This window comes from Arachis stenosperma, chromosome 9 (genome assembly GCF_014773155.1).
Source record: "Arachis stenosperma cultivar V10309 chromosome 9, arast.V10309.gnm1.PFL2, whole genome shotgun sequence".
NCBI lineage: Eukaryota > Viridiplantae > Streptophyta > Magnoliopsida > Fabales > Fabaceae > Arachis > Arachis stenosperma.
Genome location: NC_080385.1, coordinates 25,703,910 through 25,775,998, shown reverse-complemented (window position 1 = coordinate 25,775,998; position 72,089 = coordinate 25,703,910). Strand labels below are relative to the sequence as shown.

The following is a 72,089-nucleotide window of genomic DNA, read 5'->3' as shown; positions in this document are numbered from 1 at the left end:
TATGAAGTTGCACTTGAACCTCAAATTGGTCCCTGAAGTTAATAGTTACTCAATTTAGTCCTCAAAGTTGCACTCCAGCACTCATAGTAGTCCCTCAGGCAATTTTTGTTGATCACTAGCCATCGAAAAGCTGAGGTGGACCAATTCCTGCCACGCTGGCACTCCAAAAATGATGTCGTATTATTTTTGGCGCGTGTTTTGGCCAAAACGACATCAAGTGGTGTGTTATTCTGTCCATAACGTTAAACCCCCAATTTCTATCCATCTTCTTCTTCTCCTACTCTTCAATGGCTCTGCTATAACACGCTGTTGGTAATAGTTTCCTCACGGAAAAATTGAATCGCCTCCGATCTACTGAGCACAATCGTCGCCGTCGCTACTATGCTGGATTGTTGACCGCGTTGTCTCTGTTAAGGTAAGGGTTTGTAAAAGAAAAAAAAAAATCAATTTTGATGTTCTCTGTTATTTCTTCAGTTCCATAAGTCCATCCTTTTTAGCCGTTAAATCTGGTGTTGTTTGTTATTTTTGTTAGGGCATGTGTGTTTATTTATCTAAATTGTATTGATTTTGCACTCCCCCCACTTTGTTGTTATTGTTGTTGCCAAGTTTTCCTCCATTTGAGAATTGAACTGCCAAGTTATCATAATTTGTATATCCTATCTAGTGTTGAAATACGTTTATCTACTGTTGAAATTATTATTATCTACCCTCTTATTCTTGTGCAATGTATTTATCTACTTTTGAAATTATTATTATCTTAATTTGCACATTTTATCTAGTGGCTAGTTAATATTTGATTTTCCATAATAATTTGAAATTATTTATTCCTCATTCAGCCATCGGTTCATCATAGATTCTGATTGGCTTATTATCAAAATTTTTAGTATGTTACTATTAATGTTATATGAAACTAAAAATATTGTTCAAAAACAAATTCTTATATGACAGCAAAAAACTTCCGGTGGTGCTATGTCAATTCAAAACAATTTCTGCTACTGTCTTGTATGACAAAATTTCTTATCAGTTTGAACATTATTATTTTATTAAAAATATAAGCAAATTATATCAAAATGGTGGTGCTATGGCAGTTTAAAAGTAAATTTTTTGCCAAACTCTAACAGAGAAAAACTAGAGATGTACAGTTCTTGAGATATTCGGAACTTTAACAAGTAGGCTGTATAATTTAAAGGTTCTTATAATTTTTGAAAATGTCAATCAATTAGAAGAACTAGAGAAATTGATTATAAAGTCACTTTGTACAAGAAATAGAATAATCATAACCACTAGAAATGTGCATATTCTATCCAGATTTGGAGTGGATGCAATTTATAAGGAATATGCTTTTTGAGTTGAATATGCATGCCTCAAAGCAATACCAGACATCTATGGGAAGCCCCCAAGGTATTTTTCATTTGCATATCTTTTTAGAAATAAGTGAAAGAGTTAAGACATTATTTTTCTTTAAATGAAATAGCTAAATTTTTTATACAATATGCTAAGTTGCTAACATAATCATGATAATAATATCTTATTACAATTTCTCCCCTTGTTGAAAAAGATGGAGTTGAGCAACTCAAAATATCTTTAGGAGATGCCAATCATTGAAATGCTTCCGAATCATGAGTGGCTAGATCTTGCAGAATGCACAAACTTATTATTGGTCCACTCATAATTCGATATCATAGAAAGCCTACATTCTTGAGTCTGAAAAAATGCTGCAGTATGGTCAGCATTGATCTTATCAGTAACTGCTTGATTTTTGCAAACTTAGTGGTTTAGTTCAAATTACTTGCTCGTGATTTAGGGTAATAGGAGGGGGAGGATTTTTAATCATTTTTGTAGTACTGTATAGTTGTGAATGGTTTGAGACATTGAGTTATGGAATCCATTATTTTATCTAGATTCTGAAGCATGTGGAACTAAATACAGCTTGTCATATTTTGAATTAAATCATTCAATGAAAATTGATAGCAAGTACAGAAGTAAGGTTTTGAAATTTGGGTATAGAAGAGAAGGTAAGAGAACGGAAGAGAAGAGAAGAGAAGAGAAGAGAAGAGAAGAGAAATTTGGGGATTAGGGTTTTTAAATTTGATTCAGGGACTAAATTACCACAAAAAAGTTTACTAATCCAGGTCAGCTAGCCAGTACTTAGCCAACGTGTCAGATACGAATCCACATAAGCTTTTCGATAGCGTCTATTGACGGAAAATGCTTGAAGGATAACTCTGGATCTCGGAGTGCAACTTCAAGGATGAATATGAGTAATTATTAATTTTAGGGATTACTTTGAGGTTCAAGTACAACTTCAGGGATCACTTTGAGATTTAACTCTATATTTCTTATCTACATCAAAATCAGCCACTAAAATTAGTCATTAATATATAATATATATTAAAACATAAATACATATTAAATAAATTAAATCATACATATATTTATACACAAATATATTAATAATTAATTTTAATATACAAATAATATTTTTAATTTAATATAATTATTTTTAAATATTAATGATAACACTTAATTAGTTAGTTAGTGTTTTAGTGATCTATTTTCTATTAATGGATCTTGCTTTCTATTTTATCTTTATAGTGTAGTTATATATATATATATATATATATATATATATATATATATATATATATATATATATATATATATATATATATAAAATAGTGTTGGACAGTGTATTAGATGACACATCACCTTTACTCTTCAGTAAAAAAAAGAAGGATTATTCATTCTTTTTTTTAAACTTTCTTTTTCTACTTATTCACAATTCTATTTTATTACTTATCTTGAAGAAACTAGTGTTTCAGTAATTTTTTCATGGTATCAAGAGCCTCATTTTTGTAGATGATCCATGGCTTCTAGTTTTGCTAATTCACATTCCTCAATTACCTCATCTTCATCTTCATCTTCTAATTTAACTTTCACTCCATGTTCCTTTGATCATCCTATAGGTGACAATTTCAATGAAAATAATCATAAGACTTAGTAACAATAGGTTTTGGCTGCAGTTTTTGAGTAAGCTTTTAAAGATCATCTACATCCTGATAAAATACCCTCACAGTATGTTTTTGAAGATGTTCGTGTTATTGGGATTCTTTCACTGGATTACAAAAGATGGAGGCAAGAATACTACCATATAATTTTTTGGCTTCTTACTTTCATGGATGAAACCTTCAAAAACAAAATGATAGGTTGTGTTTTTGCCTCTGATATCTGGATTAAAATTGAGGATTATTTCTCTAAATCTATTTGATACAAAGTCAAGCAATTGAAATTCCAGCTGAAGCTTACAAAGAAGCAAGGTCTTACTGTCGTAGATTATGTCCAACGAATAAAGAGAATTTTTGATTCTCTAGCCTCTCTGGGATTTTTCCTAACTAGTGATGAACATATTGATGCTCTCTTGAAAGGTCTCAATGAAGATTACCAAAACCTAATTACTACTGTTTCTACTAAATCAGAATTGTATTCTCTCTACGAGATTGAAATTTCTATTCTGTTTCATGATAATATGCTTGAAAAATTTTGTTTATTTGAATCTTTTTTTCCTCAAGCACATCTCACCCAATCTGCATTTTCTTTTTCATCCTCCGCTGGAAGAGGCATTGGGGGTAGAAAGGGCATGGTGGAAGATTCTTTAGAGGTGGTCGTTCTTTCTTTCCTAATAATAATCACCCCCAATGTCAAGTTTATGGCTGTTTAGGTCATATTGCTTGGTATTGTTTTCAGATATTCAATCAAGAACAGCCACCCTTTCCCAGATCGCATGATTTCCACAATCTAGTGCCTCCTCCTCTATTGCTTCGTCTTCTTCGACTTCAACAACTCCATCTCCACCACCATCCTCCTTTCATAATTCCTATGCCTATATGGTCGTGCCATCCTCCATCTCTGATCCAACGTAATTTTCTGATATTGGTGTCTCACATCACATCACTCCTCATTAGTCTAACTTGCTCTCGTGTTCTAACTATTCGGGTCCTGAACAGATTTATGTAGGTAATGGAGTAGGTATGCATATTAAGTATATTGGTGATTCTTATTTGCATGCTCTTGATTCTAAAAGATGGTTTAAATTGTAATCCTTAATTCATGCACCTGATATTATTAAGAATCTTGTGAGTGTCTCTAAATTTGTAAAAGATAATGTATTATTTTTTGAGTTTCATGATTATTTTTGCTTTGTGAAGTGCAAGCACACCAAGAAGATTCTTCTACAAAGTTTTAACACTAGAGGTCTCTACCAATTTTACAATGTTGTTGTTCTAAGACTTCCATCATCCTCTCCATCCTGCTTTATTATCTGTTTCTTCTTCCAATTTTCAATTGTGGCATAAGCGACTTGGACTTGCTACAACTACCACTGTTAAATCTGTTCTTCACTAGTGTAATTCTTTACAATTTTCTAATAAAAATGATGATTTTATGCATGTGTGGTGCAATGACTGTGCTTGTGTTAAAATGCACAAATTACCTTTTTTGGATTTACTTACTTCCTATAATTCTCTTTTACAACTTTATTCTGATATTTGGAGTCTAGCCCCATGATTTCTCATTTAGGATATCGATATTATGTAATTTTTATTGATGCATTCTCAAGATATACATGTCTTTATCTATTAGTAAATAAATCTCAAATTTTTTATGTTTTTCTTCAATATAAAGCTTACATTAAAAAATTAACTGGCCACACTATTAAATGTTTACAATCTAATAATAGTAAGGAGTATGTCTCCAATTCCTTTTCTTCCTTTTTACAGTAGTCTGGAATTGCTCATAGGTTCTCTTATCCTTACATTCATGAGCAAAATGGAAGGATAAAGACAAAACATCACCATCTCACTGAGATAGCTTTGGCCATGCTTTTCACTGCTCGTGTGCTTTTAACATTTTAGAATGAAGAAGTCTTGACTGTTGTTTTCCTCATAAATAGACTGCCAACCTCTGTCTTAGACGACAGTAAGTCATCTTTTGAAGTCTTTTTTAGTCATAAACCTGATTATACTTTCTTAAAAGTCTTTGGCAGTTTTTGCTATTCTAATCTGAGACCGTATAATAAAAACAAATTTAGTTATAAGTCTCATCAATGTGTGTTTTTAAGTTATGCTCAGAACTATAAAGGATATAAGTGCTTATCCTCAATTGGTAAAGTGTATACTTTAAGAAAGGTGCTATTTGATGAGAATATATTTTCATAACCTTCGTTATTCTCTGGAGGTTTTATGTCTATATTGCATCCTGTTACTACTTCAACTGAAGACTTTGTTCTTAGACTAGTAGCTTTAAGGCATCCTGATCCTGTAGTGCAACATGACTCCACTCATTCCTTGCAAACTGAAGATGCTATCATCAATGTCTCTCCTTCTATTCTTAATCAGACTCATATCAATACTGATGTGTCTACTACCCCAATTGTTTTCTTACAACCTATTCTATCCCAACTGTACAGCCTGATTCTGCCCCAAAAAATACTCATCACATGGTCATCAGGTCCAAGACAAGTATTCGTCGACTTAAAGCATATCTTTCTTATTTGAATCCTCAAGTCATTAATGCAAAAGTCATTTAAATTTTTACTAACAAATTCTCTAAGAACACTTGTCAATAAAACAGCCGTAGTTATTTATGAAAATTTTGGGCATAATGATCTAAAGAAAACTACATATCTATAAATTTATGATTGATAATTTATTTTTTCAACTTTAATCTCCGCTCAAATTGCTAGTTTCTCATCATTTTAAGATGTTATTAAAATAAAAAACAGCCATAGTTATTTATGCAAATTTGGGACATAGTGATCTAAAGAAAACTACATATCAATAAATTTATGATTGATAATTTATTTCCACAACTTTGATCTTTGCTTAAATATCTTTTATTTACATAGTTTTCCATTTATTAATAACAATAATTGTAACGGTGGCGCGTGGCGGACTATATTAAAAGCACCTCAAGGATAAATGTACTATTGGCATCTACAACATGTGTTCTATATATACTAGTGTATTTATTCGCATGGTATACGAAAAATATTTAATATTTTATTTATATTTAAGATAATTTTAATAAAAATTATTTTTTAATATATTTTTAAATTAAATTTAACTTATTTTTTATTTATGTGAATATTAAATAATAGTACATAATAAAAAATTTTCACAAAATAATTAGATTAATTAAAAAAATATAATTTGTAATAAATTAATGTCTTATTTTTTATAAAAAATGTATATATATATTTTTTGTCTCAAACAATAATCGTTGCACATCTATAGACTTAATCTCTATTTCTGTATCAAATAAAATTTAAATATTATTTATATGAAAATTTATATCTAACTACAAAAATAAAATATAAAAAACATAATTAACAATAAAAAAATACAAATTGATTAAACAGTACCTAATTATTTTAATTTATCAAAGACACCTTTATATACAAAATTAATCGTGCAATTCCCAAAATTTTCTCAAGAGATAAAAGTTTATAATCACATAATACATTAAACAGACATATGACATATACATAGTATAGAATTAATCTACTATAAATTAAAAATAAAAATATTCAATTAATTTGATTATTTATTTCATAATAAATCATTATAATTATGTGGATTTAATTTTTAAAATTAAAAATATAAAAATATATATTTTTTAATTAATAATTTTTTTATTTATATATATGTATATATTAATTATTTAATTAATAGTTTTCTTGTTATGAGGATATACTTATTTTGTTTAAATAATTTTAAATATTTTTTATTTATGTATACATATAATTAATTGTACGTAAATATATTTAAGTCATATAGGTTAGTTAATTATTTTTTGAGCCCATAATTATTCAATAGTTCTTTTATTCTATCAATAATTCAATATCACATACATGTAATAATTTTTATAAATCATGATAGTTTTCTTATTTATATATACTAATATAAATATATATTATTTGTGTAACTAATATAGTTTTTCTTATTCTTAGAACATATTTATTTTATTTAAATAATTTTAAATATTTCATATTTATGTATATATCATATTAATTGTAGATAAATATATTTAAATTATATATTAATTATTTTTTATTATAATTGTTATTTTATAATTAATAGTTTTTTTATTCTCAAGATATATATATATATATATATATATATATATATATATATATATATATTTCTTGATTACGATTATTTCTTTATATATATTTATTTCTTGATTACGATTATAATCGTACATTTACTTAATAGTAATAATGATAGAATTGATTGTTTTAAGATAAAAAACAAACTTTTAATTAATGTTAAATTAATTTGATATATATTCATTATAGTCATAAATTTTAGCTATTAACATATTTTTTTATACCCGTGATTTTTTTTATAAATTTACATATATATTATTGGACAACTAAAATTTATCCTAATATACTATTCATTATAGATTATCGTAAGATTATACGTGTAATTAATTTTACGTTAATATATATTAATAATATTTTAACCCAATGTTCCTATTAATTACTCACTAATAAAATTTTAACCGACTAAATATATTATTGAAAATCTAAAAATTTCAATAAATACTATTGTTAATAAAATTTTAACCCAACTATTAATTAATTTATCATTTGTTAATAATAATTTCACACAATTAATTAAAATAATTATCATCAAAGATATTATTTATTATTAGCAGATTTTTTAACTTAACTCTTTTATTTTTTTTCTTTAGTTATACCGAGAGCAAATAATAATAAAAATAACTTTAAAAACAAAAAAGTATTTTCATATAATAAAATTTAAAAATAATATATCCAAAAATAATAATCATAATATATAAATTGAGACAATAATTTAAAATTTTTTAAAACTAATTTAATTAAATACTAATATTTGATTTAAATTATTTAAATAATGTTTAAGTTATTCTAGTCCTTAGACACATATAAATTAGAATCATTCACGTAACAGCACCCAACTGAAACAATTTTATAAGCTCAAAAATTTAGAATCCGTGCAGATGCAGACTATCCTCTTATTAAATAAACTTCATTATTCACTGTAACACCCTAATATTCAAATCCTTATGCTCGAGTCATAAGTCAATGATATTACGGTGGTACGACTCTCAGGTGGATTTTTAATATATAAATATAGTTAATTTCGAAAGGAGTATTAATCGAGAAGCCTGAAAAGAGTAGAAATAAAATCGCGAAGACGTATCACTCACGTTTCGACAACGAAAAGTTAAACTGTGAAGCCGAAAGCGATAAACGGACAAGGCATAAAGGAGATTAAGAGATAGATAACGGATAGATATATATAACATAAGTAATAGCCACTAGTCGCGACCCGCGAAGTTTAGGCCGGCTAGGGTACAGTATGAAAGTAGTTGACAACAGTACATCCTAATCTCTCCCAGAGGAAACATAAGAGCCTCTATAGGCAAGTTCCAAAAGAGTTCAACACATAATATAATCTTTTCAAAACAAAGGTGGAGAGATTCTAAGCAAAGCACAAGGTAGAGAAAATAAATATCTTCGCCGTCTCTCAGACGAACCACAGCTCACTTCTGAGCACCTAGACCTGTATCTGAAAAACAAGAGATATATACGGAATGAGAACCCCGGGCCCATGGGTTCCCAGTACGGTAAAAGTGCCAAATAAATACAATGCACTGCAATAAAAACTCACTAAGCATCCTAAACTCCTTTTCACCAAGTATCCAGCCTAGATTCTCACTAATCCATAAATAGGCATCTGTCGTAAGGGGATACTAAATCTAGTTCATGTTACACATGTTTCCCAATTCGCTGATTCTCTCACGAATCAGACTCAGAATTATAAGCAAAACCATTACCAGTTGTTCTGCCTCAGCAACTTTATATCAATATATCATACCCTCGCCTGGAGCTAGTGAAATCACACCACTGCGTCTACCCAGGGGGCTCAAATGATCTCATTCAAAAATCATCATCATTATGCAATCGCATTATCAACTCATCTCATCAAGAACAGCCCCCAACATCCACCGACACCAACATGAGGGATCTCTCAGTTGTACAAACACAAGCAATACAGACAAGTAATACACAAATAAGGTACAAGTAGAACAAGTAGCACGTAATCAGGTAACATAGCATATATGATATAGAAATCCAAAACAAATAGGCAAACCCAAACAATTCAAACATATGCAGATGATATATGCCTGCCCTATGGCTGATGATATCATCTGTCGGTTATATAGCCAACCCGACACGTCCTGGTAGCTAACCATGGACAGAAACACCCCTTGCGGAGCAAGTAGGTTTGAGCTACAACCTCCTTGCTACTACCCGCTCAGCCCAGAGCCAGTGGAACAACCACTACTGCGGCTACTACCCAGGCGGGTGTTTAACAGCTCAACCTGGAGCGAGTGGATTCACCACTACTACCGCTACTACCCAGGCGTCACAATCTCTGACCTGGAGCAAGTGGGACGAACCACAACCCTTGCTACTGCCCAGGTATCTCAAGCATTAACCCGGAGCAAGCGGGACGAACCACAACCCTTGCTACTGCCCAGGTATCTTAATCATTGACCCGGAGCAAGCGGGACGAACCACAACCCTTGCTACTGCCCAGGTATCTTAATCATTGACCCGGAGCAAGCGGGACGAACCACAACCCTTGCTACTGCCCAGGTATCTTAAGCATATATTCATTCAATCTCAATTCAAATTATCAATCCTCATTGTTATCAAATCTCAAACATTAACCTGGAGCAAGTGGGACGAACCCCAACCCTTACTACTACCCAGGTATCAGAGTTACATTCATTCAAAACTCCATAATTAACTCATTTATCATAAACATCCTTTTCCGTCTCATACCCGGAGCAAGTGGACAACGCCACTGCCTACTACCCGGGGTTACACATCACATTTCAACATTTTCTATTATTATCCATTCAACACATTCATTCATTAATCATATATGCATTTATACTCAGCCATAATCAATAATGGCTTTGCCGTGACCCGGCAATAACTCAGCCATCCGGCTCATGGTTCAATCAAGAACCAGCCATTTATCAATAGATATAGCCCTTCGGCTCATGGCATACACGGTACTCCTACCGTCATCCTCCATATCTCATATAATCATCGTTGATCACCATTGATCATAACTTTTCCCCTTGCTTCACTCGCAAGTTACCACATCTCCTAGTTCCTTTCTCATTACTAAGCATATCATAATGATTTAATACATAAGGGGTGAGATCGGAGGCTTAGAAGTATGAGATTTGGCTCTTAGAACTCAAAAATCAACTTTGGCATGAAAGCAGGGCCACGCGTACGGGTACTCCACGTGCACGCGTGGATGGCCACAAAACTCATCGGCGCATACGCGCCATTCACGCGGACGCGCGGATTGAAAAAATAGACAACGACGCGTACGCGTCAGCCACGCGTACGCGTGGGTATACTTGCGCCCCAAGCACAAGACTGGCACAACTCTGGCACAACTCTCGGGAAAATGGCTGGGCAATGGGTGCAGCGCATCGACGCGCACGCGCACACCACGCGCACGCGTGGATGGTGCCTTTTGGAAGAACGACGCGTACGCGCCAAGTGCGCCTACGCGTGGAGGGTCATTCTGCTAAAAATTTTCTAAGTTAAAAACTGCATAATTCACAGATTCAACCCCCAATCTTCCGACGGACATAACTTCCTCATTTTAAATCGTTTTTCACCCGTTCTTCGAACGGCATGGACATCCCGGATCCAATTTCATTTCTAAACAGATTTGGCACAAAACAAAGATCCGTAGTCCAAGTTATGTCCCGTCAAAGTATGCCCAAAAACCATGTTTTCATATAAAACCACAAAGTGCCATTTTCAAAGCAAGCCATTCTCAACTCTTTTCAAAATCAACCAAAACATGCCAATTTCAACCCTTTTTGAAACCAATCAAAATATACCAAAATCAACATCAAGCCTCCTCAACTCATACATTAACACCTTACCACAATTCACAAAACCGCCATATAACCATTTTTACCCCTTTCAAACAAATGGCTAATTTACAAACACATCAACATGTCATACATCCTTCCTTATCCCAATTTCCAACAATACTAATTCCAATCAACCATCATTATACATAATCAATGTCATACTCACTATCACGTGGTTTCACCCACAAATCAACCTTAATCATTCCTCAATAATGTACCACAACATACATATCTCTCATGCATTATCATACCATCAAGACATCAATAATCATAATCACATATATGATCACATAATATTTCTCACCCAAAACCAAGCATACCTCATCTACATAACTTCACCCAAAATTACAAATTTCCACACTTCAACTCCTCAAACCTCATTATTCAATACCCAACCCAATCATTCATATATTCATTATCTGAAATTCATCCAATCACTTGTGTCATCATACAATGCACACATCAACTTACCTTCCTTACCTCTTTCCGGCCTCCGGCCCAAAATATACGGCCTCCGGCCCAATTTCACAAATTAAATGCATAAACCACAAATCAATACTCATTACCCAATACATCAAATTTTCAATACACAAAGCATACAAGGCCACACAATTCTCAACCCAATCATTATTTCACATTACATACCAACTATGCATATTAGCACCAACCATTTACACAATCCAAACTTAATCCTAGGGGCATCTAGCCTAGGAATTCTCATCACACCACACGGTACTTAAATGAAACTTGAACCGTACCTCTTGTAGCCAAATCAATTGAGCCTCTTCTTTGGAAGTCTCCACCAACCTTAGCCCCAAGCCTCACCAAAGCTCCTCAAGCAACACCAATCTCCCAATTGTGCACCAAAACCATCAAATGCACTAACATAACCAATATTACATACATACATCAACCTAGGGCTCATAAAAATGACAAATCACAAGGGTTGGAGGGTTTCTTACCTTAACCCACTGAAGTTTGTGATGAACATCACCCATGGCTCATACTAGAGCACTCCTAAACAATCAAAATCACAAGGTTTCCTCAAAACCCAAACCAAATTCGAATTTGAAGAGGAAAATGAAAACTGGGCAGAGGACAGTGGATTACTCACCACAAAACTTAGATAGAATTCTAGAGGATGAGAAGAGCGACACGTGGCCGCAAACGGCTCGTCAATCGGAGCTCCGTAGCTCAAGTTATGGTGATTTGAAGATCAAAGAGAGTTAGGTTTTCTCCCTTCTCTTCTCTCTTCTCAATTCAGCGCCCAACACTCATTCTTTAGGGCAAAATGAGCTGAAATGCTCATAACTAATGTTTATATATGTTGGGTCTTGGGCCCACTTAGGCCCAGTTCACTTATTTTTGTCCGTTGGCCCAATTTTGGACCAAAACCTTTAAGATTAGCGCTCTAAATCGCACTTCAAATATTTCCACCTCTCCTAATTATAAATTCTCATTTCTTAATCTTATTTACTCATAATCAATTTCTTTAGCTGTAGTACCAGACAAATCTCAGCCGGTACTGCCGGTCAAAATTCCATTGCGCGCTTTTACGCAGAAAACTATGTTTTCCGACTCGGAAAAATTCACTGAATCCAAATATCATATTTAAATCATCAAATTCCAATTGCCAAATCTTCCAACCATATTCGCTCCTACTTAACTCATTATTTAATTAATTTCGGTTAGACCGGGTATTACATTCTACCCCCCTAACAGAAATTTTCGCCCTCGAAAATTCCATCCATCACTACGAGTACGCGAGCATAGTCTGCCTTTATATCAAACGTATAACAGTTCCAAGGTCCTTTTACTCTGCGCGCTTCCGTTGCCGCGCTCTGATTTCTCTATTTCTGAGGGTCTCGGTCGTTCGATCAATGCTGACCAACAACCTCGTTCCTTACTTTTACCGTCTCATCAACCCACACCCTATTAAATCTCAATTCATGTCATCAATAATATTGTCATCTTCGTTAATCATAGCCATCATCCCACATCACTATAATCAATCAAAACTTTCTTCGTTTTTAGAATTCAATGAGTTTGTACTAACAAGCTGACAAACTCTTATGAATCCGCTTTGCTTTACTAATCTATAAAAGCTTTCGAGACACATCTCTTTTGTTGAAGTTACTCAAATCAAAAATCATCTTCAAAAACATAACCAAATACTCCTTCAAATTCTTGGGAAAATTTTCAACAGCACCTCTCCAAAAATTGGAGTTTACCACCCGTCACGGGTTCCCTCAAATCAATCTCAATACCGCATCAGCAATGCAATTTAAAGGTTTCCAAACGATTCCTCTGAAGCCGATCATTACAAATCTTGATCTAAATCCAAGGTCACCATGACCAAACATCATAGCATTCATCTCTCGAACACAACAACTTGCACTCAATCATCATCTAAATCCGACTATGCATCAATGATAATTTCCTTATCCATTTCAGAACCATTAAGGCTCACCGCCGCAATTAATTCCAATTATCGAGAATCAGTATCTGTATAAGCTCACTAAACTTTTAAGTACTCAAAGCATAAAGCATTTTTAATCATATCCCACTTTTCCTTATTATTACCATACTATGCTAACGCTTTTAGCAGCTTCCGCTATGCCACTTTGATTTCTCGTCAAGTATTAGCTCCATCACTTATTTCCTCAAGTACCCAACCACAACTTAGCATGACTGGTATTTCAAATCAACGTTTCTAAATCCATCATTTAGGACCATTCCTTATCTATTTAAATCAAAGGAACTAAAAGTCATGGGTTCAATCCGTTTCACCAAAAATCCAGAAATTAACCAACTATATAACAAACACAACACATCATTCTCAACAGAAAATCATTTACATCACAAGCATTTATCCATTTGTATTAAGGCAAATCCTTACTCGGACCATCCGGTTTGCTTCTCAGTCTAATATTAAGCTTGACATTCCCAATTTTTACTGTACAGGCGGTATTATAAAATCACACATTGCCATTTAAGTCTGATTATTGCAATTACCTCAATCTTACTGTCGCAATCGGCCCGTATCCTGACTCTCTCCTTGTTGGCAATTTCTTGATACATGCCCTGGTAACCCACACTTGTAACATACACCCAACCCCAATCGGCAAGGCCTATTTGGGTGATGACTTTCACACCTCTGACAGCTCGAAACATCAAAAACAGCCGCTGCCCGTTTTTCCTTACTGTTCCTTTGGGACTCCTCACTCGTCGCAAAGTTATTTTGTCCTTGGGGAAAGCGTTGTATGTATCCTCTCCCCTTAAACTCTCGACCCCTTGGTGCGAATCCTTGGTTGTGCTCTCTATGACTTACTTTCTCTGCAACCATCCTCTTCACACACTCTTCAGCAATTCTGCTCTTATTCACCAACTCCGAAAAAGTTCGGATCTCCATTGGTCCCACTAAACTCAAGATGTCGCTCCGGAGCCCTCCTTCATACTTAATGCATTTCCATTCCTCGAAGTCTCCCGGAGCTCCCTGACGCATGCGGGAAAACCTGAATAGCTCCTCAAATTTGTCTGTATACTCATATACGGACATAGCACCTTGCTTCAACTGTAGTAACTCCAATTCCTTGGCTGTCCTGGCGGAATTTGGAAAGTACTTCTTATAGAATTTCACCTGGAAGGCATCCCAAGTGATATGATCATTCCCCTGTTGCAGGAGACGTCGAGCCCCTTGCCACCAATGCAATGCTTCCCCCATGAGCAGATAGGTAGCAAATTCAACACGCTGCTCTTCAGGCACCAACTGCGCTTGCAGCGCTCGCTCCATGGCCTGAAACCAAGTATCAGCTTCAGTCGGATTGGTGGTCCCCTTGAACTTAGGTGGATTAACCTTTAAGAAAGTTGCCAGTGTCATCGGGCCCCGAGCTTCCCTTCCGCCACTGCCATTATTGTTTATCTGTTGCCCAAGAGCCTCCGCAGTGGCTTGCATAGCAGCAGCCATATTCTCCAACGCCGCCATAAGGTGTACCGGGTTATTCGGGTTGACTTCCGATTCCTGCGTGCTAGTACGATCTCTCTCACGTCCCCGACCGGGTCCACGAGGCGCCATCTGGTTCTTATACACACCAAACAATCGATATCAAGTTGATCAGTCTCAATATCGGTAGTATAGTGCTTCAAAGTACCAAAGGTACACTCATGGACTTCATGCTAGATGTATCGGTTAGATACCCTAACTAGCACAGGCACAGACTCAGAGTATGCATTGAAGCATAAGCAGTTCCATCCCTCAGGCTCACGAGGACGAACTGCTCTGATACCATAATGTAACACCCTAATATTCAAATCCTTATGCTCGAGTCATAAGTCAATGATATTACGGTGGTACGACTCTCAAGTGGATTTTTAATATATAAATATAGTTAATTTCGAAAGGAGTATTAATCGAGAAGCCTGAAAAGAGTAGAAATAAAATCGCGAAGACGTATCACTCACGTTTCGACAACGAAAAGTTAAACTGTGAAGCCGAAAGCGATAAACGGACAAGGCATAAAGGAGATTAAGAGATAGATAACGGATAGATATATATAACATAAGTAATAGCCACTAGTCGCGACCCGCGAAGTTTAGGCCGGCTAGGGTATAGTATGAAAGTAGTTGACAACAGTACATCCTAATCTCTCCCAGAGGAAACATAAGAGCCTCTATAGGCAAGTTCCAAAAGAGTTCAACACATAATATAATCTTTTCAAAACAAAGGTGGAGAGATTTGGTGGACGAAATTGTGATCACTTGTTATTTGATTTGACTTTTTGGTCTTGTATGATTTTACTCTTAGGGCACTGTTTATTTTCACAACTCCGTTCAACTAACCAGCAAGTGTACTGGGTCGTCCAAGTAATACCTTACGTGAGTAAGGGTCGAATCCACAGAGATTGTTGGTATGAAGCAAGCTATGGTCATCTTGTAAATCTCAGTTAGAGAGATTAAAGGGGAATTGTGATTATTGGAATAATAAATAAAAAGGAATAATAAAAGGGATAGAAATACTTATGCAGATTCATTGGTAGGAATTTCAGATAAGCGGAATGGAGGTGCTGTAGAGCTCTAGGACGCCTGCTCTCCTATTCCTTCTACCCAATCCTTCTTACTCCTCTCCATGGCAAGCTTTGTATAGGGGTTCACTATCAGCTGTGGCTACTTTCATTCCTCTCGGGGAAATAACCTGTACGGCTGTCACTCGCACAGCTAACCAGTCTGGAGGCATCACCCATGGTTGATAGCTACATCCCATCCTCGCAGTGAAAGCTATGCACGCACTCTGTCACAGTACGGCCAATCACCGGTTGGTTCCCGCTCCTACTGGAATAGAATCCCTCTTTTGCGTTTGTCACTAACGCCCAGCAGGTTAAAGTTTGAAGCACGTCACAGTCATTCATGAACGGAATCCTACTCGGAATACCACAGACAAGGTGAGACTTTCCGGATTCCCAGGATCCTACTCGGAACACCACAGACAAGGTTGGACTTTCCGGATCCAGATGAATGCCGCCATCTATCTAGCTTATACCACGAAGATTCTGTTGGGGAATCTAAGAGATACACATTCAAGCCTTGTTACACGCAGAACGGAAGTGGTTGTCAATCACGCGCGTTCATAAGTGAGAATGATGATGAGAGTTATTAGCTCATCACATTCATCATGTTCTTGAGTACGAATGAATATCTTGGAATAAGAATAAGATAGAGAATTGAATAAAAGAAAATAGAACTTCATTAATCTTTGAGGTACAGCAGAGCTCCACACCCTTAATCTATGGTGTGCAGAAACTCCACCGTTAAAAATACATAAGCAAGAGGTTCAGGCATGGCCGAATGACCAGCCCCCTAAACGTGATCAATGATCTCCTAAGATGAAGAATAAAATAAAACTGAGATCAAAAGATGATTGATACATTAGTAAATCATCCTATTTATAATAAACTAGCTCCTAGGGTTTACATGAGTAAGTAATTGATGCATAAATCCACTTCTGGGGCCCACTTGGTGTATGCTTGGGCTGAGCTTGATCTATCCACGAGCTGAGGCTTCTCTTGGAGTTGAATTTCGAGTTGTGATGTGCTTTGGGCGTTCAACTCCGGATTATGACGTTTTTCTGGCGTTTAACTCCAGAAAGGAGCGTGTACTTGGCGTTCAACGCCAGTTTGCGTCGTCATTCTTCGAATAAAGTATGGACTATTATATATTGCTGGAAAGCCCTAGATGTCTACTTTCCAACGCCGTTGAGAGCGCGCCATTTAGAGTTCTGTAGCTCCAGAAAATCCATTTCGAGTGCAGGGAGGTCAGAATCCAACAGCATCAGCAGTCCTTTTGTCAGCCTTTTTCAGAGTTTTGCTCAAATCCCTCAATTTCAGTCAGAATTTACCTGAAATCACAGAAAAACACACAAACTCATAGTAAAGTCCAGAAATGTGAATTTAACATAAAAACTAATGAAAACATCCCTAAAAGTAGCTCAAACTTACTAAAAACTATATAAAAACAATGCCAAAAAGCGTATAAATTATCCGCTCATCACAACACCAAACTTAAATTGTTGCTTGTCCCCAAGCAACTGAAAATCAAATAGGATAAAAAGAAGAGAATATACTATAAGGTCCAAAATATCACTGAATAATAATTTAATTACATGAGCGGGACTTGTAGCTTTTTGCTTCTGAACAGTTTGGCATCTCACTTTTCCTTTGAAGTTCAGAGTGATTGGCATCTCTAGGAACTTAGAATTTTGGATAGTGTTATTGACTTTCTTAGTTAAGCATGTTGATTCTTGAACACAGTTACTTATGAGTCTTGGCTGTGGCCCTAAGCACTTTGTCTTCCAGTATTACCACCGGATACACAAATGCCACAGACACATAACTGGGTGAACCTTTTCAGATTGTGACTTAGCTTTGCTAAAGTCCCCAATTAGTGGTGTCCAGAGCTCTTAAGCACACTCTTTGCTTTAGATCACGACTTTAACCACTCAGTCTCAAGCTTTTCACTTGGACCTTCATGACACAAGCACATGGTTAGGGACAGCTTGATTTAGCCGCTTAGGCCCGGATTAAATTTCCTTGGGCCCTCCTATCCATTGATGCTCAAAGCCTTGGATCCTTTTTACCCTTGCCTTTTGGTTTTAAGGGCTATTGGCTTTTTCTATTGCTCCTTCTTTTTTTTTTTTTTTTTCACTGCTTTTTCTTGCTTCAAGAATCAATTCCATAAATTTTTCAGATCATCAATAACATCTCTCTTTGTTCATCATTCTTTCAAGAACCAACAATTTAACACTCATAAACAACAAGATCCAAAGACATATGCACTGTTCATTCATTCATTCAGAAAACAAAAGCATTGTCACCACATCAAAATAATTAAACTAAATTCAATAATAATTTCGAAAATTATGTACTTCTTGTTCTTTTGAATTAAAACATTTTTCTTTTAAGAGAGGTGAAGGACTAATGGATTTTATTCATAGCTTTAAGGCATGGTTACATACTAATGATCATGAAATAAAGACACAAAACATAGATAAACATAATAATTAAAAACCGAAAACAGAAAGAAATAAAGAACAAGGAATGAATCCACCTCTAGTGGCGTCTTCTTCTTGAAGGACCAATGATGTTCTTCAACTCTTCTATGTCCCTTCCTTGCCTTTGTTGCTCCTCCCTCATTGCTCTTTGATCTTCTCTTATTTCTTGAAGAGTGAGGGCGTGTTCATGGTGTTCCACCCTTAGTTGTTCCACATTATGGCTCAAATCTTCCAAGGAGGTATTAAGTTGCTCCCAATAGTTGTTGGGAGGAAAGTGCATTCCATGAGGCATTTGTTGATGGTGAACCTCCTCTTGTTCTCCTTGAGGGCCGTGAGGAACTTCCCTTGTTTGCTCCATCCTTTTCTTGGTGATGGGCTTGTCTTCTTCTATGGAGGCATCTCCATCTATGATAACTCCGGCTGAATAACATAGATGGCATATGAGGTGAGGGAATGCTAGCCGTGCCATGTATGAAGGTTTGTCAGCTATTTTGTAGAGTTCATTGGCTATGACTTCATGAACCTCTACTTCTTCACCAATCATGATGCTATGAACCATGATGGCCCGATCCACAGTAACTTCAGATCGGTTGCTTGTGGGGATGATGGATCTTTGAATGAACTCCAACCATCCTCTAGCTACAGGCTTGAGGTCCAGTCTTCTTAGTTGGACTGGCTTGCCTTTGGAGTCAACTCTCCATTGGGCGCCTTCCACACAAATGTCCCTAAGGACTTGGTCCAACCTTTGATCAAAGTTGACCCTTCTAGTGTAGGGGTGTTCATCACCTTGCATCATAGGCAAATGAAACGCCAACCTCACATTCTCCGGACTAAAATCCAAGTATTTCCCCCTAACCATTGTGAGATAATTCTTTGGGCTTGGGTTCATACTTTGGTCATGGTTTCTAGTGATCCATGCATTGGCATAGAACTTCTTGAAACATGAGAATTCCGACTTGTTGCATGGGGTTGGCTAAGACTTCCCAACCTCTTTTTTGAATTTCAAGTCGGATTTCCGGATACTCATTCTTCTTGAGTTTGAAAGGGACCTCATGGATCACTTTCTTCTTTGCCACAACATCATAGAAGTGGTCTTGGTGGCTCTTGGAGATGAATCTCTCCTTCTCCCATGACTCGGAAGTGGAAGCTTTTGCCTTCCCTTTTCCTTTTCTTGAGGAAACTCCGGCCTTGGGTGCCATTGATGGTGAATGAAAAATAAAAAGCTTAGGCTTTTTACCACACCAAACTTAAAATTTGCTTGTCCCCAAGCAAAAAGAAAAGAAGAGTAGAAGAAGAAGAAGAAAATATGGAGAGAGGGAGAAGAGAGGGTTCGGTTATGTGGGAGAATGTGGGTTTGTGTTGTGTGAAAATGTAAAAGAAAGAAGGGTATTTATAGGGAGGGGGGAGGGTATAGGTTCGGCCATGTTGGGTGGGAAAGGGTGGGAAATTGAATTTGAAAGTAGTGGGGGTAGGTGGGGTGTATGGGGAAGAGGAGGATGATGTGAATGGTGAATGGGGTAATTGGGAAGAGGAATTGAGGTGATAGGTGAAGGTTTTTGGGAAGTGTGACATTGAGAATGAGATTTGGATTAGAAGAATGTGATTAGGATTAAAGAAATGTGGTAGGTGGGGATCCTGTGGGGTCCACAGATCCTGAGGTGAGGATCCTGTGGGGTCCACAGATCCTGAGGTGAAAACAAATACCATTCTTTCACCATATAGGCATGTAACATGCCTTGATGCATCATTCTGGCGTTCAAACGCCCATTGATGCTAGTTCTGGGCGTTAAACGCCCATGTTATGCACGTTTCTGGCGTTGAACGCCAGTTTCATGCTTGTTTCTGGCGTTCAGCGCCAGATTGTCCTCTGTGTGCGCATCCTGGCGTTAAACGCCAGGTTGTTGCTTGTTTTGGGCGTTCAACGCCAGAAAGATGCTCTGTTCTGGCGTTGAACGCCAGAAAGATGCTCCTTCTGGGCGTTGAACGCCAGCCCGTGCGCCTCCAGGGTGAAAAATTTTTTTCTTCTGTTTTTGACTCTGTTTTTAATTTTTTTTGATTTTTTCGTGACTCCTCATGATCATGTACCTAATAAAACACAAAAATAACAAAGAAACAAAATAAAATAAAATTAGATGAATAAAATTGGGTTGCCTCCCAACAAGCGCTTCTTTAATGTCAATAGCTTGACAGTGGCTCTCATGGAGCCACATAGTGATCAGGTCAATTTAGTGTGTAGTGTTCCCAACACCAAACTTAGAGTTTGGATATGGGGTTTGAACACCAAACTTAGAGTTTGGTTGTGGCCTCACAACACCAAACTTAGAGTTTAACTGTGGAGGCTCTTCTTGACTCTGAACTGAGAGAAGCTCTTCATGCTTACTCTCTTTGTCATAGAGGGATGGCCATGTGCTTGAAACACAAGGTAGTCCCCATTCAATTGAAGGACTAACTCACCTCTGTTGACATCTATCACAGCTCCTGCTGTGGCTAGGAAAGGTCTTCCTAGGATGATGCATTTATCATCTTCCTTTCTAGTATCTAGGATTATGAAATCAGTAGGGATGTAAAGGCCTTCAACCTTTACTAGCACGTCCTCTACTAATCCATAAGCTTGTCTTATGGACTTATCTGCCAATTGTAATGAGAACAAGGCAGGTTGTACCTCAATGATCCCCATCTTCTCCATTACAGAGAGTGGCATAAGATTTATCCCTGACCCCAGATCACATAGAGCTTTTCAAAGCTCATGGTGCCAATGGTACAAGGTATTAAGAACTTGCCAGGATCTTGTTTCTTTTGAGGTAGAGTTTTCTGAATCCAAGTGTCTAGTTCACTAATGAGTAAGGGAGGTTTACTTTCCCAAGTCTCATTACCAAACAGTTTGGCATTCAGCTTCATGATAGCTCCTAAATATAGAGCAGCTTGCTCTCCAATCACATCTTCATCCTCTTCAGAGGATGAATATTCTTCAGAGCTCATGAATGGCAGAAGGAGATTTAATGGGATCTCTATGGTCTCTAGATGAGCCTCAGATTCCTCTGGATCCTTAATAGGAAACTCCTTCATGCTTGAAGGACGTCCCAGGAGGTCTTTCTCCTTAGGATTTTCGTCCTCCTCCTCCCTAGTGCATTCGGTCACTTTGATTAAATCAATGGCCTTGCACTCTCCTTTTGGATTCTCTTCTGTATTGCTTGGGAGAATACTGGGAGGAGTTTCAATAACTTTCTTACTCAGCTGGCCCACTTGTGCTTCCAGATTTCTAATGGAAGATCTGGTTTCATTCATGAAACTGAAAGTGGCCTTTGACAGATCAGAGACTATGTTGGCTAAATTAGAATTGTTTTGTTCAGAGTTCTCTGTCTGTTGCTGAGAAGATGATGGATATGGCTTACTATTATTCAGCCTTGCACGTCCACCATTGTTAAAACCTTGATGGGGTTTTTGTTGATCCTTCCATGAGAAATTTGGATGATTTCTCCATGTTGGGTTATAGGTGTTTCCATAAGGTTCACCTAAGTAATTAACTTCTGCCATGGCAGGGTTTTCAGGATCATAAGCTTCTTCAGAAGCTACCTCTCTAGTACTATTGGATGCATGTTGCAATCCATTCAGATTCTGAGAGATCATGTTGACCTGTTGAGTCAACATTTGTTCTGAGCCAATATGGCATTCAGAGCATCAATTTCAAGAACTCCTTTCTTCTGAGGTACCCCATTGTTCACGGAATTCCTCTCAGAGGTGTACATGAACTGGTTGTTTGCAACCATGTCAATGAGTTCTTGAGCCTCTCAGGCGTTTTCTTCAGGTGAATAGATCCACCTGCAGAGTGGTCCAATGACATTTTCGAAAATTCAGAGAGACCATAATAGAATATATCTAATATGGTCCATTCAGAAAACATGTCAGATGGACATCTCTTGGTCAGCTGCTTGTATCTTTCCCAAGCTTCATAGAGGGATTCACCATCTTTTTGTTTGAAGGTTTGAACATCCACTCTTAGCTTGCTCAGCTTTTGAGGAGGAAAGAACTTGTCTAAGAATGCAGTGACAAGCTTATCCCATGAGTCCAGGCTATCCTTGGGTTGTGAATCCAACCATACTCTAGCTCTGTCTCTTACAGCAAAAGGGAAAAGCAAGAGTCTGTAGACTTCAGGATTAACTCCATTTGTCTTTACAGTGTCACAGATCTGCAAGAACTCAGTTAAAAACTGATAGGGATCTTCAGATGGAAGCCCATGAAACTTGCAGTTTTGTTGCATTAAAGCAACTAGTTGAGGCTTAAGCTCAAAGTTATTGGCTCCTATGGCAGGAATGGAGATGCTTCTTCCATCAATCTTGGATGTTGGCTTTGTGAAGTCACCAAGCATTCTCCTTGCATTATCATTATTATTTTCGGCCATCTCTTCCTCTTGTTCGAAATTTTCTAAAAGGTTGCTTCTGGATTGTTGTAATTTAGCTTCTTTTAATTTTCTCTTCAGAGTCCTTTCAGGTTCTGGATCAACTTCAACAAGAGTGCCTTTGTCCCTGTTCCTGCTCATATGAAAGAAAAGGGAACACAAAAAAAAGAAAGAAGGAATCCTCTATGTCACAGTATAGAGATTCCTTTATGTTAGTAGAAAAAGAAAGGGGTAGAAGAAGAGGAATGGATTCGGATTTTTGATGAAGAGGGGTGAAGAGAAGTGTTAGTAATTAAATAATTAAATAGAAGAGGAAGAGAGAAGAGAAATTTCGAAAATAATTTTGAAAAGGAGTTAGTGATATTCGAAAATTAGAGATAAAATGTAATTAAAATTAAAACATGAAATAATTAATTAATTAAAAAGAACTTTTTGAAAAAAAGAGAGAGATATTTTCGAAAATAGAAGAGGAAAAAGTAGTTAGGTGGTTTTGAAAAAGATAAGAAACAAACAAAAAGTTAGTTAGTTGATTGAAAAAGATTTGAAATCAAAATTTAAAAAGATAAGAAGATAGTAAGTTGGATAAGATATTTTAAAATCAAATTTTGAAAAAGATAAAATTTTTGAAAAAGATAAAATTTTTTTTTTGAAAAAGATAAGATAAAAGATAAAAAGATTTAATTCAAAAAAAAATTTTGCAATTATTTACTTCACTAACAAGAAACTACAAGATAAGATTCTAGAACTTAAAGATTGAACCTTTCTTAACAAGAAAGTAACAAACTTCAAATTTTTGAACCAATCACATTAATTATTTAGTGAATTTTCGAAAATTACATATAAAGATAAGAGAAAGAATTTGAAAATATTTGAAAAATATTTTTGAAATTTTCGAAATTTATAAAAAAAATGAAAAAGATATGATTTTTGAAAAAGATTTTGAAAAGATAAGATTTTTAAAATTGAAATTTTTGACTTGACTTGTAAGAAACAACTAATTTTGAAAATTTTTTGACCAAGTCAACCCAAAATTTCGAAATCTTGGAGGGAAATAAGGAAAAGATATTTTTGATTTTTTTGAATTTTTAATTATGAAAGAGAAAAACAACAAAAATACTTTTATGCATGAAATTTTTAGATCAAAATAATGAATGCATGCAAGAATGCTATGAATGTCAAGATGAACACCAAGAACACTTTGAAGATCATGATGAACATCAAGAACATAATTTTGAAAAATTTTTGATGCAAAGAAAGTATGCAAGACACCAAACTTAGAAATCTTTAATGTATGGAAAATATGAATGCAAAAATGCACATGAAAAACAAGAAAAGACACAAAACAAGAAATCATCAAGATCAAACAAGAAGACTTATCAAGAACAACTTGAAGATCATGAAGAACACTATGAATGCATGAGATTTTCGAAAAAATGCAAGAAAAATTTTTAAAGCATGCAATTGACACCAAACTTAAAAATTGACACAAGATTCAAACAAGAACACAAAATATTTTTGATTTTTATGATTTTCTAAATTTTTTTGGATTTTTATTAATTATTTTCGAAAATAATGTTGTGAAAAACGAAAAATAAAAGAAAAATTTTGAAAAAGATTTTTGAAAAGAAAATTACCTAATCTGAGCAACAAGATGAACCGTCAGTTGTCCATACTCGAACAATCCCCGGCAACGGCGCCAAAAACTTGGTGGACGAAATTGTGATCACTTGTTATTTGATTTGACTTTTTGGTCTTGTATGATTTTACTCTTAGGGCACTGTTTATTTTCACAACTCCGTTCAACTAACCAGCAAGTGTACTGGGTCGTCCAAGTAATACCTTACGTGAGTAAGGGTCGAATCCACAGAGATTGTTGGTATGAAGCAAGCTATGGTCATCTTGTAAATCTCAGTTAGAGAGATTAAAGGGGAATTGTTATTATTGGAATAATAAATAAAAAGGAATAATAAAAGGGATAGAAATACTTATGCAGATTCATTGGTAGGAATTTCAGATAAGCGGAATGGAGGTGCTGTAGAGCTCTAGGACGCCTGCTCTCCTATTCCTTCTACCCAATCCTTCTTACTCCTCTCCATGGCAAGCTTTGTATAGGGGTTCACTATCAGCTGTGGCTACTTTCATTCCTCTCGGGGAAATAACCTGTACGGCTGTCACTCGCACAGCTAACCAGTCTGGAGGCATCACCCATGGTTGATAGCTACATCCCATCCTCGCAGTGAAAGCTATGCACGCACTCTGTCACAGTACGGCCAATCACCGGTTGGTTCCCGCTCCTACTGGAATAGAATCCCTCTTTTGCGTTTGTCACTAACGCCCAGCAGGTTAAAGTTTGAAGCACGTCACAGTCATTCATGAACGAAATCCTACTCGGAATACCACAGACAAGGTGAGACTTTCCGGATTCCCAGGATCCTACTCGGAACACCACAGACAAGGTTGGACTTTCCGGATCCAGATGAATGCCGCCATCTATCTAGCTTATACCACGAAGATTCTGTTGGGGAATCTAAGAGATACACATTCAAGCCTTGTTACACGCAGAACGGAAGTGGTTGTCAATCACGCGCGTTCATAAGTGAGAATGATGATGAGAGTTATTAGCTCATCACATTCATCATGTTCTTGAGTACGAATGAATATCTTGGAATAAGAATAAGATAGAGAATTGAATAAAAGAAAATAGAACTTCATTAATCTTTGAGGTACAGCAGAGCTCCACACCCTTAATCTATGGTGTGCAGAAACTCCACCGTTGAAAATACATAAGCAAGAGGTTCAGGCATGGCCGAATGACCAGCCCCCTAAACGTGATCAATGATCTCCTAAGATGAAGAATAAAATAAAACTGAGATCAAAAGATGATTGATACATTAGTAAATCATCCTATTTATAATAAACTAGCTCCTAGGGTTTACATGAGTAAGTAATTGATGCATAAATCCACTTCTGGGGCCCACTTGGTGTATGCTTGGGCTGAGCTTGATCTATCCACGAGCTGAGGCTTCTCTTGGAGTTGAATTTCGAGTTGTGATGTGCTTTGGGCGTTCAACTCCGGATTATGACGTTTTTCTGGCGTTTAACTCCAGAAAGGAGCGTGTACTTGGCGTTCAACGCCAGTTTGCGTCGTCATTCTTCGAATAAAGTATGGACTATTATATATTGCTGGAAAGCCCTAGATGTCTACTTTCCAACGCCGTTGAGAGCGCGCCATTTAGAGTTCTGTAGCTCCAGAAAATCCATTTCGAGTGCAGGGAGGTCAGAATCCAACAGCATCAGCAGTCCTTTTGTCAGCCTTTTTCAGAGTTTTGCTCAAATCCCTCAATTTCAGTCAGAATTTACCTGAAATCACAGAAAAACACACAAACTCATAGTAAAGTCCAGAAATGTGAATTTAACATAAAAACTAATGAAAACATCCCTAAAAGTAGCTCAAACTTACTAAAAACTATATAAAAACAATGCCAAAAAGCGTATAAATTATCCGCTCATCAAGATTCTAAGCAAAGCACAAGGTAGAGAAAATAAATATCTTCGCCGTCTCTCAGACGAACCACAGCTCACTTCTGAGCACCTGGACCTGTATCTGAAAAACAAGAGATATATACGGAATGAGAACCCCGGGCCCATGGGTTCTCAGTACGGTAAAAGTGCTAAATAAATACAATGCACCGCAATAAAAACTCACTAAGCATCCTAAACTCCTTTTCACCAAGTATCCAGCCTAGATTCTCACTAATCCATAAATAGGCATCTGTCGTAAGGGGATACTAAATCTAGTTCATGTTACACATGTTTCCCAATTCGCTGATTCTCTCACGAATCAGACTCAGAATTATAAGCAAAACCATTACCAGTTGTTCTGCCTCAGCAACTTTATATCAATACATCATACCCTCGCCTGGAGCTAGTGAAATCACACCACTGCGTCTACCCAGGGGGCTCAAATGATCTCATTCAAAAATCATCATCATTATGCAATCGCATTATCAACTCATCTCATCAAGAACAGCCCCCAACATCCACCGACACCAACATGAGGGATCTCTCAGTTGTACAAACACAAGCAATACAAACAAGTAATACACAAATAAGGTACAAGTAGAACAAGTAGCACGTAATCAGGTAACATAGCATATATGATATAGAAATCCAAAACAAATAGGCAAACCCAAACAATTCAAACATATGCAGATGATGTATGCCTGCCCTATGGCTGATGATATCATCTGTCGGTTATATAGCCAACCCGACACGTCCTGGTAGCTAACCATGGACAGAAACACCCCTTGCGGAGCAAGTAGGTTTGAGCTACAACCTCCTTGCTACTACCCGCTCAGCCCAGAGCCAGTGGAACAACCACTACTGCGGCTACTACCCAGGCGGGTGTTTAACAGCTCAACCTGGAGCGAGTGGATTCACCACTACTACCGCTACTACCCAGGCGTCACAATCTCTGACCTGGAGCAAGTGGGACGAACCACAACCCTTGCTACTGCCCAGGTATCTCAAGCATTAACCCGGAGCAAGCGGGACGAACCACAACCCTTGCTACTGCCCAGGTATCTTAATCATTGACCCGGAGCAAGCGGGACGAACCACAACCCTTGCTACTGCCCAGGTATTCAATCTCAATTCAAATTATCAATCCTCATTGTTATCAAATCTCAAACATTAACCTGGAGCAAGTGGGACGAACCCCAACCCTTACTACTACCCAGGTATCAGAGTTACATTCATTCAAAACTCCATAATTAACTCATTTATCATAAACATCCTTTCCGTCTCATACCCGGAGCAAGTGGACAACGCCACTGCCTACTACCCGGGGTTACACATCACATTTCAACATTTTCCATTATTATCCATTCAACACATTCATTCATTAATCATATATGCATTTATACTCAGCCATAATCAATAATGGCTTTGCCGTGACCCGGCAATAACTCAGCCATCCGGCTCATGGTTCAATCAAGAACCAGCCATTTATCAATAGATATAGCCCTTCGGCTCATGGCATACACGGTACTCCTACCGTCATCCTCCATATCTCATATAATCATCGTTGATCACCATTGATCATAACTTTTCCCCTTGCTTCACTCGCAAGTTACCACATCCCCTAGTTCCTTTCTCATTACTAAGCATATCATAATGATTTAATACATAAGGGGTGAGATCGGAGGCTTAGAAGTATGAGATTTGGCTCTTAGAACTCAAAAATCAACTTTGGCATGAAAGCAGGGCCACGCATACGCGTACTCCACGCGCACGCGTGGATGGCCACAAAACTCATCGGCGCATACGCGCCATTCACGCGGACGCGCGGATTGAAAAAATAGACAACGACGCGTACGCGTCAGCCACGCGTACGCGTGGGTATACTTGCGCCCCAAGCACAAGACTGGCACAACTCTGGCACAACTCTCGGGAAAATGGCTGGGCAATGGGTGCAGCGCATTGACGCGCACGCGCACACCATGCGCACGCGTGGATGGTGCCTTTTGGAAGAACGACGCGTACGCGCCAAGTGCGCCTACGCGTGGAGGGTCATTCTGCTAAAAATTTTCTAAGTTAAAAACTGCAGAATTCACAGATTCAACCCCCAATCTTCCGACGGACATAACTTCCTCATTTTAAATCGTTTTTCACCCGTTCTTCGAACGGCATGGACATCCCAGATCCAATTTCATTTCTAAACAGATTTGGCACAAAACAAAGATCCGTAGTCCAAGTTATGTCCCGTCAAAGTATGCACAAAAACCATGTTTTCATATAAAACCACAAAGTGCCATTTTCAAAGCAAGCCATTCTCAACTCTTTTCAAAATCAACCAAAACATGCCAATTTCAACCCTTTTTGAAACCAATCAAAATATACCAAAATCAACATCAAGCCTCCTCAACTCATACATTAACACCTTACCACAATTCACAAAACCGCCATATAACCATTTTTACCCCTTTCAAACAAATGGCTAATTTACAAACACATCAACATGTCATACATCCTTCCTTATCCCAATTTCCAACAATACTAATTCCAATCAACCATCATTATACATAATCAATGTCATACTCACTATCACGTGGTTTCACCCACAAATCAACCTTAATCATTCCTCAATAATGTACCACAACATACATATCTCTCATGCATTATCATACCATAAAGACATCAATAATCATAATCACATATATGATCACATAATATTTCTCACCCAAAACCAAGCATACCTCATCTACATAACTTCACCCAAAATTACAAATTTCCACACTTCAACTCCTCAAACCTCATTATTCAATACCCAACCCAATCATTCATATATTCATTATCTGAAATTCATCCAATCACTTGTGTCATCATACAATGCACACATCAACTTACCTTCCTTACCTCTTTCCGGCCTCCGGCCTAAAATATACGGCCTCCGGCCCAATTTCACAAATTAAATGCATAAACCACAAATCAATACTCATTACCCAATACATCAAATTTTCAATACACAAAGCATACAAGGCCACACAATTCTCAACCCAATCATTATTTCACATTACATACCAACTATGCATATTAGCACCAACCATTTACACAATCCAAACTTAATCCTAGGGGCATCTAGCCTAGGAATTCTCATCACACCACACGGTACTTAAATGAAACTTGAACCGTACCTCTTGTAGCCAAATCAATTGAGCCTCTTCTTTGGAAGTCTCCACCAACCTTAGCCCCAAGCCTCACCAAAGCTCCTCAAGCAACACCAATCTCCCAATTGTGCACCAAAACCATCAAATGCACTAACATAACCAATATTACATACATACATCAACCTAGGGCTCATAAAAATGACAAATCACAAGGGTTGGAGGGTTTCTTACCTTAACCCACTGAAGTTTGTGATGAACATCACCCATGGCTCATACTAGAGCACTCCTAAACAATCAAAATCACAAGGTTTCCTCAAAACCCAAACCAAATTCGAATTTGAAGAGGAAAATGAAAACTGGGCAGAGGACAGTGGATTACTCACCACAAAACTTAGATAGAATTCTAGAGGATGAGAAGAGCGATGCGTGGCCACAAACGGCTCGTCAATCGGAGCTCCGTAGCTCAAGTTATGGTGATTTGAAGATCAAAGAGAGTTAGGTTTTCTCCCTTCTCTTCTCTCTTCTCAATTCAGCGCCCAACACTCATTCTTTAGGGCAAAATGAGCTGAAATGCTCATAACTAATGTTTATATATGTTGGGTCTTGGGCCCACTTAGGCCCAGTTCACTTATTTTTGTCCGTTGGCCCAATTTTGGACCAAAACCTTTAAGATTAGCGCTCTAAATCGCACTTCAAATATTTCCACCTCTCCTAATTATAAATTCTCATTTCTTAATCTTATTTACTCATAATCAATTTCTTCAGCTGTAGTACCAGACAAATCTCAGCCGGTACTGCCGGTCAAAATTCCACTGCGCGCTTTTACGCAGAAAACTATGTTTTCCGACTCGGAAAAATTCACTGAATCCAAATATCATATTTAAATCATCAAATTCCAATTGCCAAATCTTCCAACCATATTCGCTCCTACTTAACTCATTATTTAATTAATTTCGGTTAGACCGGGTATTACATTCACTATCTATGTAATGAGGCAATGTATAGAATAGGCACAATGAGAAATTAAACTGACCTTTATTCCTATCAATGGCATTGTATTGATGCACCAGAAAGCCGATAATTTCTGAAAATAATCATAATATCTTATAAAATTATTTTTATTATGAAAAATTTAAAAGAAAAAATTTAAATACAGTACCAATATTTGAAATTGCATCTCTAAGCTTGACATAATTCTAGCAAAATTGAACCTAAATTAAGGAAATTAAATCTCATTATATGCTCCACTTCAAAAATTTTCAGGTAGACATAAAACACATGGAGGGGATAGAATTTAAACTTGACCTATAAAGTTCATTGGTAGCAATTGCTCGATAGACAAAAAGAGTAAGTTTGAGTACGAATAATTATCAAATTATCAGAAGAATAATAATAGAATGACTACATAAAAAAATATCATAAAAAATTATAATTTGTACCTTAAAAGGATCAACTTCGATGAAAAAATAAAGAATACATTTTTATTCTATGAAGTAGTCAAGAAAAAATAACAAATTAAAAATAAAAAAATGCTTTATTAGCTCTCAAATTTAGATTTATAAACAAAAAAAAAAACATTATATATAATCTTTAGTAGCACAAAATTAATTATAAAAAATAATTATTGATATCGATATCAATTTATCACTAATTAACTTGCACATTACAGAGCATTTTAACAAAGCTATTTATGTTAATATTATATTTATGACAATTAGAATCATAAATTTACGTTTAATTTTTTATTATTGATATCAATATCAATTTGTCATTAGTTATGTTCACTTAAAAATTATATTATAAGAATTGACAATTAGAATAATTGAAAATATTATAAAACACTTAATTAAATTAAGTATCAACTTAGATTACACAAAAGTCTCAGAACGAATAACGTTACGTGTATGTTTCTATTCATATTTTTATATAAATTGAATCAATATGATTTAAATTAATAAATTTTTATGTAAATCGATGTTAATAAATTCGATTTACCTAGGAATGAAATTTGGAATGTAATAAATTAATAGTAAATCAAATCAAGTTGATTCGATTTACTACTTCTCTATACAATAAATTAAATCTAGTTAATTTGATTTACTATTTCTATAGCATATATAATAAATTGAATCTAATTAATTCAATTTACTACTTGTACATATTATTTATATTTACTATTTTTAAGTTAATTGTTATTAATTTTAAAACATAAATGTCAATAAAAAACATTCTCCATTTAAATTTAAATAAAATATAAAAAAATTAAAATAAATAAAAATAAAAAATTAAAATTTATATTTTAATTCAAATTCTAAAAAATCTATATTTTTACAAACTTACAAATTCAAAGTAAAATAATAAACAATTTCTAAAAATTTGTTAAAAACCATCCTCTAACTCATCAACATTTAAGGAATTATTATCGAGACTTTTAATGTTAAAAATTTAATATAAATTATAGTCCTCCAATATGACATAGAAATTAAAACTTAGATTAATATATAAATAATATTTTTAATTTATTATAATTATTTTTAAATTAATATTTAAAAATTATTAAATAATTTAAAAAATTTAATTAAATTATTATCTAATAATTCCTAATTATTAACTTCACATACATGCAGAGTCTTCACCACTTGTTAATATTATGGTTTTGAAGATCAACTGAATAATCGAATCCGACCAGTTAAACCAAAATTTATCGGCTAGTCCGATTCGTTTAGATGGATAAATAATCCAAATTGATTACTGGATTTGAATTAAAATAAATCGGGAGTGCATATTCTCTTGTGCGTCCATATCCTTGTCGATCCTCCATCTTTCGTAGTCAAACCAAATCAGAAGAAGAAAGGATGATGAGAGAGTGACATATATTAGAAGAAGGGATGAGGGAGAGGGAAGTATAACGAGGGATGATGAGAGGAGAACGATTCGGATAAGAGAAGAGTAAGCGATGGGGTAGACAAAAAGAATGATCGTGAATAGCTTAAATTTGGAGGAGGGATTTTTATCGTTTGGGGTCTTATTGATTTAGGTTCAGTTTTTTTTTTGGTGACTTGATTTAGGTTCAGTTTAGATAGTTGAATTAAACTTTTTTTTTTTGAAAAATAGCTTAAATAATAAATAATTATATTAAAAATAATTTATAAATAAGTTATTTTGTATTTAAATTTTTAATTTTAAAAGTGTTTATTTTTTTAAAAAATATGATAAAAAGAATTTTATTACGAAAAAAAGTTATTTTTTAACTTTTTTATAAGTTCTTAAATAGTTCTTTAAAAAATTATAATTTAGTCTTAAAAATTATACTAAACATTAATGCTACTATTTTTTATAAGTCAAAAACTCAAAAAATTTATTTTAAAACTTTTTAAACGGATCTTTTATAAGACATTATTTGACTAATTTTAAAGAAGTTTTTTTTTGCATGGTCGATATCCTTTATTTTTTAAAATATTCATTTTCGTATTTGAGATTTGTCCTAGAACTTATTTGTGATAAGTAAAATGATATAACTAAAAAAATTTGGCCGATAGTCCTGAATTTATTTTTGGCAACTACTCAAACAAAAAAAAAGTAAAAAATCGTTTTATAAAAATTCATTATTTAAAAATATAATTTATTTATTTAGCCACATTTTAAACAAAAATAACATTTTTATAATATATTAAAATCTAACAATATAATTCATCATTTAAGGATTAAAAAAAATTATTTTTATATGAAGACAATTATAAAATTTTTATGATAGTATCCATCTTTATTTTTAACTTATGCATTTTTAAAATTTAACTTAAAATATATTTATATTTTTGTGTGTTTATTTATAATTTTATATATTAATTTATTATAACTTGATTATCTAAAATAAATTTGTTGAACATCTAAACAAGAAAAACAATAATTAGAGCAATTTGGTGATAGGTTGAATTTTCAGATCCTTGATCAATAATATTCTTTCGCCCTCGTTAATTAAATTTTCAAGTATAATATAAATGCACATCAAGAGAAAATTGAATAATTAAGTTTGAGAGAAATAAAATAAATGAATAAATTCTATTCATTGATGATCACCACCAAATACATTAAAATCATGAAAAATCCAATTTCCCTTGATACTTCTTTGTTCTTCAGACTTTAATTAAGCCTTGATGAAGCCAGCATCGTAGGAAATGCCAGTGGCTGAGACCCAGGTGCTAGCTTGAATCCATGGCTCAGCAAGATATTTAGCAGCAGTATTCTTGCTAATAAGTCCTTTTGCAAATTTGGCCCTGGCTCCGGCGTTGGCACCAGCTCCAGTGTTTCCAAACTCAGCAAAGTAACAATTGTCAGTGTTAGCCTCAGTTGGTGGGTTCCATGGGATATAACCTTGTGGCTGGATCAAGTCACCAATGTTATTCTCAATGAACACTGCCCTTGAGAATGCCTTCCATGGCCTTGCCAAGAATGTCCTCACTGTCAACCTGTCTGGATAGAGGGTGGCATCAGCCATGATCTCACAATTTTGGAGGACAATACCAGTAGGCATGTTCTTCTGATCAGTTCCATCGGCGACCACGATGTTCTGCTGGTTTGACATGGGCTTCCTCACAATGATCCTAGAGTTTTGGATCAAGGTGGTACCATAGCCGAAGATGAAGTCAATGGTACCAGAGATTTCGCAGTTGCGGTAGAACTGACGGTGGGCGTGGGCATAAAGTGTATCTTGGTAACCACGCATTGCGCAATCAAAGAAGGCTGAGCGATCTCCCTGCACGCGGAGTGCCACTGCTTGGTGACCTTCAGCGCCAGCGGTGTTTTCGAATGCAATTGACTTGGCAATGAAATCATCGGCATTGGAAGCTGCACATACAGTTTATTATATCAAATCTATTAAATATTTGATTAATTTTTAGAAAATTAGTTATCAAAACAACATAAGCATATTTTATCTTCTAGTAACATGTTTTGGGATGATATATTTTCATTTCTATAATAAAATGATTTTGACAAAATATAATAGAAACTAGGAGAAATAAACCTAGACTTACAGAATGTGGCGGTTCTCATTGTCTTGGTACCCTCATGGAAGTTCTTGCGACCAGTGATAATGGTTCTTGTATTTCCATCACCATAGATAAGCAAGTTCTTGCACCTCTTGTCAACGGTAATGTATTCGTCATAAACGCCAGCCTTAACATAGATAATGTATCTACCTTGGAAGTTGGCGGGGTAGGAGTTAATTGCGTCCAAGACGGTCTTAAATTGGCCACTACCATCCTTGGCAACAACAACATTAGGTTTGACATTATCGATATTAGCCAAGAGTTTGCGATCTGCGGCGGATAACCAAGTGGGGAATCCCTCATTATCCACTTCAAGGAGCTTCCTAGAAGCGGGTTTGAGGTTCAAGTTCAAACCAAGACCATTAAGGAAGTGGGACAATCCGGAAACAACATCAAGAGCAAGACCAGTGAGTTTGCCAACACTGTCCAAGCTGTCAGATTGCAACTCGGTTTGGACCTTCTTTTCACCTTCGGTGTCAAAGCCGTCCATGCAAGATTGTTGGTAGGCAATGACGGCACCCAACCAGTTTTTGAGTTCTGCAGAACTCTGATAAACACTTGCAAAGTTGTTCTCAGTGACAAGGTTGATAGAGGCCTCCAGTTCGTGCATTGCCGATTGCAACAAGTCCTTGCAATCTTCAAGGGCCATCTTCATGCCTGGATTACTCTGACCGTGCTCTACGGAAAGGGTATCAGTCATGTTGAATGCCTTGATGACACTGTCCAAGGTTTTCCTTACCACCTCTGAGACGTAATCCTTTGGGTCTGTAGTGTTGACATTGCCAATGACATCATAACAAAGTTTTTTGTCATCTGCGTTTTGGCACAATGAGTCAACTGCTTTATTGTGGGTTTTCAATTGGTCGTTGCTGTTGTTGTTGCTAACAACGGCAACGGTGCCAATGACAACACCAACAACAAGAATGATAGATACTCCAGCGACAATGACTTTGCCGTTTGCCATTTTTCAGGAAATTGAATATGGAACCAAATTAAATCTTGGTTGATTGGGAAGGAAGCCTTCCCAATCGTTTATTAGACTATGCAGATGCAGATGGTGATGATGAAAACCTTTCACAATCTTGGGGTATTTATACTTGTGTTACTAAGATCTGTGCAAACCAAAAATAGCATTAATTGACCGAATCTTTGGTTTGCTAAAGAAAATTTTGGCCCTTATTCTTCATTTTTCTGTCTCCATACACGTGCCTGTACACTAGTAACAATTCAAAAGAAAACAATGGCTTCATTACCGGACATAAAATAGTATAGCATTATTTTCAATTTTAAGATAAAATAAGTCGCAAAATGATATATATATATATATATATATATATATATATATATATATATATATATATATATATATTCAAAAATATTTAGAAGACAATAAAAATTAGTTCAAAATTATTTTATTTTATATTATTAAAACTATACAGAAATACGACAAAGAATTTAGTTAATCACAAAGTCTTTATAAAAATATATAAAGTCAATATTTTTTATGTTTCTTGTGTATATTTTATTAAAAGAATATTTTAAAATTTTACTAATAATAATAATAATATTATTATTATTATTATTATTATTTTATGTGTCTTAAACACATATATTTGTAATTTTTATCAAAAATATTATTTATATATTAAAATTAGTCATTAAAATTAATTATTAATATATTTATATAAATATATATGTAATTTAATTTATTTTTAATATATATTTATATTATATATATAATTTATTTTTAATGTATATTTATATTTTAATATATATATATATATATATATATATATTAATAACTAATTTGAATAGCTGTTTTTAGTATATATATTTTAGTCATAGTCGGACTTTTATAAACAACATTATTTTGAAACTTAATTCGGAGGGGAAGGCTATTCAACACAATTATAGGCAACGTGCTAATAGAAAGTTTCCAAGTTAATTAACGTTTTAAACAATGGGATATACAAACTTTCACTTAATTAATGCACTATGTACTATTATTCTTTTGATAATGTTTAAGAGATTGTATAAAATCAATTTAACACAGTTTAAAATTATTTTATTTTATATTTATTTAGTAAAATTTAAAATATTATAACTTTTAGTATATAACTAGTATATAACTAGTTTTAATATATTGAATTTTACTAAATAAATATAATAATTATTTTAAATATTTTAATTTTTTAGATTTTATTAAATAAATAGAGTAATTATTTTAAAAAATTATATTAAAATATTAAGATTTAACAAGTAATTCCACAAATTAGTTTTTTAATTATTGAGTTTTACTATATAAATTAAATAATAATAAAAATTATAATTTTAAAAAATTTAAAAAACTTAAATTTTAAAATAACTACTATATTATTTAGTGAATTTAAACTATTAAATTTTTAAATATATAATCAACAATAATTTGATAAATTCATTTTAAAAAACAATTCACTATAAAAAATTACAATTTAAAAATGTAAAATTTTAAAATACAAATGATAAAATAATTTTATTATAATTTAATTACTTTTATTATTTTATGTAAAGAGAATTTTATTTATTAAGGTCTAAAAAATAATATTAAAATTAGTACTATAAAAAATATTTCAAATTTAATATTATGAAGAAAAAGTAAAAAAATTTATATAAAGACTAATTTGATTAATTTTTAAAATTTTAGGGATGAAAATAATTTACGTCTGGACTTTTAGGAACTATTTTGATTATAAATTAAATAATTTATTTACATGTCAGATGACACGTCAACCAATCATCTTGTGACACATGGTATTAACCTACCACGTCATCATCCCACGTGACACTTAACGTGACACATCATCATCTAACTAACAGAAGAACCAATTTGACCTACGTTTTATTTTTCAAGGACTAATATAACTAAAAAAAATTTTAAAGACTAATTTAAAAAATAAGTGATCTTTCAGGGACGAATTTGACTATTAACCCATACTAGAATTATACGAGGCAATTACAAGAAAGCGTGCAAGAACTGATACAAGACAGACTGTTTTACTCAAGGACTATCTTGATCATTGTCAATATTAACTGTATTCTATTTTGGTTCCGATATATTCTCAATTGTCACCGTTAGTCAATAATAAATAAGTTTTGAGTTTTAAAGTAGAAACTTTATTTATGGGGTTTATCGAGGATCACATATCGACAAGGAAATGAATTTCAATAGGTAAGGATTCATCGTAGAAGAATAAAGTAATCGAAGAAATGAAAAAGTTGATAAGTCAAACTAATTAATGACAATTACTCATATCATGCAAAAAAGTAGAAACAATTACTCAAAGATTAATGCACGTGGGAGTTGTGTTTGAATTTGATTGGTCGAGAATTCTTATAAATAAGTGAAAGTTCGAAGAAAAAAGTGTTAAAATCTCGAATAAAAAAAATACTCTCACACACTCATATCTTTAGCGAATTTCTGAGTCTAAGAGCTTTTTTTTCTATAGGCCAGGGTTCCTTCCAAGTCTTTTAAATTTTATTTAAATTTTTTATAAACTTTTTTTCTTGCAAATTTATCTTTCCATCAAGTTTATTCTTTTCGTTTTTCTTTAAGATTCAGTACTTTATTTTCGATTTCAAAGTCTTTCGATTTTGTCGAAGGCAGTTTATTACTTTGTTTAAATTCAATGTTATTTCATTCAATTCCAGTCATTTTTATTTTCAAATTTGTTTTGTTTTTCTTCCAGATTTTCTTTTATTATTTTATCCAATGAAATGAATCTTTGATGCACTTTTGAGAACTAATACTCATAAAGAGGAGTAGGTTTCGCTCCCAAATCACTAGATATCGTCGAACTATTTAGATTTGTAAAAAATTTGTAAAATAAATTAGCACATCCGATGGGATAGTTTTAAAAATTAAGTGTGTCAAAAAGTGTTTTACAATGATCTAGTGCATGTAACTTAGAAGTAGCAATATTATTCGAATGGTAGAAAAAATTTCTAATACTAATGTGAAATCATTTGTAAATGATAATGTTGCTATAGTTGCATCAATTCCTTCGAAAATATTGTCACGTGCTGAAAGTAGTACGATTGGGGAGAATGTAGCAGTTACTAATCCCTAGTTGGGAATAGTGGGTGAAATCAACACCCATGAATTGCTATGATGCAAACGTCAGTAACTATTGGTTGGCCTCTTTATAGCGTTCCTCTAGGTTATACTCCACCAATTAGTAGGTATGCCTCCACTAATTAGATTTGAAAATTCATCAAGTTTTGGTGGTAATCCAATGCCTCTATTATATTCTGAATTTTCTCAGAATTATCAGTTAAGTTCTACATCGAATGCTTTTAGTTCGATGGCTGCTTTTCGATAATATGTTAATGAAAGTCGTCATGATCTGGTCAATTTATTGACTCAACAGATGACTACAATTTTAAATCCTATGATAGCTAATTATGAATTAAAATTTGAGCGCATTGCTAGGCAAGTGGAGAGAATTGCTCGAGTTGTTGATTATGATGAAGGAGATCAAAATTTGTAAATAAATCAGGAAGATGAGATGAATATGCCTAAAAATATGGGAGGTGATATGCATTTTAGAGATACTCCTCGAGTTGTTCGACGAGATCAAAATGCGATTGATGTGTTGGCTCGAATGAGAGTCAATCAGCGTGGTGAGAGATACCAAGTTATTAAGATTGTTGAAGATGTATTTAATAGGGTTGGATTCAATGTAATAGGTTTTATGAACCCTACTTTGTTTCTGCTTTTTCTACTGTTGTACAAGCGGCAGAAGTGCTTAGAGGAGTGAAAAATTCTAAAATAGTAACAAAGTTTGCAGAAAAAGTTGGTGAATCGACCACTGAGCATATTACTCAATATATGGTTGAGTTGGAAAGCTTAGCGAATGATAAAAATTTAAAGATGAAGTTTTTTCCTTCTTCTTTAACAAAGAATGCATTCACTTGGTTTTCTAATTTTAAGCCCAATTTGATTGGAACCTGAGCACAACTAGAAAGTGCTTTTCATTCTCAAATTTTCAGCAGAGAGTTGAATGTGACCATCACTGACTTGGTGGCTTTGAAACATGAGGATGTAGAATCAATGACAAAGAGAAATAGTTACAAAAAAATTCCATCACCAGCTAAATTCATAAAGGGCAAGGCTGTAGTTGTAGCCCCAATCAATGACAAAGAAAAAATGTTGATTTAAATTAATAGTATTTTGAAGAAGGTGATAAGGAGATGGTTTGTACCATTTTGATTATACCTACTGAATATCTAAGAGAATATAAAGAAAATATAAGTAAGGATTATGATGTGGAGGATAAAGAGGCCTTTGCTTTCATTCGATCTGAAGATGAGTTGGGGTACTTTCAAAAGCCAACAGAGAAGCAGAAATCACATCTTCAACCGTTACAAGTCACTGCTTACATGAGTGGCATTTGTGTTAACAAAGTCCTAGTCGATAGAGAGGTAGCGATTAGTTTGTTGCCAAAAAGGATGTTGACAAAGGTGAAAAAATATTTTGATGATTTGATCCCTACTAATATCTCACTGACCGATTATAGTAGTATATTAACTACTGCGAAAGGACTAGTAACTCTTCAAGTGCAGGTAGGATCTTCGAATCGAAACACTGTTTTATGGTAGTGTCTTCGAAAGCTAGTCATAATGCATTGCTAGAAGTAAATCTAAAGTAGTTAAAGCAGATTCGAGTTTATATTTGGAACAGTTACATGTCAACTTTAAGGTTTATAATGAGAAGCTAAAACCTCTTAATGTAGATAGGGTGCTTAATTCATATAATTGTGAGAGCTACTTTTTAACTTCAGAAGGACTTAATGTGAAGCTTTGTTAGCCAAAGCTCAATTTTCTTCTTACTGGATGAGAGTAGTGGTTTTGTGAAGATTGATGGTTCAAAAATATCTTGCCATCTGAAAGTCAAGATGTTTCAAATAATTTGGTTACTTTAGAAAATTATTTAAATAGTTTCAATTCTGTAGGAAATTTTTCTTGTGTTAGAAGTGATTTTTCTGATGAAGTTGAATTACATAGGAATTTCAATTCAGTTTCTCTAATTCCTAGTATAAATTCGATTCATCAGATCAAATTTAGGCATAGTCTAGGTTTTACTACTTTTTTCATTACTAAAAAAAATGTTATTGACCAGTCTTCTATTAATATATCTCAAAGTTTTTGTATTGAAAATGATTCGATTGTTGATTTGTGGTGCGCGAAATCGTGATCACTACAACTTCGCACAACTAACCAGCAAGTGCACTGGGTCGTCCAAGTAATAAACCTTGCGCGAGTAAGGGTCGATCCCACGGAGATTGTTGGTATGAAGCAAGCTATGGTCACCTTGTAAATCTTAGTCAGGCAGACTCAAATGGGTATAGATGATGAATGAAACATAAAGATAAAGATAGAGATACTTATGTATATCATTGGTGAGAGCTTCAGATAAGCGTATGAAGATGCCTTCCCTTCCGTCTCTCTGCTTTTCTACTGTCTTCATCCAATCCTTCTTACTCCTTTCCATGGCAAGCTTATGCAAGGGTTTCACCGTTGTCAGTGGCTACCTCCCATCCTCTCAGTGAAAACGTTCCTATGCTCTGTCACAGCATGGCTAATCATCTGTCGGTTCTCGGTCAGGCCGGAATAGAATCCAGTGATTCTTTTGCGTCTGTCACTAACGCCCCGCCTGCTAGGAGTTTGAAGCACGTCACAGTCATTCAATCATTGAATCCTACTCAGAATACCACAGAAAAGGTTAGACCTTCCGGATTCTCTTGAATGCCGCCATCAGTTCTTGCCTATACCACGAAGATTCTGATCTCACGGAATGGTTGGCTCGGTTGTCAGGCGAGCACTCGGTTGTCAGGCGATCAACCATGCATCGTGTATCAGGAATCAAAGAGATATTCACTAGAGCCTTGTTGCTTGTAGAACAGAAGTGGTTGTCAGTCACTTTGTTCATAAGTGAGAACGATGATGAGTGTCACGGATCATCACATTCATCAAGTTGAAGAACAAGTGATATCTTGGACAAAGAACAAGTGGAATTGAATAGAAGAACAATAGTAATTGCATTAATACTCGAGGTACAGCAGAGCTCCACACCTTAATCTATGGTGTGTAGAAACTCCACCGTTGAAAATACATAAGAACAAGGTCTAGGCATGGCCGAATGGCCAGCCTCCCAAAGAGGGTTCAATCATAAAAACATGATCAAAAGATATCAAAATACAATAGTAAAAGGTCCTACTTATAGGAAACTAGTAGCCTAAGGTGTACAAAGATGAGTAAATGACATAAAAATCCACTTCCGGGCCCACTTGGTGTGTGCTTGGGCTGAGCAATGAAGCATTTTTCGTGTAGAGACTCTTCTTGGAGTTAAACGCCAGCTTTGGTGCCAGTTTGGGCGTTTAACTCCCATTTTGGTGCCAGTTCCGGCGTTTAACGCTGGAAATTCTGCAGGTGACTTTGAACGCCGGTTTGGGCCATCAAATATTGGGCAAAGTATGGACTATCATATATTGCTGGAAAGCCCAGGATGTCTACTTTCCAACGCCGTTGAGAGCGCGCCAATTGAGATTCTGTAGCTCCAGAAAATCCACTTCGAGTGTAGGGAGGTCAGAATCCAACAGCATCTGCAGTCCTTTTCAGTCTCTGAATCAGATTTTTGCTCAGGTCCCTCAATTTCAGCCAGAAAATACCTGAAATCACAGAAAAACACACAAACTCATAGTAAAGTCCAGAAAAGTGAATTTTAACTAAAAACTAATAAAAATATACTAAGAACTCAACTAAAACTACTAAAAACATACTAAAAACAATGCCAAAAAGCATACAAATTATCCGCTCATCACAACACCAAACTTAAATTGTTGCTTGTCCTCAAGCAACTGAAGATCAAATAAGATAAAAAGAAGAGAATATGCAATGAACTCCAAAAACATCTATGAAGATCAGTATTAATTAGATGAGCGGGGCTTTTAGCTTTTTGCCTCTGAACAGTTTTGGCATCTCACTCTATCCTTTGAAATTCAGAATGATTGGCTTCTTTAGGAACTCAGAATCCAGATAATGTCATTGATTCTCCTAGTTAAGTATGATGATTCTTGAACACAGCTACTTCATGAGTCTTGGTCGTGGCCCAAAGCACTCTGTCTTCCAGTATTACCACCGGATACATACATGCCACAGACACATAATTGGGTGAACCTTTTCAGATTGTGACTCAGCTTTGCTAGAGTCCCCAATTAGAGGTGTCCAGGGTTCTTAAGCACACTCTTTTTGCCTTGGATCACAACTTTATTTCTTTCTTTTTCTTTCTTTTTCGTTTTTTTTTCGCTTGCTTCTAGAATCATTTTTTTATGATTTTTCAGATCCTCAGTAACATGTCTCCTTTTTTCATCATTCTTTCATGAGCTAACCAATCATGAACCACAAATTCAAAAGACATATGCACTGTTTAAGCATACATTCAGAGAACAAAAGTATTGCCACCACATCAAAATAATTAAACTGTTATAAAATTCAAAATTCATGCAATTCTTATCTTTTTCAATTAAGAACATTGTTTATTCAAGAAAGGTGATGGATTCATAGGACATTCATAACTTTAAGGCATAGACACTAATGATCATAAGACACAAACATAGATAAACATAAGCACTAAAATTCGAAAAATAAGAAAATAAAGAACAAGGAGATTAAAGAACGGGTCCACCTTAGTGATGGCGGCTTGTTCTTCCTCTTGAAGGTCTTATGGAGTGCTTGAGCTCCTCAATGTCTCTTCCTTGTCTTTGTTGCTCCTCTCTCATGATTCTTTGATCTTCTCTAATTTCATGGAGGAGGATGGAATGTTCTTGGTGCTCCACCCTTAGTTGTCCCATGTTGGAACTCAATTCTCCTAGGGAGGTGTTTAGTTGCTCCCAATAGTCTTGTGGAGGAAAGTGCATCCCTTGAGGTATCTCAGGGATCTCATGATGAGAGGGGTCTCTTGTTTGCTCCATCCCTTTCTTGGTGATGGGCTTGTCGTCATCAATAAGGACGTCTCCCTCTATGTCAACTCCAACTCATGAACTTCCACTTCTTCTCCAATCATGATGCTATGGATCATGATGGCCCGGTCTAGAGTAACTTCGGACCGGTTGCTAGTGGGAATGATTGAACGTTGGATAAACTCCAACCATCCTCTAGCCACGGGTTTGAGGTCATGCCTTCTCAATTGAACCGGCTTCCCTCTTGAATCTCTCTTCCATTGTGCGCCCTCTTCACATATGACTGTGAGGACTTGGTCCAACCTTTGATCAAAGTTGACCCTTCTAGTGTAAGGATGTTCATCTCCTTGCATCATGGGCAAGTTGAATGCTAACCTTACATTTTCCGGACTAAAATCCAAGTATTTCCCCCGAACCATAGTAAGCCAATTCTTTGGATCCGGGTTCACACTTTGATCATGGTTCTTGGTGATCCATGCATTGGCATAGAACTCTTGAACCATCAAGATTCTGACTTGTTGAATGGGGTTGGTAAGAACTTCCCAACCTCTTCTTCGGATCTCATGTCGGATCTCCAGATATTCACTCTTTTTGAGTGAAAAAGGGACCTCGGGGATCACCTTCTTCAAGGCCACAACTTCATAGAAGTGGTCTTGATGCATCCTTGAGATGAATCTCTCCATCTCCCATGACTCGGAGGTGGAAGCTTTTGCCTTCTCTTTCCTCTTTCTAGAGGTTTCTCCGGCCTTGGATGCCATAAATGGTTATGGAAAAACAAAAAGCAATGCTTTTACCACACCAAACTTAAAAGGTTTGCTCGTCCTCGAGCAAAAAAAGAAAGAAGAGAGTAGAAGAAGAAGAAATGAGGAAGAAGAGAGTGGCTTAGTGTTCGGCCAAAGAGGGGGAGAAGTGGTGTTTAGGTTGTGTGAAAATGAAGGGGTGAAGAAGGGTATATATAGGAGAGGGGGGGCTCATGGTTCGGTCATGTATGGGTGGGTTTGGGAGGGAAAGTGGTTTGAATTTGAAGGGTGAGGTATGTGGGGTTTTATGAAGGATGGATGTGAGTGGTGAAGAGAAAGATGGGATTTGATAGGTGAAGGGTTTTTGGGGAAGAGGTGTTGAGGTGATTGGTGAATGGGTGAAGAAGAGAGAGAGTGGTGGGGTAGGTGGGGGTCCTGTGGGGTCCACAGATCCTGTGGTGTCAAGGAAAAGTCATCCCTGCACCAAATGGCATGCAAAATCATGTTTTGAACCATTTCTGGCGTTAAACACCGGACTGGTGCCCATTTCTGGCGTTTAACGCCAGGTTCTTGCCCTTTTCTGGCGTTTAACGCCAGTCTGGTGCCCCTTTCTGGCGTTAAACGCCCAGAATGGTGCCAGACTGGGCGTTAAACGCCCAACTGCTAACCTTACTGGCGTTTAAACGCCAGTAGGTTCTTCCTCCAGGGTGTGCTATTTTTCTTCCTGTTTTTCATTCTGTTTTTGCTTTTTTAATTGATTTTGTGACTTCTCATGATCATCAACCTACAAAATAAAATAAAATAACAAAAGAAAAATAGATAAAATATAACATTGGGTTGCCTCCCAACAAGCGCTTCTTTAATGTCAGTAGCTTGACAGAGGGCTCTCATGGAGCCTCACAGATACTCAGAGCAATGTTGGAACCTCCCAACACCAAACTTAGAGTTTGAATGTGGGGGTTCAACACCAAATTTAGAGTTTGGTTGTGGCCTCCCAACACCAAACTTAGAGTTTGACTGTGGGGGCTCTGTTTGACTCTGATTTGAGAGAAGCTCTTCATGCTTCCTCTCCATGGTGACAGAGGGATATCCTTGAGCATTAAACACAAAGGATTCTTCATTCACTTGAATGATCAGTTCACCTCCATCAACATCAATCACAGCCTTTGCTGTGGCTAGGAAGGGTCTGCCAAGGATGATAGATTCATCCATGCACTTCCCAGTCTCTAGGACTATGAAATCAGTAGGGATGTAGTGGTCTTCAATCTTCACCAAAACATCCTCTACAAGTCCATGAGCTTGTTTTCTTAAGTTGTCTGCCATCTCTAATGAGATTCTTGCAGCTTGCACCTCAAAGATCCCTAGCTTCTCCATTACAGAGAGAGGCATGAGGTTTACACTTGACCCTAAGTCACACAGAGCCTTCTTGAAGGTCATGGTGCCTATGGTACAAGGTATTGAAAACTTCCCAGGATCTTGTCTCTTTTGAGGTAATTTCTGCCTAGACAAGTCATCCAGTTCTTTGGTGAGCAAAGGAGGTTCATTCTCCCAAGTTTCATTTCCAAATAACTTGTCATTTAGCTTCATGATTGCTCCAAGGTATTTAGCAACTTGCTCTTCAGTGACATACTCATCCTCTTCAGAGGAAGAATACTCATCAGAGCTCATGAATGGCAGAAGCAAGTCCAATGGAATCTCTATGGTCTCATTTTGAGCCTCAGATTCCCATGGTTCCTCATTTGGGAACTCAGTGGAGGTCAGTGCACGCCCACTGAGGTCTTCCTCAGTGGCGTTCACTTCCTCTCCTTCCTCTCCAAATTCGGCCATGATGATGGCCTTGCACTCTCCTTTTGGATTTTCTTCTGTGTTGCTTGGAAGAGTACTTGGAGGGAGTTCAGTAACTTTCTTGCTCAGCTGTCCTACTTGTGCCTCCAAGTTTCTAATGGAGGACCTTGTTTCAGTCATGAAACTTTGAGTGGTTTTGATTAGATCAGAGACCATGGTTGCTAAGTCAGAGGGGTTCTGCTTAGAATTCTCTGTCTGTTGCTGAGAAGATGATGGAAAAGGCTTGCCATTGCTAAACCTATTTCTTCCACCATTATTGTTGTTGAAACCTTGTTGAGGTCTCTCTTGATTCTTCCATGAGAAATTTGGGTGATTTCTCCATGAAGAATTATAGGTGTTTCCATAGGGTTCTCCTAGGTAATTCACCTCTTCCATTAAAGGGTTCTCAGGATCATAAGCTTCTTCTTCAGATGAAGCATCCTTAGTACTGCTTGGTGCATTTTGCATTCCAGACAGACTTTGAGAAATCAAATTGACTTGTTGAGTCAATATCTTGTTCTGAGCCAGAATGGCATTCAGAGTATCAATCTCAAGAACTCCTTTCTTCTGATTAGTCCCATTGTTCACAGGATTCCTTTCAGAAGTGTACATGAATTGGTTATTTGCAACCATTTCAATTAGCTCTTGAGCTTCTGTAGGCGTCTTCTTCAGATGAAGAGATCCTCCAGCAGAGCTATCCAAAGACATCTTGGATAGTTCAGAGAGACCATCATAGAAAATACCTATGGTGCTCCATTCAGAAAGCATGTCAGAAGGACATTTTCTGATCAATTGTTTGTATCTTTTCCAAGCTTCATAGAGGGATTCTCCATCCTTCTGTCTGAAGGTTTGGACTTCCACTCTAAGCTTACTCAATTTTTGAGGTGGAAAGAACTTTGCCAAGAAGGCATTGACTAGCTTTTCCCATGAGTCCGGGCTTTCTTTAGGTTGTGAGTCCAACCATATCCTAGCTCTGTCTCTTACAGCAAAAGGGAATAGCATAAGTCTGTAGACTTCAGGGTCAACCCCATTAGTTTTGACAGTGTCACAGATTTGCAAGAATTCAGCTAAGAACTGATGAGGATCTTCCAATGGAAGTCCATGGAACTTGCAATTCTGTTGCATTAGAGAAACTAATTGAGGCTTAAGCTCAAAGTTGTTTGCTCCAATGGCAGGGATAGAGATGCTTCTCCCATAGAAGTCGGGAGTAGGTGCAGTAAAGTCACCTAGCACCTTCCTTGCATTGTTGTTGTTTTCGGCTGCCATGGGTTCTTCTTCTTTGAAGATTTCTATTAGGTCCTCTACAGAGAGTTGTGCCTTAGCTTCTCTTAGCTTTCGCTTCAAGGTCCTTTCAGGTTCAGGGTCAGCTTCAACAAAAATGCCTTTGTCTTTGCTCCTGCTCATATGAAAGAGAAGAGAACAAGAAAATGTGGAATCCTCTATGTCACAGTATAGAGATTCCTTGAGGTGTCAGAGGAAAAGAAAATTAGAAGGAACAGGTAGAAGAATTCGAACTTAGTCAAATAGAGTTCGAATTGTGCATTGAGAAGGAGTGGTACTCCATAAATAGAAGGATGTGAGAAGAGGGGAAGAGAATTTTCGAAAATTAAGTGAAAGGTTTTGAAAAACATTTTGAAAAACTTGAATTGATTTTCGAAAACCAAGAGTGGGAAAGAAATCAAGTAATTTTTGAAAAAGATTTTGAAATTAGAAATAAAAAAGATATGATTAAAAATTGTTTTGAAAAAGATGTGATTATAAAAAAGATATGATAAAAAAAAGTTATGGTTTTAAAAAGATATGATTGAAAAGATATGATTTAAAAACAAATTAAAAAGATTTGATTTTAAAAATTAATGACTTGCCTAACAAGAAAAGATATGATTCAAACATTAAACCTTTCTCAACAGAAAAGGCAACATACTTGAAATGTTCAATCAAATCATTAATTGTTAGCAAGTATCTTTAAAAAAAGAAAGAAATTGATTTTGAAAACATTTGATTGAAAAGATATGATTTGAAAAAGATTTGATTTTGAAAAACTTTGAAAACTTGAAAAAAAAATTGATTTGAAAACAAAATCTTCCCTCTTGTGCCATCCTGGCGTTAAACGCCCAGAATGGTATCCATTCTGGCGTTTAACGCCCAAAATGCTACCTTTTTGGGCGTTAAACGCCCAACCAGGTACCCTGGCTGGCGTTTAAACGCCAGTCTGTCCTTCTTCACTGGGCGTTTTGAACGCCCAGCTTTTTCTGTGTAATTCCTCTGCAGTATGTTATGAGTCTTCAATTCTCCGTATTATTGACTTGAAAAGACACAAAAAAAAATATTTTTGGATTTTTAATAATAAGGAATAATCAAGATGCAACTAAAATCAAATAACAATGCATGCAAGACACCAAACTTAGCAGTTTGTATACTACTGACACTAATAAAATGTGAATGCATATGAGACACATAAACACTCAAGTCAAGAGAATTAAAAATCATAGTAATAAAATCATCAAGAACAACTTGAAGATTAATGAAGACACATGCATGAATGCAAAAAGAGCAGAAACATGCAATTGACACCAAACTTAAAATGAGACACTAGACTTCAAACAAGAAACATAAAATTATTTTTGGTTTTTATGGTTTTGTAAATTTTTTTTTCAAAAATTATATGGAAATAGAAAATAAAGGTTTCAGAATTCTTAGTTTGGATTCCAGGAATCATTGCAATGCTAGTCTAAGACTCCGGTCCAGGAATTAGACATGGCTTCACAGCCAGCCAAGCTTCCAAAGAAAGCTTCGGTCCAAAACACTAGACATGGCCAATGGCCAGCCAAGCCTTAGCAAATCATTGCTCCAATAGCAAGATTGATAGAAATCAACAAGCTCTTGTGATGATCAATTGAAACCTCGGTCCAATAAGATTAGACATGGCTTCTCAGCCAGCCAAACTTCAATAGATCATCTTGAAACACTAGAATTCATTCTTAAGAACTCTGAAGAAAAATACCTAATCTAAGCAACAAGATGAACCGTCAGTTGTCCATACACAAAACAATCCCCGGCAACGGCGCCAAAAACTTGGTGCGCGAAATCGTGATCACTACAACTTCGCACAACTAACCAGCAAGTGCACTGGGTCGTCCAAGTAATAAACCTTACGCGAGTAAGGGTCGATCCCACGGAGATTGTTGGTATGAAGCAAGCTATGGTCACCTTGTAAATCTTAGTCAGGCAGACTCAAATGGGTATAGATGATGAATGAAACATAAAGATAAAGATAGAGATACTTATGTATATCATTGGTGAGAGCTTCAGATAAGCGTATGAAGATGCCTTCCCTTCCGTCTCTCTGCTTTCCTACTGTCTTCATCCAATCCTTCTTACTCCTTTCTATGGCAAGCTTATGCAAGGGTTTCACCGTTGTCAGTGGCTACCTCCCATCCTCTCAGTGAAAACGTTCCTATGCTCTGTCACAGCATGGCTAATCATCTGTCGGTTCTCGGTCAGGCCGGAATAGAATCCAGTGATTCTTTTGCGTCTGTCACTAACGCCCCGCCTGCTAGGAGTTTGAAGCACGTCACAGTCATTCAATCATTGAATCCTACTCAGAATACCACAGACAAGGTTAGACCTTCCGAATTCTCTTGAATGCCGCCATCAGTTCTTGCCTATACCACGATGATTCTGATCTCACGGAATGGTTGGCTCGGTTGTCAGGCGAGCACTCGGTTGTCAGGCGATCAACCATGCATCGTGTATCAGGAATCAAAGAGATATTCACTAGAGCCTTGTTGCTTGTAGAATAGAAGTGGTTGTCAGTCACTTTGTTCATAAGTGAGAATGATGATGAGTGTCACGGATCATCACATTCATCAAGTTGAAGAACAAGTGATATCTTGGACAAAGAACAAGCGGAATTGAATAGAAGAACAATAGTAATTGCATTAATACTCGAGGTACAGCAGAGCTCCACACCTTAATCTATGGTGTGTAGAAACTCCACCGTTGAAAATACATAAGAACAAGGTCTAGGCATGGCCGAATGGCCAGCCTCCCAAAGAGGGTTCAATCATAAAAACATGATCAAAAGATATCAAAATACAATAGTAAAAGGTCCTACTTATAGGAAACTAGTAGCCTAAGGTGTACAAAGATGAGTAAATGACATAAAAATCCACTTCCGGGCCCACTTGGTGTGTGCTTGGGCTGAGCAATGAAGCATTTTTCGTGTAGAGACTCTTCTTGGAGTTAAACGCCAGCTTTGGTGCCAGTTTGGGCGTTTAACTCCCATTTTGGTGCCAGTTCCGGCGTTTAAAGCTGGAAATTCTGCAGGTGACTTTGAACGCCGGTTTGGGCCATCAAATCTTAGGCAAAGTATGGACTATCATATATTGCTGGAAAGCCCAGGATGTCTACTTTCCAACGCCGTTAAGAGCGCGCCAATTGGGCCTCTGTAGCTTCAGAAAATCCACTTCGAGTGCAGGGAGGTCAGAATCCAACAGCATCTGCAGTCCTTTTCAGTCTCTGAATCAGATTTTTGCTCAGGTCCCTCAATTTCAGCCAGAAAATATCTGAAATCACAGAAAAACACACAAACTCATAGTAAAGTCCAGAAAAGTGAATTTTAACTAAAAACTAATAAAAATATACTAAGAACTCAACTAATACTGAGTTTTAATCAAGTCTCAGTTTTGAGCATTCTTGCTCAAAATTGCCTTCAAGATAATGTTTGACTCTTTGTCCATTAACAATGAATTTTTTGTTAGAGTCATTATCCTGAAGCTCTATGTATCCATATGGTGATAAGTTTGTAATGACATATGGACCTCTCCACCGGGATTTTAATTTCCCGTGGAATAATTTAAGCCTAGAATTAAATAGCAGAACTTTCTGCCTTGGCTCAAAGACTCTGGATGACAATTTCTTATCATGCCATCTTTTCGCTTTCTCTTTGTAAATCTTTGCATTTTTGAAAGCATTGAGTCTAAATTCCTCTAGCTCATTTAACTAGAGCAATCGTTTTTCTCCGGCTAACTTGGCATCAAGGTTTAGGAATCTGGTTGCCCAATAGGCCTTGTGTTCCAGTTCCACTGGCAAGTGACATGCCTTTCCATACACAAGCTGGTATGGAGAGGTCCCTATAGGGGTCTTGAATGCTGTTCTGTATGCCCACAGAGCATCATCTAAGCTTCTTGCCTAATCCCTTCTACGGTTAATTACAGTCCGTTCCAGGATTCTTTTGAGTTCTCTATTTGAGACTTCAGCTTGCCCATTAGTTTGTGGATGATATGGAGTAGCTACCCTGTGACTAACTCCATAACGAACCAGAGCAGCATAAAGCTGTTTATTGCAGAAATGAGTGCCCCCGTCACTAATTAACACTCTAGGGATACCAAATCTGCTGAAGATGTGTTTCTGGAGGAATTTTAACACTGTTTTAGTGTCATTGGTGGGTGTTGCAATAGCCTCCACCCATTTGGATACATAATCCACTGCCACCAGAATATAAGTGTTTGAGTATGATGGTGGGAAGGGTCCCATGAATTCAATGCCCCATACATCAAACAACTCAATCTCCAAGATCCCTTGCTGAGGCATGGCGTAACTGTGAGGTAGATTGCCGGATCTTTGGCAATTGTCACAATTAAGTACATACATTCGGGAGTCTTTATAGAGAGTAGGCCAGTAGAAGCCACTTTGGAGGACTCTTGTGGCTGTTCGCTCACTTCCAAAATGTCCTCCATACTGTGATCCATGGCAGTGCCATAGGATCTTCTGTGCTTCTTCCTTAGGCACACATCTACGGATTACTCCGTCTGCACATCTCTTAAAGAGATATGGCTCATCCCAAAGGTAATACTTTGCATCCGTGATCAGCTTCTTTATTTGCTGTCTACTGTACTCTTTGGGTATAAATCTCACTGCCTTGTAGTTTGCAATGTCTGCAAACCATGGCACTTCCTGGATGGCAAAGAGTTGCTCATCCGGAAAGGTTTCAGAGATCTCAGTGAGAGGGAGGGACGCCCCTTCTACTGGTTCTATTCGGGACAGGTGGTCTGCTACCTGATTCTCCGTCCCTTTTCTGTCTCTTATTTCTATATCAAACTCTTGCAGAAGTAACACCCATCTTATAAGTCTGGGTTTTGAATCCTGCTTTGTGAGTAGATATTTAAGAGCAGCATGATCAGTGTACACAATCACCTTTGATCCTACTAAATAGGATCTGAATTTGTCAATGGCACAAACCACTGCAAGTAGCTCTTTTTCTGTGGTTGTGTAATTTTTCTGTGCGTCATTTAAAACACGGCTGGCATAGTAAATGACGTGCAGAAGCTTGTCATGCCTTTGTCCCAACACTGCACCAATAGCCTGGTCACTGGCATCACACATTAATTCAAATGGTAATGTCCAGTCTGGTGCAGAGATGATTGGTGCTGTAACCAATTTAGCTTTCAGAGTCTCAAATGCTTGCAGACACTCTTTATCAAAGATAAATGGAGTGTCAGCAGCTAGCAGGTTGCTTAGAGGTTTGGCAATTTTTGAAAAATCCTTTATAAACCTCCTGTAGAATCCTGCATGCCCTAGAAAGCTTCTGATTGCCTTAACATTGGCAGGTGGTGGTAATTTTTCAATTACCTCTACTTTAGCTTGATCCACCTCTATCCCCTTGTTCGAGATTTTGTGCCCAAGGACAATTCCTTCAGTCACCATAAAGTGACACTTCTCCCAGTTTAAAACCAGGTTAGTCTCTTGGCATCTCTTTAGAACAAGTGCTAAATGGTTAAGGCAGGAGCTGAATGAGTCTCCAAACACTGAAAAGTCATCCATGAAGACTTCCAGAAATTTTTCCACCATATCAGAGAAAATTGAGAGCATGCACCTCTGAAAGGTTGCAGGTGCATTACATAGCCCAAATGGCATCCTTCTGTATGCAAATACTCCAGATGGGCATGTGAATGCCGTTTTCTCCTGATCTTGAGGATCTACTGCAATTTGATTATAACCTGAATATCCATCCAGGAAGCAGTAGTATTCATGACCTGCTAGTCTTTCTAGCATCTGGTCTATGAATGGTAAAGGAAAATGATCCTTTCTGGTAGCTGTATTGAGTCTTCTGTAATCAATACACATACGCCACCCAGTAACTGTTCTTGTAGGAACCAGTTCATTTTTTTCATTATGAACCACTGTCATGCCACCTTTCTTAGGGACGACTTGGACAGGGCTCACCCAGGAGCTGTCAGAAATAGGATAAATAATCCCAGCCTCTAGTAATTTAGTGACCTCTTTTTGCACTACTTCCTTCATGGCTGGGTTCAGCCGCCTTTGTGGTTGCACCACTGGCTTGGCGTCACCCTCCAGTAAGATCTTGTGCATGCATCTAGCTGGGCTAATGCCCTTAAGATCACTGATGGACCACCCAAGAGCTGTCTTGTGTGTCCTTAGCACTTGAATTAGTGCTTCCTCTTCCTGTGGCTCTAAGGTAGAGCTTATGATTACAGGAAAGGTATCACCTTCTCCCAAGAATGCATATTTTAGGGAAGGTGGTAATGGTTTGAGCTCGGGTTTATGAGGTTTCTCCTTTTCCTGAGGGAATTTCAGAGGTTCTACTATTTTCTCTGACTCCTCCAGATCAGGCTGGACGTCTTTAAAGATGTCCTCTAGCTCTGATTCGAGACTCTCAGCCATATTGACCTCTCTTACCAGAGAGTCAATAATATCAATACTCATGCAGTCATTTGGGGTGTCTGGATGTTGCATGGCTTTGACAACATTCAACTTGAACTCCTCCTCATTGACTCTCAAGGTTACTTCCCCTTTTTGGACGTCAATGAGGGTTCGGCCAGTTGCTAGGAAAGGTCTTCCTAGAATGAGAGTTGCACTCTTGTGCTCCTCCATTTCCAGCACCACAAAGTCAGTAGGAAAGGCAAATGGCCCAACCTTGACAATCATGTCCTCAATCACACCTGATGGGTATTTAATGGAGCCATCAGCAAGTTGAAGACATATCCTGGTTGGTTTGATTTCTTCAGTTAAACCAAGCTTTCTGATAGTAGATGCAGGTATTAGGTTGATACTTGCCCCAAGATCACATAAAGCTTGCTTGGTGCAAGTGCCCTCTAATGTGCATGGTATCATAAAGCTCCCAGGATCTTTAAGCTTCTCAGGTAAGCTTTTCAGAATGACTGCACTGCATTCTTCAGTGAGGTAAACTTTTTCAGTTTCCCTCCAATCCTTCTTATGACTTAAGATCTCTTTTATGAACTTAGCATAAGAGGGTATTTGCTCAAGTGCTTCTGCAAACGGAATCTTTATTTCAAGAGTTCTGAGATAGTCTGCAAAGCAGGCAAATTGCTTATCCTGTTCCGCTTGGCGGAGTTTTTGAGGATAAGGCATTTTGGCTTTGTATTCCTCAATCTTAGTTGCTGCAGGTTTATTACCTACAGAAGTGGGTTGGGAAGCCTTTATAGAAGGGTTATTATCAGCACTTGTATGTGACTGATTCCCCACTGGCAATTGAATGCCAGTGGTGGGAGCTGGAGTGGCGTTAGACGCCACTTCCTTGTTTGTTACTGGCGTTTGAACGCCAGAACCATGCTCCCTTTGGGCGTTCAACACCGGATTCATGCTTGTTTCTGGCGTTGAACGCCAGGAATGAACATGGTCTGGGCGTTCAGTGCCAGCTTTATTCCTCTCTGGGCTCTGACTGTCCTCAGAGGGATTTTGAGTATCCACTTGTTCATTTCTTGGTTTCCTGCTGCTTTGAAGTGAGGTATTTAATGTTTTCCCACTTCTTAATTGAACTGCTTGGCATTCTTCTGTTATTTGTTTTGACAGTTGTTTTTCTGTCTGCTTTAATTGTACTTCCATGTTCCTGTTAGCCATTCTTGTTTCCTGTAATATTTCCTTGAATTCAGCTAGCTGCTGAGTTAGAAAGTCTAATTGCTGATTGAATTCATTAGCCTGATCCACCGGACTGAGTTCAGCAGTTACTGTTTTAGTTTCTTCTTTCATGGAAGATTCACTGCTTAGGTACAGATGTTGATTTCTGGCAACTGTGTCAATAAGCTCTTGAGCCTCTTCAATTGTTTTTCTCATATGTATAAATCCACCAGCTGAGTGGTCTAGAGAAATCTGAGCTTTTTCTGTAAGCCCATAGTAGAAGATGTCTAATTGCACCCATTCTGAAAACATTTCAGAGGGGCATTTTCTTAGCATCTCTCTGTATCTCTCCCAGGCATCATAAAGAGATTCATTATCTCCTTGTTTGAAGCCTTGGATGCTTAGCCTTAGCTGTGTCATCTTTTTGGAGGGAAATAGTGATTCAGGAATTTTTCTGATAGCTGTTTCCATGTTTTTATGCTGTTCTTAGGCTGGTTATTTAACCACCTCTTAGCTTGATCTTTTACAGCAAATAGAAACAGTAATAATCTGTAGACATCCTGATCCACTTCCTTATCATGTACTGTGTCAGCAATTTGCAAGAATTGTGCCAAAAATTCTGTAGGTTCTTCATGTGGAAGACCAGAATACTGACAGTTTTGCTGCACCATGATAATGAGCTGAGGATTCAACTCAAAGCTACTAACTCCAATGGAGGGTATACAGATACTACTCCCATATGAAGCAGTAGTGGGGTTAGCATATGACCCCAGAGTCCTCTTGGACTGTTCCTTCCCACTTAGTTCCATGTTGGAATAAAAGAGATGGTATATATGTTGATATTATTTATTTTATAAAAATTAATTTTTATAAAATAAAATAAAATACAAACGAAATAAATAAAAGAAAGTGGAAATATTTTGAAATTGAAAATTGAATTTTTATATAAAATTTTCGAAAAAAAATAGTTCAAAATTAGTTAGAAAATAAAATTTTTTTGAATTTTGAATTTTATGATGAAAGAGAAAAACTCACAAAAGACACAAGACTTAAAATTTTTTAGATCTAATGCTCCTTATTTTCGAAAATTTTTGGAGGGAAAACACCAAGGAACACCAAACTTAAAAATTTTAAGATCAAGACACAAGAAAAACTCAAGAACACCTTGAAGATTCACAAGAACACCAAGAAAAAAAAGGAAGAACACCAAACTTAAAATTTTTAGAAAACTTTAATAAAATTTTCGAAAATTTATGAAAGATTAACAAGAAAATACCAAACTTAAAGTTTGGCACAAGATTAAATCAAGAAAAATTATTTTTGAAAAAGGTTCCAAAGCGTATACCCAGTTATAAAGAATATAAACCAATACTCTAGCCAATTGGGAATAAATGTAACACTTGTTCTAAATATTCCAATTAATGCTTTAAAAAGAACACAAGTGAAACAAGAAAAGACACAAAGCAAGAAAAACTCAAGATCAAACAAGAAAAATAAGCAAGAACAACTTGAAGATCAATGAAGAACGAAGAACACAAGTCGAAAATTTTAAAGAAAAATATGAGATATGCAATTGACACCAAACTTAGAACAAGACACTAAACTCACGAAAATTAGCAATTAATTAAAAGAAAAATAATAAATTTTGAAAAGAAATTTTTGAAAAGAAACTATCCTATCAAGATTTAATGACTCTATAACAATAAAAATAAAAAAAATAAAAATAAATTATTCCTAATCTAAGAAATAAAATAAACTTTTAGTTGTTCAAACTCGAATAATCCCCGGCAACGGCGCCAAAAACTTGGTGCACGAATTTGTAATCCGCACAACTAACCAGCAAGTGCACTGGGTCGTCCAAGTAATACCTTACGTGAGTAAGGGTCGATCCCACGGAGATTATTGGTTTGAAGCAAGCTATATTTATTTTATGAATCTTAGTCAGGAGGCCAATAGGATTATAAGTGAAATTACTAGATTTGATTATAAAAATAAAAGAGAATAATAGCGTTACTTGTTGTGCAGTAATGAGAAATATGTTGGAGTTTTGGAGATGCTTTGTCCTTCGAACTTCAACTTTTCCTTAAAATCCTTCAACACACGAAAAGTCCCTTCCATGGCAAGCTCTATGTAGGGTGTCACCGTTGTCAATGGCTACCTCCCATCCTCTCAGTGAAAACGTTCCTATGCTCTGTCATAGCACGGCTAATCATCTGTCGGTTCTCAATCAGGTTGGAATAGAATCCATTGATTCTTTTGCGTCTGTCACTAACGCCCAGCCTTCAGGAGTTTGAAGCTCGTCACAGTCATTCAATCCCAGAATCCTACTCGGAATACCACAGACAAGGTTTAGACTTTCCGGATTCTCATGAATGCCGCCATCAATCCGGCTTATACCACGAAGATTCTGATTAAGGAATCTAAGAGATATTCATTTAATCTGATGTAGAACGGAGGTGGTTGTCAGGCACACGTTCATGGATTGGGGAAGGTGATGAGTGTCACGGATCATCACCTTCTCCATAATTAAGCGCGAATGAACATCTTAGATAAGAACAAGCGTGTTTGAATGGAAAATAAAGGAATTGTATTAATTCATCGAGACGCTGCAGAGCTCCTCACCCCCAACAATGGAGTTTAGAGACTCATGCCGTCAAAAAGTATGTAATTCAGATCTGAAAATGTCATGAGGTACAGAATAATTCTCTAAAAGTTGTTTTTATAGTAAACTAGTATCCTAGGTTTACAGAATATGAGTAAACTAAGATAATTGGTGCAGAAATCCACTTCTGGGGCCCACTTGGTGTGTGCTGGGGCTGAGACTAAAGCTATCCACGAGTAGAGGCTTTACTTGGAGTTAAACTCCAAGTTATGACGTGTTTTGGGCGTTCAACTCCGGATCATGACGTGTTTCTGGCGTTTAACTCCAGACAGCAGCATGTACTTGGCGTTCAACGCAAAGTTACGTCGTCTATCTTCGCGCAAAGTATGGACTATTATATATTGCTGGAAAGCCCTGGATGTCTACTTTCCAATGCCGTTGAGAGCGCGCCAATTGGACTCCTGTAGCTCTAGAAAATCCATTTCGAGTGCAGGGAGGTCAGGATCCAACAACATCAGCAGTCCTTTTTCAGCCTAAGTCAGATTTCTGCTCAGCTTCCTTAATTTCAGCCAGAAAATACCTGAAATCACAGAAAAATACACACACTCATAGTAAAGTCCAGAAATATGATTTTTGCTTAAAAACTAATAAAATTCTATTAAAAACTAATTAAAACATACTAAGATCTACATGAAATTACCCCCAAAAAGCGTATAAAAAATCCGCTCATCAATAGGTGAAGGGTTTTTGGAGAAGAGGTGTTTGAGGTGATTGGTGAATGGGTGAAGAAGAGAGAGAGTGGTGGGGTAGGTGGGGGTCCTGTGGGGTCCACAGATCCTGTGGTGTCAAGGAAAAGTCATCCCTGCACCAAATGACATGCAAAATCACGTTTTGAGCCAATTCTGGCGTTAAATGCCGGGCTGGTGCCCATTTCTGGCATTTAACGCCAGGTTCTTGCCCTTTTCTGGCGTTTAACGCCAGTCTGGTGCCCCTTTCTGGCGTTAAACGCCCAGAATGGTGCCAGACTGGGCGTAAAACGCCCAACTGCTAAACTTACTGGCGTTTAAACGCCAGTAGGTTCTTCCTCCAGGGTGTGCTGTTTTTCTTCCTGTTTTTCATTCTGTTTTTGCTTTTTCAATTGATTTTGTGACTTCTCATGATCATCAACCTACAAAATAAAATAAAATAACAAAAGAAAAATAGATAAAATATAACATTGGGTTGCCTCCCAACAAGCGCTTCTTTAATGTCAGTAGCTTGACAGAGGGCTCTCATGGAGCCTCACAGATACTCAGAGCAATGTTGGAACCTCCCAACACCAAACTTAGAGTTTGAATGTGGGGGTTCAACACCAAACTTAGAGTTTGGTTGTGGCCTCCCAACACCAAACTTAGAGTTTGACTGTGGGGGCTCTGTTTGACTCTGATTTGAGAGAAGCTCTTCATGCTTCCTCTCCATGGTGACAGAGGGATATCCTTGAGCCTTAAACACAAAGGATTCTTCATTCACTTGAATGATCAGTTCACCTCCATCAACATCAATCACAACCTTTGCTGTGGCTAGGAAGGGTCTGCCAAGGATGATAGATTCATCCATGCACTTCCCAGTCTCTAGGACTATGAAATCAGTAGGGATGTAGTGGTCTTCAATCTTCACCAAAACATCCTCTACAAGTCCATGAGCTTGTTTTCTTGAGTTGTCTGCCATCTCTAATGAGATTCTTGCAGCTTGCACCTCAAAGATCCCTAGCTTCTCCATTACAGAGAGAGGCATGAGGTTTACACTTGACCCTAAGTTACACAGAGCCTTCTTGAAGGTCATGGTGCCTATGGTACAAGGTATTGAAAACTTCCCAGGATCTTGTCTCTTTTGAGGTAATTTCTGCCTAGACAAGTCATCCAGTTCTTTGGTGAGCAAAGGAGGTTCATCCTCCCAAGTCTCATTTCCAAATAACTTGTCATTTAGCTTCATGATTGCTCCAAGGTATTTAGCAACTTGCTCTTCAGTGACATACTCATCCTCTTCAGAGGAAGAATACTCATCAGAGCTCATGAATGGCAGAAGCAAGTCCAATGGAATCTCTATGGTCTCATTTTGAGCCTCAGATTCCCATGGTTCCTCATTTGGGAACTCAGTGGAGGTCAGTGCACGCCCACTGAGGTCTTCCTCAGTGGCGTTCACTTCCTCTCCTTCCTCTCCAAATTCGGCCATGATGATGGCCTTGCACTCTCCTTTTGGATTTTCTTCTGTGTTGCTTGGAAGAGTACTTGGAGGGAGTTCAGTAACTTTCTTGCTCAGCTGTCCCACTTGTGCCTCCAAGTTTCTAATGGAGGACCTTGTTTCAATCATGAAACTTTGAGTGGTTTTGATTAGATCAGAGACCATGGTTGCTAAGTCAGAGGGGTTCTGCTTAGAATTCTCTGTCTGTTGCTGAGAAGATGATGGAAAAGGCTTGCCATTGCTAAACCTATTTCTTCCACCATTATTGTTGTTGAAACCTTGTTGAGGTCTCTCTTGATTCTTCCATGAGAAATTTGGGTGATTTCTCCATGAAGAATTATAGGTGTTTCCATAGGGTTCTCCTAGGTAATTCACCTCTTCCATTGAAGGGTTCTCAGGATCATAAGCTTCTTCTTCAGATGAAGCATCCTTAGTACTGCTTGGTGCATTTTGCATTCCAGACAGACTTTGAGAAATCAAATTGACTTGTTGAGTCAATATCTTGTTCTGAGCCAGAATGGCATTCAGAGTATCAATCTCAAGAACTCCTTTCTTCTGATTAGTCCCATTGTTCACAGGATTCCTTTCAGAAGTGTACATGAATTGGTTATTTGCAACCATTTCAATTAGCTCTTGAGCTTCTGTAGGCGTCTTCTTCAGATGAAGAGATCCTCCAGCAGAGCTATCCAAAGACATCTTGGATAGTTCAGAGAGACCATCATAGAAAATACCTATGGTGCTCCATTCAGAAAGCATGTCAGAAGGACATTTTCTGATCAATTGTTTGTATCTTTCCCAAGCTTCATAGAGGGATTCTCCATCCTTCTGTCTGAAGGTTTGGACTTCCACTCTAAGCTTACTCAATTTTTGAGGTGGAAAGAACTTTGCCAAGAAGGCATTGACTAGCTTTTCCCATGAGTCCGGGCTTTCTTTAGGTTGTGAGTCCAACCATATCCTAGCTCTGTCTCTTACAGCAAAAGGGAATAGCATAAGTCTGTAGACCTCAGGGTCAACCCCATTAGTCTTGACAGTGTCACAGATTTGCAAGAATTCAGCTAAGAACTGATGAGGATCTTCCAATGAAAGTCCATGGAACTTGCAATTCTGTTGCATTAGAGAAACTAATTGAGGCTTAAGCTCAAAGTTGTTTGCTCCAATGGCAGGGATAGAGATGCTTCTCCCATAGAAGTCGGGAGTAGGTGCAGTAAAGTCACCTAGCACCTTCCTTGCATTGTCGTTGTTTTCGGCTGCCATGGGTTCTTCTTCTTTGAAGATTTCTGTTAGGTCCTCTACAGAGAGTTGTGCCTTAGCTTCTCTTAGCTTTCGTTCAAGGTCCTTTCAGGTTCAGGGTCAGCTTCAACAAGAATGCCTTTGTCTTTGCTCCTGCTCATATGAAAGAGAAGAGAACAAGAAAATGTGGAATCCTCTATGTCACAGTATAGAGATTCCTTGAGGTGTCAGAGGAAAAGAAAATTAGAAGGAACAGGTAGAAGAATTCGAACTTAGTCAAATAGAGTTCGAATTGTGCATTGAGAAGGAGTGGTACTCCATAAATAGAAGGATGTGAGAAGAGGGGAAGAGAATTTTCGAAAATTAAGTGAAAGGTTTTGAAAAACATTTTGAAAAACTTGAATTGATTTTCGAAAACCAAGAGTGGGAAAGAAATCAAGTAATTTTTGAAAAAGATTTTGAAATTAGAAATAAAAAAGATATGATTAAAAATTGTTTTGAAAAAGATGTGATTATAAAAAGATATGATAAAAAAAAGTTATGGTTTTAAAAAGATATGATTGAAAAGATATGATTTAAAAACAAATTAAAAAGATTTGATTTTAAAATTAATGACTTGCCTAACAAGAAAAGATATGATTCAAACATTAAACCTTTCTCAACAGAAAAGGCAACATACTTGAAATGTTCAATCAAATCATTAATTGTTAGCAAGTATCTTTAAAAAAAGAAAGAAATTGATTTTGAAAACATTTGATTGAAAAGATATGATTTGAAAAAGATTTGATTTTGAAAAACTTTGAAAACTTGAAAAAAAATTGATTTGAAAACAAAATCTTCCCTCTTGTGCCATCCTGGCGTTAAACGCCCAGAATGGTATCCATTCTGGCGTTTAACGCCCAAAATGCTACCTTTTTGGGCGTTAAACGCCCAACCAGGTACCCTGGCTGGCGTTTAAACGCCAGTCTGTCCTTCTTCACTGGGCGTTTTGAACGCCCAGCTTTTTCTGTGTAATTCCTCTGCAGTATGTTATGAGTCTTCAATTCTCCGTATTATTGACTTGAAAAGACACAAAAAAAAAAATATTTTTGGATTTTTAATAATAAGGAATAATCAAGATGCAACTAAAATCAAATAACAATGCATGCAAGACACCAAACTTAGCAGTTTGTATACTACTGACACTAATAAAATGTGAATGCATATGAGACACATAAACACTCAAGTCAAGAGAATTAAAAATCATAGTAATAAAATCATCAAGAATAACTTGAAGATTAATGAAGACACATGCATGAATGCAAAAAGAGCAGAAACATGCAATTGACACCAAACTTAAAATGAGACACTAGACTTCAAACAAGAAACATAAAATTATTTTTGGTTTTTATGGTTTTGTAAATTTTTTTTTTCTAAAATTATATGGAAATAGAAAATAAAGGTTTCAGAATTCTTAGTTTGGATTCCAGGAATCATTGCAATGCTAGTCTAAGACTCCGGTCCAGGAATTAGACATGGCTTCACAGCCAGCCAAGCTTCCAAAGAAAGCTTCGGTCCAAAACACTAGACATGGCCAATGGCCAGCCAAGCCTTAGCAGATCATTTCTCCAATAGCAAGATTGATAGAAATCAACAAGCTCTTGTGATGATCAATTGAAACCTCGGTCCAATAAGATTAGACATGGCTTCTCAGCCAGCCAGACTTCAATAGATCATCTTGAAACACTAGAATTCATTCTTAAGAACTCTGAAGAAAAATACCTAATCTAAGCAACAAGATGAACCGTCAGTTGTCCATACACAAAACAATCCCCGGCAACGGCGCCAAAAACTTGGTGCGCGAAATCGTGATCACTACAACTTCGCACAACTAACCAGCAAGTGCACTGGGTCGTCCAAGTAATAAACCTTACGCGAGTAAGGGTCGATCCCACGGAGATTGTTGGTATGAAGCAAGCTATGGTCACCTTGTAAATCTTAGTCAGGCAGACTCAAATGGATATAGATGATGAATGAAACATAAAGATAAAGATAGAGATACTTATGTATATCATTGGTGAGAGCTTCAGATAAGCATATGAAGATGCCTTCCCTTCCGTCTCTCTGCTTTCCTACTGTCTTCATCCAATCCTTCTTACTCCTTTCCATGGCAAGCTTATGCAAGGGTTTCACCGTTGTCAGTGGCTACCTCCCATCCTCTCAGTGAAAACGTTCCTATGCTCTGTCACAGCATGGCTAATCATCTGTCGGTTCTCGGTCAGGCCGGAATAGAATCCAGTGATTCTTTTGCGTCTGTCACTAACGCCCCGCCTGCTAGGAGTTTGAAGCACGTCACAGTCATTCAATCATTGAATCCTACTCAGAATACCACAGACAAGGTTAGACCTTCCGGATTCTCTTGAATGCCACCATCAGTTCTTGCCTATACCATGAAGATTCTGATCTCACGGAATGGTTGGCTCGGTTGTCAGGCGAGCACTCGGTTGTCAGGCGATCAACCATGCATCGTGTATCAGGAATCAAAGAGATATTCACTAGAGCCTTGTTGCTTGTAGAACAGAAGTGGTTATCAGTCACTTTGTTCATAAGTGAGAATGATGATGAGTGTCACGGATCATCACATTCATCAAGTTGAAGAACAAGTGATATCTTGGACAAAGAACAAGCGGAATTGAATAGAAGAACAATAGTAATTGCATTAATACTCGAGGTACAGCAGAGCTCCACACCTTAATCTATGGTGTGTAGAAACTCCACCGTTGAAAATACATAAGAACAAGGTCTAGGCATGGCCGAATGGCCAGCCTCCCAAAGAGGGTTCAATCATAAAAACATGATCAAAAGATATCAAAATACAATAGTAAAAGGTCCTACTTATAGGAAACTAGTAGCCTAAGGTGTACAAAGATGAGTAAATGACATAAAAATCCACTTCCGGGCCCACTTGGTGTGTGCTTGGGCTGAGCAATGAAGCATTTTTCGTGTAGAGACTCTTCTTGGAGTTAAACGCCAGCTTTGGTGCCAGTTTGGGCGTTTAACTCCCATTTTGGTGCCAGTTCCGGCGTTTAACGCTGGAAATTCTGCAGGTGACTTTGAACGCCGGTTTGGGCCATCAAATCTTGGGCAAAGTATGGACTATCATATATTGCTGGAAAGCCAAGGATGTCTACTTTCCAACGCCGTTGAGAGCGCGCCAATTGGGCCTCTGTAGCTCCAGAAAATCCACTTCGAGTGCAGGGAGGTCAGAATCCAACAGCATCTGCAGTCCTTTTCAGTCTCTGAATCAGATTTTTGCTCAGGTCCCTCAATTTCAGCCAGAAAATATCTGAAATCACAGAAAAATACACAAACTCATAGTAAAGTCCAGAAAAGTGAATTTTAACTAAAAACTAATAAAAATATACTAAGAACTCAACTAAAACTACTAAAAACATACTAAAAACAATGCCAAAAAGCGTACAAATTATCCGCTCATCAATTTGCTTGATAATAAAGTTTATTTTTCCTCAAATGAGTTAATAGATTTATCTTTTGATTGCATTTATGATTTAGAAGCTTTGGGTTTTGAAAAATATTCATTTAATGATAATAATGGTAAAAGAGGTTTTGAGTCTCAAGATCTTCTTGAGGAAATTAATTTATGTTCTATCGATGATGTTAGACCTACTTATATTTGTAAGAATATTGACGAGCAATTTCGAACAGAATTAATCAGTCTTTTAGTTAAATATAGAGATTGTTTTTCTTGGGATTATCATGAGATGTCTGGGCTTGATCGTTCTTTAGTAGAACATCGATTAGCTTTGAAGCCATTTGCCCGGCCAGTGAAGCAAGCGCCTCGATGCTTTGCACCTGAAATCAATCTAAAGATTAAAGAAGAAATCAAAAGATTGATTAAAATAAAGTTTATTCAAACGGTTTGTTATGTGGATTGGGTATCAAATATTGTACCTGTGATGAAAAAGAATAAGAAGTTACGAGTGTTTATTGAATTTTGAGATTTAAATAATGCTACTTCGAATAATAAATATTTTATGCCTATGGCAAACATGCTAGTTGATTCTACAGCAGGTAATAAAATTCTAATTTTCATGGATGGTTATTCAGGATATAACCAGATTTTTATAGCTAAGGATGATGTCTCAAAAACTAGTTTTCAATGTCCTGGGACATTAGGAACTTATGAATGGGTAGTGATGCTTTTTAGTTCGAAGAATGCTGGTGCGACGTATCAGCGTGCTATGAATATTATTTTTCATGAATTCATCGAAAAATTTATGGAAGTATACATCGATGATGTAATGGTTAAGTCAAAGTCAATAGACCAACATCTCGATCATTTACGACAAGCATTTGATACGATGTGTAAAAAAAGTTTAAAGATGAATCCTTTAAAGTGTGCATTAGGAGTATCAGTAGAGAACTTTTTGGGATTCTTGGTTTAAAAGAAAGAGATTGCCAGTGATCAAAATAAGGCTAAAGCAATTTTGGAGCTACCTCCACCAACATCGAAAAAAGAGGTACAGTCATTTTGGAGAAAAGTTAATTTTCTTTAACGTTATATCTCTAATCTTTCTGGATGAACACGGGTTTTTTCATCTTTGGTCAAACTTAAAGATAAGTTGTAGTATGTTTGGACAAAAGAGCATCAGAAAGTATTTGATTCGATCAAGGCTTACTTGTCTAAAGCACCAATAATGGCAACTGTTCGTCTTCATGAACCATTAAAGTTATACATTGTAGCTTCGATAAATTAAATACTATCGGATGTATGTTAGCTTAAGATGATGAGAAAGGTCATGAAAGGGACATTTATTATTTGAGTAGAGTGATGTCTGATATTGAGTCAAGATATTTTCCGATTGAAAAATTATATGTCTCTTTACTATGCTTGTATGAAATTGAACTGTTACATGGTTACAAAGACTATTAAAGTGGTTGCTCAAACGAATTTGATAAAATACATGGTATCTTATCCCATGTTAAGAGGTTGATTGGGCAAATGGATACATGCTTTAACAGAATTCAATTCGCAATATGTTCTGGATAAGGTCGTTAAAGGTTAAGTCATTGGACGCTATTTTAGTTGATAGACCGAATAATCATAATGACTAAGGGGTAAATATTATCGAAGTAGATTTTGATTGTTGGAAATCGTATTTCGATGGTTCAAAACATAAAGATGGTGCTGGAGTTGGGATTTTAATCATTTTCCTGGAGGGTGTTCTATCAGAATTCTGCTTCGACCTAAAATATCCATGTTCAAACAATATCACTGAGTATGAGGCATTAATTTTAAGATTGGAGATTTTAATGGATAAAGGGGCACTGGATGTTCAGATTTTGAGGGATTCTCAGATGGTTTTAAAGCAATTGTCGAAAGCATTCAAATATAATAATGAGAAATTACAAAAGTATTTATCGACAGCATGGGACTTATTGGTAACTTTTTGAAAAGTGTCCTTGGTTCATATTCCAAGAATTCAAAATGAGATTGCCAATAAGTTGGCTAAAATTGCATCCAAATATAAAATACTTCCTGAAATTTTAGGAAAATTGGCCAAAGTTCGACAAATTTTGGTGCCTATTAAAGAAAAAGAAGTTTTAGTTGTAGATGAATGGGATGATGATGATTCGAGGAAATCGATTGGGAAATATTTACAAAATCCTAATACTCGAGTCGATCAGAAAGTTAAATTAAAAGCAATAAATTTTATGTTGATGGGTGATGAGTTATATAAAAAAAGTATCGAAGGAAGCCTTTCGAGGTGTTTAAGTAAATCTGAACAGGATATTGCTCTTGGCGAAGTCCATAGAGGCATATGTGGTGCTCATCAAGCTGGAGAAAAAATGAAATAGAAACTTCAACGTGATCAAGTATATTGGCCATCTATAGTTAAGGATTGTATTGATTATGCTAAAGCATGCCAAGAATATCAGAAGCATGGAGTAATACAAAAAATTCCTGCTTCTAAATTACATTCGTTTATAAAACCCTGGTCATTTAGATGATGGGCTTTGGATTTGATTGGAATAATTCATTCTCCTTCATCGAAGAATCATAAACTTATTTTAGTTGCTATTGATTATTTCACAAATGGGCTGAAGCTGTTCCTTCAGTAGAGGCAGGTCAAAATGAAATTATTAATTTCATAGAAGAATATATAATTCATCGATTCAGAATTCCTCAAATGTTGAGCACCGACCAGGGTACTATGTTTTCTGGCCAACATATTAGAAATTTTAAGGCATAGAGAAATATAACTATGGTAACTTCGACCCTATATTACGCACAAGCAAATGGCCAAGTTAAAGCAGCAAATAAAATTTTAATTAACTTGATTAAAAAGCAAATTGGCCAAAAACTTTGAACTTGGCATGAGACTTTAAGTCAAATATTATGGGCTTATCAAAATTCACCCAGAGGATTGACGAATACATATCTTTATAAATTAGGTTATGGTCATGATGCAGTATTACCCTTAGAAATTAACCTCAATACCTTAAGAGTAATGAGGTAAGATGAGTTGTCAATTGAAGATTATTGGAATGTAATGTTTGATGAATTGAATGAGTTAGATAATGAATGTATCTTGGCGCTTGAAAATCTCATTCATCAAAAAGAAAGTTTTTCTCGTATTTATAATTGACGAGTAAAAGAAAAGTGTTTCCAAGTGGGTAAATTAGTTCTCAAAGTTATATTACCGATGGAAAGAAAGTCAAAACTTTATGGTAAGTGGTCCCATAATTAGGAAGGACCTTTCTAGATAATCAATTTATATTTCGGGAATGCATATCACATTAAGAATATTGATTTGGGTGATGAAGTTAAGTCAATAAATGAAAAATATCTAAAACGATATCGATGCTAGGAAAGTAATGTTTAATATATAAAAGAGAAGTACAAATAATAGAAAGAAAGTTTCAATACAGAAGAATATTTGAAATCATTGGAAAATAAAGCTCTAATAATTTCTCCGGCTCAAAGCGAAGTTGAACTCGTTCTTCATTATAAGAAGAGTAAACCATGATTTTGTCATTTTCTTCGACTTGTATCATGTCGTACTTTCTTTTAATCTCAGTCTATTTGTTTCCCATTTCACAAAGACTTCAAAATAGATTTTGTTTCTTCCTTTGTGCTTTAATATTAAGTTCTTCCAAAGTAAGTTCTTCTTCTCGAACTAAAGCAAGCTCTTTTTTGAGTTCTTTCCTACGCTTTGCTTAGCGAGCTCGAGTGCTGGCAGCATGGACAACATTGATCTCAAATTTGTTGAATGTTCTTGGCGTTGATTGGTGGGACACATCGATATATATAGCTTCTACTTCAATTTTGGTCATTCCCTTCTTCACTTCATTTATTTTGTCTTGAGAAATAAAAAGGTTATTAGAAACCTTCTCAAATTTCTTCACCACCATAGAAAATCGAAGTGGAGAATGGAATTCAAGGAAGGCACTCAAAATGTCAGATAAGATGTTATTCAAATCATCTTGTTTAACCCACTAATCGACAGTATGAGTTAAGAGTCTAAGAAGAAAAGTTAATTGTTTGAAAGTCTACGTGTTTAGATCTTCTGGAAGACTTTGTCCTAGCAATTCCTCCATAGTTGGAATTGAATTTGGTATCTCCACCTTGTGAGTAATTCTGGACATTATAGCTAAGAGTTCAACTAACTCAGCATTAGGAGGGCTAGAGACAATGGCTGAAGGCTCTTTTTTAGGTTTTGGATCTTGTTGAGAAGATGACCTGGATTGACCAGTTAAATCTGAAGGAATTTAGAATTCTGGAATAGCTTGAGGATGAGACATTTTTTTTCCAGTGTCCTGAACACAAGAGTCAATTATTTGCGAAAGAGGAGTATTGATGATAAGGTTAACATCAATAGGAGAAGAAGGAGAAGAATTATTCACAGCTTGAAATGAAAGGAATCTTTCTTCAATCGAGTCCATCAAATTTTGTTCTTCGATGGCTGATGGATAGATAACTTTGATAGGAGAGATGATGGAAGTAGTCAATGGCTAAACGGGTGATTGAGCTTTTTGAGTTTGTGGTAGATAATGAGAGATTACATTGTCACTTGAAGATGACTAACTTGGATGATGATCTTTCTTCTTTTTTGGGTTGTCTTGTATCATTGATGTAGAAGGAGTTGATCGAATGGTTTCTCCAACCTTTGTTATGATAAAAGTAGCTATGAGCGAATCAAAGTCAAAATCAATAAAGTTAATGTTGAATTAGTTAATAAATATACCATGATAGATTATAGTGGCCTAGAGCGGGCTTGAGATTTTTTTCAAAATAAGATTGGCCTTGTAAGTATAGTTCCAAACCCAAACAATTGGCCACTAATCAAATTATAATTCTAAAGATAGTCACAATCAAAATACAATATTAACCGGGAGTTTTAAGTCCTGGGTCATCTTCACTATGAGTTGCAATTGAGGTGCTACATTATTGGCTATGAGAAAAATGGAAATTGGATGATAGCAATTGGCAAGAAATTAGAATGCAAGAAGGTAACTTAACATGCAAGAAATTAAATGAAGGCAAGTGAAGGCAATGAAAATGAAAATTGAAAGCTAAAAAGGACTCTTGGCAAGAAGTGGGTAGTTAAGGATTCCTATCCTAGTTGTGGACCACAAACATGGTAATTGTGTGTGAATTAATCCCAATTAGTCAACCTTTCATCGAGGATAAGTCAACAAGGAATAATTAATCTCAATTTCTAAGTCTTAATCAGCACACTAATTAGCTTAGTGAAAGGTTAGCGTAAAGGAAAACCAAATTAATTAACAACCCTCACACAATGTGGAATGGACATCCACCACTCAAGTTCACCCAAACCACACAAGTTCCCAACCAAGAGTATAGAAAGCTAAGCTAAAACTCAACCAAGCATTTTATCAAATACTTGGTGGGTATGAAAATAAAGCATGATAAAATGACAAGAAATAATAAATGCTACAACTACCAAGCAAGGAAAATAAAGATAGCAACTCAATAAAGCAATAAATGACATGAAACATAAACTTGCATTAAATGTAAGTTAAAATAACAAGAGTGTGCTTAAACATAAAAGGTAACTAAAAAGAGAAATTAACAAAATAAACAAGAGAGAACAAAGAAAGGTAGAAGAAACAAGATTAAAATAAGAATTAAAAGTAGAGTTTACAAAGAAATTAAACTAAAAATCCTAGGTTCTAGAGAGAAAGGGGAGCTTCTCTCTCTAGAGAACAACTTACATAATGTTAAACTAACCCTAATTGCTCCCCCCTTTCACATGGAAAGAGGGCCCCTTTTATATGGCAACAATAAGCTTCAGAAAGTCCCAAAATTGGGCTCTAGAGGCCCAGAAATTGCCCCCAGCGATTTCTATTAAGTGAGTCACATGCTGGGACCTGTGTGTACGCACAGGTGTGTGCGTACGCACACTTTGCTGATTTTCTTCTTGTGCATATGCACAGGTGGTTGTGCGTACGCACACATGGTTTTGTGGTTCTTGTACGTACGCACAGAAGGTTGTGCGCACGCATACTCCAATGTGTGCTTCTCCTTTGATTTCTTCATATTTTCTCCCAATTTCATACTTTTGTTCCACTCTTATAAAGTCATTCCAACCTATTACACCTGAAATCACTCACAAACAATATCAAGGTATCGAATGGGATAAAAGTGAATAAAATAAGGACAATATAGCATGTTTTCACAATTAAGCTCAATTAAGGGAGAGAACACAAAAGTATGCTATTTGGATGAATAAATGTGGGTTTAAGTGATGAAATTCACTCAAATCAAACCAAAACATATCGTAAAATATGGATTCATCAATTCCCCCACACTTAAAGAATAGCATGTCCTCATGCTAATCACTATCAAAGGAGAATGGTCAAAAGGTAAGCAATTTATTCAATGCAACTACTATATGCAAGAAACTATGCTAAATGCTAACTACCTATATGTATACTATGGTTCCTATTTAGTTTGGTACAAAACAAGCAAGAGATTCTAATCAATCCAAAATAACCTTAGGGCTAAGGCAAAGAATAAATGCACTAAGATCAATATCCAAAGAGTTGAATTGAGATTTTCAAAACTAACCAACAAACAACTTGCAAGAAGATATAATATAAGGCACAAGAACATAGAATTGAGCGATCGAATCCCTCAACCGGATGTGTATTCACTCTATTCGCTCTGTATTTAGGGCTTAATCACTCAATTCTCTTTTAATAATATTTTTCAAATATTTGCAAGTCATCTAACAATCAACAATTATTTAGTGCATGCATACAAATATCACGAGATCTTTCCACAAGGTTGTAATGGGGCTAGGGTAAAGGTAGGATGCATATGGTTAAGTGGACTAGAATTTGAATCTTTGATTAACCTAAGCTTCCCACCTAACCTATGACAACCTATACAATTTAAGTTCTATCTTAACCACCCATTCTTCACTTTTTTCACACACTCATGCATTCTCTTTCAATCACATTTCATACGCATTGATATTATTACTTTACTTTGGGGTATTTTGTCCCCTTTTATTGGTTCTCTTTTTTTTTCAAACTAAAATATATACAAGAACATCAATGTATATGGTTTAACATAATTCATACATGAGTATGTACCCAATTTCCAATAATTTGATAAAAATATAAAAATACACTTTTAGCCCAACTAATGTTCTCAAACTTCCTAAACTTGAATGATAAACACACTCACTAGCCTAAGCTAATCAAAGATCCAAACAAGGGACATTTATTGTTTTTCACTTAAGGCTTGTAATGTGCTAAGATTAAGAACAAATGGGTTTAGCATAGGCTCAAAGTTGGCTAACAATGGAGGATAAAGGGTAGGTTATTTGGGTAAGTGAGCTATATGATACAATGGCCTCAATCATATACATGCATTCATACACC

The 72,089-nt window shown here is 36.4% G+C and overlaps 1 protein-coding gene and 2 non-coding genes across 3 annotated transcripts; 2 read left to right on the top strand and 1 right to left on the bottom strand.

The window, feature by feature from the left end:
• Positions 1-33,776: 33,776 nt before the first annotated feature.
• LOC130949278 (pectinesterase-like) lies at positions 33,777-35,644 on the bottom strand. Its single transcript, XM_057878045.1, has 2 exons — positions 34,666-35,644; positions 33,777-34,477 (listed from the first exon to the last, which is right to left on the bottom strand). The coding sequence occupies exons 1-2, from the start codon at positions 35,642-35,644 to the stop codon at positions 33,777-33,779; spliced, it is 1,680 nt and encodes a 559-aa protein (XP_057734028.1).
• Positions 35,645-47,002: 11,358 nt separating this feature from the next.
• On the top strand, positions 47,003-47,110 carry LOC130952801 (small nucleolar RNA R71). Its single transcript, XR_009074976.1, has one exon. It is a non-coding gene; the product is annotated as a small nucleolar RNA R71 (small nucleolar RNA).
• A 13,582-nt stretch (positions 47,111-60,692) lies between these two features.
• LOC130953809 (small nucleolar RNA R71) lies at positions 60,693-60,800 on the top strand. The gene has a single exon (XR_009075969.1). It is a non-coding gene; the product is annotated as a small nucleolar RNA R71 (small nucleolar RNA).
• The last annotated feature ends 11,289 nt before the right edge of the window (positions 60,801-72,089 follow it).

Coding starts and splice junctions, on each gene's coding strand:
- LOC130949278 (XM_057878045.1), bottom strand. CDS start 35,644: ATGGCAAACGGCAAAGTCATTGTCGCTGGAGTATCTATCATTCTTGTT. Junction 34,478..34,665: donor AATGAGAACCGCCACATTCT/GTAAGTCTAGGT, acceptor CTGTATGTGCAG/CTTCCAATGCCGATGATTTC.